Source organism: Electrona antarctica (genome assembly GCF_951216825.1).
Source record: "Electrona antarctica genome assembly, chromosome: 9".
Taxonomy (NCBI): Eukaryota; Metazoa; Chordata; class Actinopteri; order Myctophiformes; family Myctophidae; genus Electrona; species Electrona antarctica.
This window is the reverse complement of record NC_136790.1, coordinates 54,654,400-54,726,488: the sequence shown is the minus strand read 5'-3', so window position 1 is coordinate 54,726,488 and position 72,089 is coordinate 54,654,400. Positions and strand designations below refer to the sequence as shown.

Sequence of the window (72,089 nt, the reverse complement as noted above, 5' to 3'; positions counted from 1 at the left end):
ATTCTCCTGTGAGAAACAACATGTCGCAACTCGGGTGATTTACACCCTGACGGGAGCTTTTTAATCGGCGACACCACCTTCCCAAACTTGGTCAACTCTCTCACTATCAGTTCATCATCAATGAATGGGGGTACGTTTGACAGAAACACTTTACTCGATGGCATTGCGAGTGGCGTTACTTTCACAAGCGTGCCCTTTATCTCAACGCCCCTCTCGATCACAGCGTTTGCTTTATTCATCCCATCGACAAAAATCACAACGCCACCATTCATTCTGGCAGCAGATTTAACGCTAGCGGGTCCGACTACTTTTGCGACCGCTAAACTGCAGTCCTCTACGGAACACGGGAAAGCTGGCGAGATCTTAAAACCATGCTTCCTTGTGAGAGTTGTGAAAGCCATGGCGACGCTGAAAGCCGTCAGCGAACAGCAAACACAAAACCACCAACAGCAGTTTAAACACTAGACCAGTGCAAAAACCGCAAAACCCAACACTAGCGAGATAGAAGAGCAAGCATAGACAGAGTATAGATAGACCAAACACTCACTCCGTAACCTCACTCCGCACCACGCTCCTCACTCACACACATCCGCACGAGAGAGAGAGAGAGAGAGAGAGAGAGAGAGAGAGAGAGAGAGAGAGAGAGAGAGAGAGAGAGAGAGATTATATGGGTATGTAACTCTGAGAGTGTACAAATGGGACCAAATGGACCCTGACGGGTCCCTGACAGGTCCATTTGGAGAGACAGAGAGAGAGAGAGAGAGAGAGAGAGAGACAGAGAGAGAGAGAGAGAGACAGAGAGAGACAGAGACAGACAGACAGACAGACAGACAGACAGACAGACAGACAGACAGACAGACAGACAGACAGACAGGCAGGCAGGCAGGCAGGCAGGCAGGCAGGCAGGCAGACAGACAGACAGACAGACAGAGAGGGGGGGGGGGGGTTGTGTGGCAGCTTTTGGTCTGTTTGGGGGCCTTTTGGGGGTCACAGGCATGGTGACCCTTGTGGAGGACTAGATAGTGGTCAGTCTGGGGTCAGTTTGGGGGCCTGCGTGGCCCTTTTGGGGGTCACAGGGATGGTGACCCTTGTGGAGGTCTAGATACAGTGACAACATGTTGAACAGCAAACCAAGCATGCAGGTCACCGCAGGGTTACCATGGAGACACAAAACTGCTGCTATCCAGTGTTGTTTTCGTCGACTAAAACTGAGACGAAAAATGTTCGTCGACTACCTTTTTCCACTGACGAAAACTAAATGGAAACTAAATGAAAACTAAGCTATGATGACTAAAACCGAGACTAAATGTATTGACAATTTCGTCAACAGATAAAACCTAGACTAAATTGCTAGGAAGGGACTAGTGGACAAGAGATCCAGTATAAGTAATTTTACTCTTTGTTGTATGCTGAAAATAGCAGATCTACAAGCTCACAGCGCGTCGTGCTGCGACGCTTTGTGAGCTTGTAGATCGGCTATTTTCAGCAAGTGTAAAAACACGACGGCAAATTACGACGGCATCAAGGCCTGCCAAAATACATTTTAGTCGACAAAATCAACTGTAGATTTAGTCGACTAAAACTAGACTACCACTAAAACATTCCAGGTGACTAAAATGTGACTAAAACTAGATTAAAACTATTCAAAAGACTACTTTCTGCCAAAAACAACACTGCTGCTATCATGATGCCACTCTACTGTGGCATCAATAATAATAAAAGCCAAGTAAACCAGATACAATGACATAGTGAAAAAAAGAAAAAAAAAAGGACATAGCAGAGATATGCCACAGGTTACCTATACAAAAGGAAAACAAAAACACTGTAGGCATTATGCATGGACCGAAAGCCGAAACCCTTATTTAACTTAATTGTCTTTATCTAATACATTTGTGGTTAGGTTTTTGCAGGCCAAAAGCCTGCAAAAACAAAAAACACAGAAAAAAAAAAAAGTGCTATCCCTAGAGCACCGAAGTCCTGACGTAACTCGCTCATCCCCTCGATTCCCCTGGTTCGCGGAAGTAATTTCTCTATGGAGAATAACATGGGCTCATCTTAAAATCGTTTCATATAAGCATTGTGGTCCAAAAATAAACCAGCTGTCTCTGCGTTATTGTCAGGGAGCTGTCTCTGTGTCGTTTGCGACAGTCAGTCACTCATATACAGTATATGATACAGTCTGTTTCTAGTGAAAATATAACTAATTCAGTAGCAGTAACAATAGCGTTTTCTCTCAGTCAGTTGATTCTTCATATCCATATGAGTGAAACGGCCGGGATGACATGTTTATTTTTCAAACACAGTTTTTATATGAGGCGATCTAAAATCCCCCTATGGGGATTATAATGCATCCACTCCCACACCTTCCAAATAACTTTCCCATTTACACCACAGATCGATACCCCTATCCTGATTTCCTCTAATTTTATATGTGAACTGCTCCATTACTTTAATTCGTTCTGTTAGTTCCCCCCAATCCTCCCTCCCTCTACCCTGGGTCTTGGTTTTTGGCGCCAGTTTTTTGTTATAAATTTAAGGGCCGTTAATCTTAGTATTTTAATAAGATACTTGTCTCCGGGTTGGACTATTCCATTTGGAATTTTCCCCAACAGGATGTACTCGTGGTTGGTCTCTACATTATTTTTTAAGACCCGTGTCATTTCCAAGATATGACTGTGGTTGGCGTGGTCTTCTCCACAATCTCTCCAGCATTTTGCTAATTGGACGGGTGTTAAGAAATATCTCATTTGACATTTCCATGCGTATTCTCGCCAGAATTGAGATGCCTGTTGTTTTATGTTGAAGATAGGCTTATATTTTCCCATTCAGTTTCAGGCACGATTAAGTGTAGTTCTTCTTCCCATCTTTTTTTCTCTCTCTGTTTTTTTCTGCTTGTCCAAGATGTTATATAATGCTGAAATGTGATGCTTGATGCTCGCACGCTTATAGTTTTTTTTACGAGGAACTGTGTCAAAGGATGATGCTTGAAGGTCTGAGGAAGCCCGAAACGTTACCATTAACCCATTTTGGGGCGGGAACCCCTTTTGGTGTTGCCATTATGTTATGCTTTAGCTATTGAAAAATAGCAGATCTACAAGCTCATAGCGCGCCACCGAGTGGCGCGCTACGAGCTTGTAGATCTGCTATTTTTGAAAAATCGAAGAACGAAACATAGCTTTTTCAGAAAACTGTCAGGATGTAGAAGACATTTTTAGAATCTGATCTCAGGTCAAAATGGGTCAAAGTAAAGATATTTTGGGAGCCTTAATTGGTGTGCGGATTTTTCATTTCTTCTCTAAAGGATGAAAATCTGTAATGGTCTTTCTCTGCCTGGTGTTATTCTGGAATATAGCTTCTAACTTGCAAATATCTAAAGAAATTAGAATGTGGTAGGTCGTATATAGTCTCTTTGTAGTGACTCGAAGCTTACATTTCCCTTATTAGCCAAATATCCTCAGTCCCTTTTTATTCCAAATTTTGAAGTTACCATCATCTTTGTTTGGGGCAAAGTGAAAATGTATATATTTTTAAATCAAATATTATAAAAAAAAAAAAACGTTTTTCTAACCATTATATAAACATAAAGAACATGCAATGGATTTAACTTTTAACATATACTGTAAATCACTGGTTCCCAAACTTTTTCATGTCAAGGACCCCCAAATTGACACTCATTAGCCCTGAGGACCCCCAATATATGCCAAGTGATTTTCACTGATTTTCATTTCAAGGACCCCCAGGTTTGACCTGAATTAGTCTACGGACCCCCCATTTAATGGCATTTCTATCTCTGGGACCCCAATTTATATTGTAAAATCAATGTTAATTTAACTCTGAGAGTGTACAAATGGAACCAAATGGACACGTTAGGGTCCATTTGGTTCCATTTGTACGCTCTCAGAGTTACAGACCCATCAGGATCCATTTGTTTTCTAGTTATTATTTAGCTGGGGACCCCCTGGAACTCTCTCAAGGACTCCTGGGGGTCCCCGGACCCCACTTTGGGAACCACTGCTGTAAATGATTCCAGTCAGATTCAATTAGAATTAAAGGCATGTTTACCATCATAGCCTAATTGATTAATTAACCAAGTGTTTTTACTTCATCAGCTGAAAACAGTTTAGCTGTGTTGTTTTTTCACATGGAGGTGGCAGCCATGGTTACTTTAATTAGACTAAGCACTGATTAGACTGATAAGATTAGAGCTGGTTGCCGGGGTAACGTAATTAATTAACAGCGGGAACATTTGGGCTCCTTTTGCTGTCCAGTTTGTCTTGTTGTCTCTCTCTCTCTCTCTCTCTCTCTGTGTGTCTGCAAATGTCTGCTCCAGCCTGCATGTCTCTCCAGCAGCATGTGTGTGTGTTGATGTAAAGACAGGGGGTGGGTGGGGGTCCACGGGGGTCCATTATCAGCCATTAGGACTGTCATTATGTTCATTAAGGTCTGGTGAGGATTTTAACACCGAGGAGAGAAAGAGAGAAAGAGAGAGAGAGAGAGACGCATGCACTGTGACTGACAGGCATGGCTCGTGGTCTAAAATGAAACATCCCATTGCCTGGAAGGACAGGCCGCTTCATTCCGTTCAGTCCAAAAACTATAATGTTAAATTCAAACTATAGAAAAGTAATAAAAGGTCTCGTTTTAGCGTTGCCAAAGCGAGAGCGAAATGAAACATTAAAACAAAAACAAAAAAACTATTAAATGTATGTACAGAAACAGAAAATATGTCAACTGTAACACCTTGCCCAGAAAAAATGAACATATTACAGGCTACAGATCATTTTGTGTTTGCATGACAACAGTTATACCAGTATATTTACTACATAGCCTACTACATAGCAACAGTGGATTCAATTTTTTCTAACTTATTTTACATTTTTTATTTTATTTTATCCTCAGCCTATACATTTGTTTTATAAACGAGGGACCAAATGCATCGCTATAATATTTTTTTAATTAGGCCTAAATGTAAAGCCCAATATACTGTCCTGCACATTCTGTCATTTCAACCATTTTCCAATATAGCCGACTTTCACTGTCCAATCACCACCATGGCTGGTCTGGTTGTCCCGACAACCACACCACCACCAGCCAATCATAACGTGTCCCCTTCCTGGCAGTCCACCCAGCATATGGGACGTGTAGACTAGTATAGAATACAGTGTGTCAGTTCTGGTGGTCACCGGTTACCAAAGCGGACTGTTTTCTACTCTGCGCGAAAAACTGAAATTATTCTGAATGAATGAATGAATGAATGAATGAATGAATGAATGAATGAATGAATGAATGAATGAACCTCACATTATTGGCTTTTCCCAAACTCATTTTAACGGATGAAACCGTTTGTATCCCACAGCTGAGAGAGCTCTGCTGAAACTGGGCCAGCCAGTCAGTTTAATGTCACCTAGATTTTAAATATAGGCTACTTGTGTTTCTTATTATGGTGCGTGCTACACAAACATCAACATGTAGTGTTAATGTATCCATTAGTTAAGCTCTGATGGGGTACACACATAACACATGTAACCAAACGAACCATCAGGTCTTCATTCAACCACATCTAAATGTCATTTTCCTCTGCGTGTTAATTAGTTTAGAGTGACTGAGCCTCTCTCTCTCTCTCGTCTCTCCCCCGGTGGGGGTCCCTCTCTTTACGGGGCCAGGGGTGTGGGGGTCCCCGCTGCTTTTCTCACAGATGGTGTGGGACTTTTAGCCTGCGTGTTTTCATGAACAACCAAACGGTACCAAATGTCTCACCTCCCCGCTGGGAGCTCCTATTTGGACAACACCAGCGCCATAATTAAACTCCCTTCTTCAAGCCACTGCTGCCATGTCTGCCTGTTATAACTTACGAGCGACTTTGGGCTATTGCTTTTCTCTAAAAGTGCATGGCTTGTGAATATCCTAAAAGAAACTATACCACTAAATTGTTACTAAAGTGTATAGTTTGCTTTTTTAGGTCTTGTTTCCTAATTTAAACCAGCGGTTCTCAAACAACTTTGATTGATTGATTGAAATATGTATTAACAGTTTGCAGAATTACAGTAGGCCTACATTTCAAGCACATACAAAGACTGTTAACTGTGAGTGGACGACCCAATTAAGCATTACACTTGTTTACAAGAGGGTCCACCATGTTCAATTCATCAAAACATTTAGAGACGTGCAAATAGACACTTCCATATAGTCAAAGAACAGAACAGGAATTCATCATAGGCATTAATATGTATTTTTTCCTGTGGATATCCATTCTATTTTGTGCCAGGCAGGGTTTGATTGATTGATTGATTTATTAACAGTTTGCAGAATTACAGTACATTTCAAGTACAACTCAATACAAAGACTGTTAACTGTGAGTGGACGGTCACCAGAGATTTCGACCCAGGACTATTCGACCCGGACCATTCGACCCGCTCTCGACCCGCTTGGACCTGACTTTTCGACCCGGACCGCGAGAGAGAGAGACAGAGAGAGACATAGAGAGAGAGAGAGAGACAGAGACATAATAATAATAATATGTACATTGAATATGGAGAATTAGGCATCATATATGAGATGCGAATATTATAATTGGGATTTCATTTATATTGCATATTTCATCTTACTTACATTTTGTTTACAAGGTGAATATGTACACAGCATATGACCGTGTCCTTAATCATGTTTAAGGAGGATAGGCTATCATAAGCTTTTAGCTTCTGCCTATTTCCTTTTGATCACCTCAAACACTGATGGATGTAAGATTGTATAAATGTGTGCTTGTACTGTGAGTTGATCACCGTTTGTCTGTTTTCTGTTTTTATGTTTTGTGTGAGGACTGCGGATGAAAATTAGCATCTTTGCTAATCCCGGTGTATTTACGTTCATGTGACGTTCATTAATATGCTCTGTCCTGTCTAAATAAACAAATAAAGTAAAGTAAAGTAAAGATAATTCGACCCGGTAAAAACGGGTCGAACGGACTCGAATTTGCGGTTGGTCGAATAGTCCTGGGTCGAAATCTCTGGTGACCGAGTGGACGACCCCATAAAGCATTACACTTGTTTACAAGAGGACCCGCCATTTTCAATTCATCAAAAAAGGGAGGGAGTCGAGGGACCATACCATACGACATTTCAATGTGTCGTTAGAATATTTCAAAACATTTTTTTTCTTCACTTTTTGCTGATGTAGCCTGTAGCCTATTATGTTTAAAGTGCTCATGTGGCCTAATATTGCACCGAATATAAGACGACTTTGATTATAAGACATTTTTCAAGACTCATTTGTGGGAAACGAACATTGATTGAATGTCAAATAGTCTCTAGTCCCCGATTATAATACGAACCCGTTTTTTAAGACATTTGCATTTGGAAAAAAAAGTAGTCTTATATATTCAGACCAATAGGGTAACAATCTATTCCTTTGGGCTTGTTTCATATAGACCTGGTTTCTTATTTCTCTCGCAACATTTGGCAACATTTGGCAGTCCTCCTGCCCTGTCTGTCACAGAGGACCCCCACCCTGCATTATCACCCCCCCCCCCCTCCCCTCCCCTCTACTCCTCCTCTATAAGAGCACACACACACACTCCTCTCTCACACACACTCACGACACCACTAGAACAACTTCTCTCTCTCTCTCCGAGATCCGCTGCTAATTTCCACTTCTCCACTCAAAGATTCATATCCGTGATATCGACTGCTTTGTCCTGGAGATTCTAGCAGATTTTTAGAAGCATTCATTCATTGATTGATTCAGCCAGACCATCAGATCTCCTCTATAGCTGGATCTACTGATCCAGGAGTAGCATGATGATGATGATGAAGAGGAACGTGATGCCCGTCGGGACCGTCCAACGGACCACCGGACCATCGTCACCGCAGGAGTCCCGTCCTGGTGCCCCGAAGGACGGCGTGAGCACCGCAGAGCGACCGCTACAAACCGCCAGGTAAGATTGAAGAAAACAGACTGACTAGATAGAGGCATTCACAATGCTGAGTTGCTGACTCATAATGAACGAATGAATGGATTTTATACTAATTGATTCATTAATTCCATCATTAGATTAGATTAGATGTCTTTATTATCCACAAGGGAAATTTGTTTTGCTCAGGTCAATGCATACATTCAGGACAATACATACAGGACAATAAATAATTATACAATACAATAAAACACCCAGCAAAGTATTAGTAAAATAATTCTATTTTTTTTAAAGCTATTAAAGCATCATGTAGCTGCTTGTTGTGCAATTATTGAAACAAAGAGCTTCAATTAATTGTGACACATGCAGGCTATGTTGTTAGTTGTATAAGCATATTGATAATTGTGTTCATAGTCTGATTAGCTTAATTTCCTTGGACCAACACTCTCTGACATAGAATGGTGTCAGAATTGATTCAAAATGAGAAGGTCTGTCAGTCCTGGGGTCAATTCTATAGGTTTTAATGTCATGGTAAATTGCAAATGGTTATCTTTAGCTAGCCCAGACTGCCCGGTGGTTGTCACAGTGGGGGGGTGTGGGGACCCCCGCCCAGGCCAGGGGGGGGGGGGGGGGGGGGGGTGGAGGGGGTCCTTCAGTGGGTTACAACAAAACCTTTGCAGATGCTGATGCTGCATGCCAAATGCATATCAATTATACATGCACTACCAATCTGGGGGGTCCTTGCCTGTTGAGGGAACTGTGTTGAATAATAACAATAATAATAATACTAATAATAATAATGTTTTCTCTCTTGCAGTTCTGCGTCACTATGGAGACCCTGGACATCTGTCAGAAACAAGGCGCTGTCATGTGTAAGTTACATAACTTTATACAGTCATAATAATGCTATATCTGTGTGCGTGTGCGTGTGTAGCAGAGTGGCTCAGAGCCTCTGCCTGATGACCTAGAAAGTCTAATATCTCCCCTGGTCCACAGGGATATCCCTTTGGTCTAGTCACGTGTGAAAGTCCAACATCAAACCACTAGACGGCTAGTGGTTAAGATGTTGGACTTTCACACGGGAGGCCCGAGTTCGAATCCCGGGCGTTACACGTGCGTGTGAGTGAGTGAGTGTAGTTTCTGGAGGTTCCCACAGTGTGTGTGTGTGTGTGTGTGTGTGTGTGTGTGTGTGTGTGTGTGTGTGTGTGTGTGTGTGTGTGTGTGTGTGTGTGTGTGTGTGAACTGTCACCTCAGAAGGTGCCGCAAACCTCACACGCTGAGCTGACAAATCGCACACGGCAAACACAGTTAAACACAGTTCAACAGAATCATGCTTTATTTGACACACGCACACGGATACACACGCACGCACGTGCGCACGCGCGACTACAGCTGAAACTCTCACAAAGAGTTAAGAGGCCATGCACAGTCGCACCATAACAACGATGTTTTAGGAATCCTCAGTGGACTCATCAGTGTCCTGTTCTCCTCCCCAGCCATACTCCAGACCTCCTCCTCCTCCTTCAGCTCCTGGATGTTCAGCCGGGCAGATGAAACCTCACAACTTCCAGCACCCTGTCAGGTGAGAAACAGCAACGTCATGTCTGTCTGTAGGCCAGTGGTTCCCAAAGTGGGGTCCGGGGACCCCCAGGGGTACTTGAGGGAGCTCCAGGGGGGACCCAGCTAAATGATAGTTTGGAACCAAATGGACCCTTATGGGTCTGTAACTAAATTAGCATTGATTTTACAATATAAATTGGGGATCCCAGAGATAGAAATGCCATTAAATGGGGGTCCGTAGACTAATGCATGTCAAACTGGGGGTCCTTGAAATTAAACTGGTTGAAAATCACTGCTAGAGCCGTACAAATCTTCTCTTATGGGGGGTCCCTGGCATGTGTTTTGAAATGAGGGGTCCGCGGGCTAATTAGTGTCAATTTGGGGGTCCTTGACATGAACAAGTTTGGGAATCGCTGCTGTAGCCCATGCAGCCGCCATGTGGTTGTGGTTCCAGTGTTGATTTTGACAGCAACATTTTGATTTTAGTTAGTTAGTCTTTTGAATAGTTTTCATTGAGTTTTAGTGATATTTTATAGTCACCCGGAATGTTTTTTGTGGTAGTCTAGTTTTAGTCGACTAAATATCATAAGATTTTAGTCGACTAAATCTAGTCGTCAAAATGTATTTTGGCGGGTCTTGAGGCCGTCGTAATGGCTGATTTTACACTTACTGAAAATAGGTTATCTACAAGCTCACAACGCGTCGCACTGTGACACGTTGTGAGCTTGTAGATCAGCTATTTTCAGCATGCAACCAAGTGTAAAATGACTTACTTATACTGGATCTCTTGTCCACTAGTCCCTTCCTAACATTTTTCCTCTACGCTGTGTTCCTGTAGGTTGATGTGGCCGCTCGCCAAAACGTTCGACTTCCTCTACACCGACGGAGCAATGCTGCTCAAAAACTTCCCCGTTCAGGCTGTCATCAGCTTCTATGAGGAGTCTGACAGCGAGGATGAGGAGGATGACGAGGAGGAAGAGGAGGAGGAGGAAGACAGCACCAAAGCGCTGCAACATCATCACTTCACCACACTCAACTGAACTGCGATGCTGCGTTCACACAAAAGCAGCGACAAAAATCGACAAAAACCTACGAATTGCGTTCACACTTGCAGCTACAGAAACAACAAATAAACTGCCTCCCCCTGGCCAGCCGGGGCGCCTGATGGAGGGGCAAAGGAACTGGTCTCTATACTGCCTCCCCCTGGCCAGCCGGGGCGCCTGATGGAGGGGCAAAGGAACTGGTCTCCGTACTGCCTCCCCCTGGCCAGCCGGGGCGCCTGATGGAGGGGCAAAGGAACTGGTCTCTATACTGCCTCCCCCTGGCCAGCCGGGGCGCCTGATGGAGGGGCAAAGGAACTGGTCTCCGTACTGCCTCCCCCTGGCCAGCCGGGGCGCCTGATGGAGGGGAAAAGGAAACTGGTCTCTATACTGCCTCCCCCTGGCCAGCCGGGGCACCTGATGGAGGGGAAAAGGAACTGGTCTCCGTACTGCCTCCCCCTGGCCAGCCGGGGCGCCTGATGGAGGGGCAAAGGAACTGGTCTCTATACTGCCTCCCCCTGGCCAGCCGGGGCGCCTGATGGAGGGGCAAAGGAACTGGTCTCCATACTGCCTCCCCCTGGCCAGCCGGGGCGCCTGATGGAGGGGCAAAGGAACTGGTCTCTATACTGCCTCCCCCTGGCCAGCCGGGGCGCCTGATGGAGGGGCAAAGGAACTGGTCTCTATACTGCCTCCCCCTGGCCAGCCGGGGCGCCTGATGGAGGGGCAAAGGAACTGGTCTCCGTACTGCCTCCCCCTGGCCAGCCGGGGCGCCTGATGGAGGTCCCAGGGGGAAAGGAACTGGTCGGAATAACGTGTTCCTTCCTTCAACGCTCTACGACGTCCAATGTCTGTCAGGTCTGTCAGGTGAAAAGAAGCAGCTTGGACTCCTCATGCATTGAAGGAAGCATGAGGATCAGTCCGTAAAAAAAGAAACAACTGAACTAAGGGATCGGGATCCAACGTTGAGGAAGCAGTAAACGGTTCCATCACATTTTAGAAAACGTGTCCAGAAACTCTTTGGATTTTGATTTCGATTTCGAACAGTGATTCTCAAATATTGCAGATGTACAAGCGCGGCGCAAAGATTTACAAACTATTTTTGAACTATTTTTGAAAAATCTTGAATGTGTTTTAAACCCATTCTGGGCGGGAACCCCTTTTGGTGTTTTAAAGCATTATGTTATACTTTAGCTATTGAAAAATAGCAGATCTACAAGCTCATAGCGCGCCACCGAGTGGCGCGCTATGAGCTTGTAGGTCTGCTATTTTTGAAAAGTCGTGAATATGTGGTGCAAATCTTTGAATATATATTTCAGAGATATATATAGATGGGGGTCCGTGGCCCAATAGAGATAATTCCGGGGGTCCTTGACATGAAAAAGGTTGAGCACAACTGACATAGAAACATGGGATTTTCAGAAAACTATTAGGATTTAGAAGCCTTTTTTTATCGCCATCAGTCCAAAATGGGTTAACGCAGATAGGTCGACGATGTCTGCGTGTACACACCTGATCAGGTCACATTGATTACGATAATTATTATTAATTATAATTATGTATCGATTCTTTCCCATATTGGTGAAAACTTGAATCTTGAATCTTATTTACTTGTGTAAGTTATGACCATGTAAATAGTAAATACTGTGCATAATATATGCATGTGAATTAATATTTGATATATTTTTGATACTTTGTCGCTGCTGAAAGGGAATTGAAATAAAGCCTATTATTTTGGAAACATTTGTTGCTGTTTTATAGTTAATTGATAATGTGATGGTCTCTTTATAGGCCTCTGATTTCCCTGTTCTGTCACGTGTAGGTGAGGTAAGAACCCAAACGCAGGACATCCAGGCATGTAGTGTTCAAAACCATGAATTGGTGTTTTAATACAGAAGACAGGTGAACATGAACAACTTAAAACAGACTGAAACAGGTGACAGGATACAATGACTCAACAAGGACTGACTGGGGAACAAGACTGATATACACATGAGGGTTGATTACAAAATGAGACACAGCTGGAGCAAACAAACATAGAACCATGAAAACTAGACCAGGGAACAATACATAGAAATACAAGACCTATAGACTACAATTAATGACAAAAGTCTGTGACTGTGACATGTTCCCCTGATTTCTGAATACCAACCATAATGTTATGGTGCGTTCACATCACGGGCAGACGCAAAGACACATGACGTATAGATTTGGAGCGAAGGCAATCCAACTACAATATAAAGTCCAGTGGTGGAGAGTAACTAAGTACTTTTACTTAAGTACTGTACTTAAGTACAATTTGGAGGTATTTCCAATTTCCAGTACTTTTACTTCTACTCCACTACATCTCGGAGCCAAAATGTGTACTTTTACTCCACTACAATTATTTGAAAACTTGAATTACTAGTTACTTTGGAGATTTAAATTTTGATTAGAAAACATACATTAACCACTTCAACCCTATACATTTCGGCCATTTGAAAATAGCTGATCTACAAGCTCACCCTCCCCTGCTTTGATGTTGTGGACAACATCCTGCATAATAGTCTAAGTCTACTGGAATGTTCATGAACCCAGAAATGGTGGTTTAAACTTGTATGATTCAAATGTCAAAGCGGCTATGGCCGTTTTTAGCCCAAGGAGTATTTCTTTGTTGCTCAAAATAATGCTGGGAAGGGTTTGCCTTATACAGGAACGTGCAACTTTTAGCAACCAAGCTTAATCTCATTTTGTAAGCCTATAGATGACATTTGAATCATAAAAGTTTATACTAACCAACATTTCTGGGTCTAACATGGGACTTATGGGGTCTTCCAGTAGACTCTAACTACATTCAGGACAGGCTGTGTGGTACAGTGAATGTAGACAGAGTCTCAGTAGACTATAACTACATTCAGGACAGGCTGTGGGTGCAGTGAATGTAGACAGAGTCTCAGTAGACTATAACTACATTCAGGACAGGCTGTGGTAAAGACAGAGTCTCAGTAGACTATAACTACATTCAGGACAGGCTGTGTGGTGCAGTGAATGTAGACAGAGTCTCAGTAGATTATAACTACATTCAGGACAGACTGTGGGTGCAGTGAATGTAGACAGAGTCTCAGTAGACTATAACTACATTCAGGACAGACTGTGGGTGCAGTGAATGAAGACAGAGTCTCAGTAGACTATAACTACATTCAGGACAGGCTGTGGGTGCAGTGAATTAGCCTGGCTAATAAGCCAGACCGAATCAGCCGTTGGCAAAAAAAAAAATTGCCTGCCACGACAGTGTGATTTGAGTCTGGCTTATTAGCCAGGCTAGCAGTGAATGAAGACAGAGTCTCAGTAGACTATAACTACATTCAGGACAGGCTGTGTGGTGCAGTGAATGTAGACAGAGTCTCAGTAGACTATAACTACATTCAGGACAGACCCACCCACAACACCAGAGGTAGTTCAACAAACCATGTACAACCCAGATTCGGCACAAACAAGGGACTAAATTATTTTCGCTACCAACAGTCATTAAGACATGTGAATCCCTTGACTCCTTCAAAACCGCTCTCAAAGGGCACCTACGGATGGCTGCAATTCGAAACTGGCCCCCGTAAAATCTGAATCCCCCCCCCACCGCCCCCCCCCCCCCTTTTTTCTCTCACTGTATATGTTTCTTTTCCCTTTTTACCTCCATTATGATGAATTCCTGTTCTGTTCTTTGTCTATATCTAAAATGTCTATTTGTAAGTCTCTAAATGTTTTGATGAATTAAACATGGTGGACCCTCTTGTAAACATGTGTAATGCTTAATTGGGTCGTCCACTCACAGTTAACAGCCTTTGTATTGAGTTTGTGCTTGAAATGTACTGTAATTCTGCAAACTGTTAATAAATATTTCAATCAATCAATCAAAAAAGAGTCGGCTTCTAATCTGATCAAAGAGGAGACAGAATTTTCAACTGTTCAACGGCTCCATCTAGTGGTAAAAATTAGAACACTTTCTGGATTGAAGTCTAGTTTCTGTAGTGGACAGTTTCTAGGTTTTGGAGCAGAGTCAGAGGACGCGCACGCACGCACGCACGCACGCACGCACGCACGCACGCACGCGTGCATGTATAATAACTGATCTCAGAACAGCTCATTAATATTCATACATGTATAATAACTGATCTCAGAACAGCTCATTAATATTCAGCTTCCGCATAAAACTGATCTGCAGCAGAATAATGGAGCTCTGTTCCTTTTGTCATGTGGACCCTGTGTGTGTGTGTGTGTGTGTGTGTGTGTGTGTGTGTGTGTGTGTGTGTGTGTGTGTGTGTGTGTGTGTGTGCGTATATATATATGACATCATGTGTGTGTGTGTGTGTGTGTGTGTGTGTGTGTGTATATATGACCTCATGTGTGTGTGTGTGTGTGTGTGTGTGTGTGTGTGTGTGTGTGTGTGTGTGTGTGTGTGTGTGTGTGTGTGTGTGCGTGCGTGCGTGCGTGCCTGCATGCATGCGTGCCTTGCGTTTGGTTGGTTAACATCACCACTAATTCTCTCAATCTCTTCTCACATGGCAGTGCCTACAGCCTACTAATGGGATTAACACACACACACACACACACACACACACACACACATGCGCGTGTGCGCACGCTGCCAACCAGGAAGAGAGAGTCACAAAGTGCCTCACAACATGAACACTGACCAGGTACCGTACACTGTGTGTGTGTGTGTGTGTGTGTGTGTGTGTGTGTGTGTGTGTGTGTGTGTGTGTGTGTGTGTGTGTGTGTGTGTGTGTGTGTGTGTGTGTGTGTGTGTGTGTGTGTGTGTGTTCATGCGCACTTGTTCATTCCAAGATGTCTTGGATTGTCCTACTGTCTGTCTGTCTGTCTGCCTGCCTGCCTGCCTGCCTGCCGCCTGTCTGCCTGTCTATCTATGCGTATAGCACCTTTATCCAAAGTGATTTACAATGTAAATGGTTCTGTGAGTCCGCTATAGTTCTTATGTCCAGGTTTAGCGACCAGGTCGTCAAGCCCCTCGAATCAGTGTTTCTCAATCTTTTCAAGCTGTGGCCTACTGTACCAAAATAGTCATATTTGAACTGGGGAGCCTCACACCCTGACAAGCATTTAGTTTGACTCGGATCCACAGAGAAATATTGTGGAAAATAGTCGATTTACATGAAGCTCACGATGCGTTCGCAACGCATCGCGGTTTTGAGCTTGTACTGTAGATTATTATATGTATATGTATATTATTTGACAATTTGGTCCGTTTTTATAGTATAGTTTGCAGAGCAAGTTACTCAACAAACAGTAAAAACAGAGTAATATTACTTATTACTCGTTTAAAAAGTAATATTATTAGGCTACTTTACATATATACCAGCTCAGTGGCCTTGTGGTTAGAGTGTCCGCCCTGGTACTGGGAGGTCGGGGTTCGATCCCTGGCCGGGTCATACCAAAGACTCTAAAAAAAATGGGACCCAGTGCCTCCCTGCTTGACACTCAGCATCAAGGGTTGGATTGGGGGTAAATCCCTGCGACATACTAGCGTCATGTCCAGGGGGTGTACTTGTACATCAAGCTGCCTCACGCTACAGAAACAGGAGATAGGCTCCTGCCCTATGGGCCTCATGGCTCGGCAAGGCTACTTACTACTTTACATATTACCCCCTGCCAAAAGTAACTTGTTACTTTTCCTCGCCCCAATTAAGTCTTACTTACAGCCTACATACAGTGAAATCCTCATTGTTGATTTAACTCAGAACAGCTGTTCTGTACACATGGCAGGACAGGACGGGTCCATTTGGTTCCATTTGTGCACTCATTTGAATCAAATGAACACTATGGGCCCTATTATGCGTGTCTTAAGTACCAGGTCTTTTGACCTGGAGGCGTGGTCAATGCTGTTTGGCCACTCAGAATGTGGCAGCGGTGGCCGAACGGGTGGCAGCGGTGGCCGAACGGATAGCGGCGCGGTCTAGATACCGGAAGGTTCCCAGTTCGAACCAGCCGTCCGACACGTTAAAATTACCACCGCTGAAATGCCCTTGAACAAGGCATCAACCACTACGATGAAATGTGTTCTATGAGCAGGGCCTGGCTGGAAACAAGTTCTTGAGCTTAGCCCAGATACCCTGGGTAAATATAGATTTCATTTCATTTCATTTCATTCAATAGCCAAATGGCATTGATCACGCCTCCAGGTCTTAAGTTAAGTAATAAGACCTGGTACTTAAGACATGCATAATAGGGCCCTTTGACTTGTACACTTACTGTGTATGAATTCATAACTTACAGATTCAATGAAAACCACACCTTTGGGCACAACAGCGGATAATGAAACACAATCTTTGAACAACTTACTGTTGATAATTAAAGCAGCTAAGCTCCAAACAAAGTTCTGGGCCATACGAGGCCAACTAGTGCATTTCAGTGCAATCCATCAAAATATGCACATTAGCAGCAGAACAAAGTCTGTCACAGTCTGTCACAATTTGATGTCACAAATAGCTCTACAATATTAGCCTGAGTGACGGAAATACGTTTTATTTTTATTTTTATGGAGGGACAGACAGTAGGCTGACAGGAAATGGGGAGAGAGATGGGGGGGAAGACATGGAGTAAAGGCCGTCGGGATCGGGAGTCGAACCCGCGGCCACACTGCCAGACTGGATTACCAGCCAAGGTGCCTGGACCGCAGAGCCACGGCCCAGGCCTGGACCGCTGAGCCATGGCCCAGGCCACGGAAATAAGTTTTAACAAAAAATAACTTATAGGCTATCGCATCATTCAGAAATCAGAAGGACAGAACATTGTGTATGGCTGGATATTTAGTGCATAACCCATTTTGGACGGGAACCCCTTTTGGTGTTTTAACTACGCATTATGTTATACTTTAGCTATTGAAAAATAGCAGATCTACAAGCTCATAGCACGCCACAGAGTGGCGCGCTACGAGCTACGATAGGTCTGCTATTTTTTTTAAATCGTGAAAATGTGCCGCAAATTTGGAATATATTTTTTTAGTTTTTAACTCATAATTATAAATTGGGTGTCTCTAGTGGTGGGAAAAGTACTCACATTCAAAGTAAAAGTATTGATTGATTGATTTATTAACAGTTTGCAGAATTACAGTACATTTCAAGCACAACTCAATACAAAGACTGTTAACAGTGAGTGGACGACACCATAAAGCATTACGCTTGTTTACAAGAGGGTCCACCATTTTCAATTAATCAAAAGCATTTAGAGATGTATGTATACGAATATACACAACGACAGTATATATAGTCAAAACAGGAAATCATCATAGGAGGTAAAAAAAGGGAAAATAAACATATACAGTACAAAAGTAGTGGCCTCAAGATGTACTTAAAGTACCAAAAATTAAAAGTACTCGTTATGCCGCAGAACGTTTTCAAATGTGTATACAGTCTATATACACTATACAAAATGACGTTCTACAAGCTCACATTGCATCGCGCATTGTGAGCTTGTAGATCGGCTATCTTCAAATGGACGAGATGTACAGTATATAGTGGGCTGAAGTGGGTTATGTATGTTTTTTTTGTAACGTCCTCACCAGTGTTGTTTTTGTCAGCAATTTTTATTTTAGTTTTAGTCATAGTCTTTTGAATAGTTTTCCTTTAGTTTTAGTCACCAGGAAAGTCTTAGTGTTAAGTCTAGTTTTAGTCGACTAAATATCATAAGATTTTAGTCGACTAAATCTATGGGTGATTTAGTCGACTAAAATGTATTTTGGCGGGCCTTGATGCCGTCATAATGAATGATATTACACTTGCTGTCAATATATTTAGTCTTAGTTTTAGTCATCATAGGTTAGTTTTCATTTAGTTTCCATTTAGTTTTCGTCAGTGAAAAAAGGTAGTCGTCGAACATTTTTGTCTTAGTTTTAGTCGACGAAAACAACACTGGTCCTGACATTTGGAAATACTCCAGCAAAATTGTACTTAACCCATTTAGACCTTAGTAAGGTAAAGTTAGCTTAAGTTGTGGCAAATCAACCACTGGCTTTCTTCACAGATGTGTTCATAAAGGTGTCTACTATCACATAAAAATATGTTCATAAAGGTGTCTACTATCACATAAAAATATGTTCATAAAGGTGTCTACTATCACATAAAAATATGTTCATAAAGGTGTCTACTATCACAGAAAAATATGTTCATAAAGGTGTCTACTATCACAGAAATATATGTTCATAAAGGTGTCTACTATCACAGGAAAATATGTTCATAAAGGTGTCTACTATCACAGAAAAATATGTTCATAAAGGTGTCTACTATCACAGAAAAATATGTTCATAAAGGTGTCTACTATCACATAAAAATATGTTCATAAAGGTGTCCACTATCACAGAAAAATATGTTCATAAAGGTGTCTACTATCACAGACAAATATGTTCATAAAGGTGTCTACTATCACAGGAAAATATGTTCATAAAGGTGTCTACTATCACAGAAAAATATGTTCATAAAGGTGTCTACTATCACAGGAAAATATGTTCATAAAGGTGTCTACTATCACAGAAAAATGTGTTCCAACCCAACTCCCTTGGGAAACTTTGTGACAGCTGCTGAAAGTTGAGGTACCATAAACATCCAATATAAGGCAAATACATTCAAATTTCATTATACTTTAAGTAGCATGTGACATGTCAAACTATGGGGTTTCATGATGCTGAATCCATTCCAAGCAAGAGTTTTGCACGGAAATACTCCTTGGGCTAAATTCGGCCATAGCCACTTGCCCAAATGTTCCCAAATGTGCTGACCTCATCACATTTGTGATGACGGCTATGGGCATTTTTAGGCAAAGGAGTGTTTTTTGTGCAAAATTAATGCTTGCAATGGATTCAGAATCTTGAAAACCCCATAGTTTGACATGTCACATGCTACTTAAAGGACCACTTCACCACTTTTCAACCTATCTTCTGGTCCTCACTAATAAGCATGATAAAATCACTCGGTCTGTGTCTCATAGGAGGGCTGTGGGCAGTTCAGAAACCGTCTTCCAGTGACATCATCGATGGGGAATACAAGCTAATAGAAACTGCAGGCTTTCTAGTCCTGAAAAGTTGCAATGCAAAAATGGAAGCCATCGTTCTCACGATAATGAAAATCTAAACATTTTTGTAAAAAAATATTGTTTAAAAAAAAAATCTGCCTAATGATGATGTCACTGGAAGACGGTTTCTAAACTGCCCACAGCCCTCCTATGAGACACAGACTGAATAGAAAGAAATCGTGCCATTTTATCATGATTATTAGTGAGGACCTATTATATGAAGATAGGTTGAAAAGTGGTGAAGTGGTCCTTTAAAGTATAATGACATTTGAATGTATTTGCCTTATATTGGTTGATAATGGTACCCCAACTTTCAGCAGCTGTCACAAAGTTTCCCAAGGGAGTTGGGTTGGAACAAATGTTTCTGTGATAGTAGACACCTTTATGAACATATCTGTGAAGAAAGCTAGTGGTAAGCATTTTCTTTTTAATATCTTTTTATTGGGTTTTTTACATTTTTTCCCCCTCCCATGTGGGGTCCTTGTTCATATACATGTACATTTGTGATACATAGATATAGACACCCCTCATTTCCCTCCCATCCACCCCATTGTACCCACCCACTCTTCCCCAATGCAGAGACAATGCTAGAGAAAAGAGAGAAAAAAAACTACAGAAAAAAACTAAAAGGTAGATAAATAGGCCTATCTCACAGCCCGCTTTCCACGCCCACTTCCGGTAAATAGTGGTGTCTTTAACATGAGCATTTACACGTTTTTTTCTCTGGAGAATCTAAGTACATTTTCTAATGTAAAAATGTGACAGACCAATATTATTATGAAGCAAACAAGATGGTAAATCAGGTCGAACAGATAGAACAAACCTTACCTTGAGAAAACAAAAGTTGTAGACTTCTTAAATTACCTCTGTTAACATGTAGCGTCTATGGAGTGACGTCACGCTATCACCACTAACCCCGAAAGGGGGCGTATTTAGGGGGGCGGGGAAATTCTGTGAGATAGGCTTATTAGAAGAGAGAGAAGAAAGGAGGAAAAGAGGGGAGGGGGGACCACCTGTGTGTGTGGGGGGGGGGGGGGGGGGGCACCTGTGTGTGAGGGGAGGGGGGACCACCTGTGTGTGCGCACATTCACCGGTTTACACGACGCACGTACAACGCATAGGCCTATGCATTCACCATTTTCTATTAGTTCAAATATCGCTCATCTCTGGGATTACCGTCAGGGTTCTTACATGGTCCACAAAGGGCGTCCATGTGTGCTGGAAAGTTGTCATGGAACCATTAAGTGAGAATCTAATCTTTTCCAGCTTAAGATAGAATAGTACGTCCTTTATCCATCCGTTATGTGTAGGTGGAGAAACATGTTTCCATTTGAGGAGTATAAGGCGTCGGGCTAAAAGAGAAGTAAAGGAGATTATTCTCTTAAGGTATAAAGGAATATTGGTCCCTGGGGGGATACCAAACAAGGCTGTTAGCGGGTTTGGTAGGATGGATACACCCAATATATCAGAATAAGATTTAAATATATCTGTCCAGAAATCCGTCAACCTGGGGCATGACCAAAACATATGTGACAGACCAGCAGCGGGTTGTCTACATCGGTTACATGTATCACTAATATCTCGAAATATCTGTGCTAGTCTTGCGTTTGTGTAATGAACCCGATGAATAATCTTACATTGGATAAGACTATGTCTAGCACAGATCGAGGAACTGTGAACCAGTCTCAAAGCTGTCTTCCATGTCGTGTCAGGCACTTCTAACCCCAGGTCCTGCTCCCATGCTGCCCTAAGATGGTTAAGAGTTTCTGGGTTTATTGAGTTAAGTTCATTATATATTGTTGAAATTAAACCCTTGGTAAGCATTTTCTTTTGCAGATTTGCCACATCTTAAGCTAACTTTACCTAACTACCTGACACTACTATACTAGATTCTACCAATTCTTCTAAATCCTGACAGTTTTCTGAAAAACCCCATGTTTCTGTATCAGTGGTGCTCAAACTATATTTCATGCCAAGGACCCCCAGAATTATCTGTATTTGGCCGCGGACCCCCATCTGAAAAAATGTTGTTCCAGGGACCCCACTGGAAGCAAAGACTTGAGTTAAAAACCTTCGCTCTGAAATAATATTTATTCAAAGATTTGTGCCACATTTTCAAGATTTTTCAAAAAATAGCCGATCTACAAGCTCGTAGCGCGGCACTATGATTCCCTGCTTTCAGATGACATGGGAGGAAAAAAATCCAATGGCAGTTCCTCACAGTCAAATGTGACCACATATTGCTCTGAGCATCACATAACAAGCCTATAATATGTGTGTAGTGTTTATTATAAAGTTATTCAGTTCATCTACAAAACTTCTGGAAAAACAGTTCCCTTGGCCTCAGCAACTGTGTTGTTGCTGTTTGGTTGGTCTGACTAATTTTGAGACGAGTGTACAATTTGCTTCTCTGTGTAAAAAAAAAGAGGGGTTTTCGGTACAAAACTTATCTACAGTTTCTACCTACATATTTAACCTGTGTGTGCAACTATGTGTGTGCGTGCGTGTGCGTGTGCGCGTATGTGTGTGTGTGTGTGTGTGTGTGTGTGTGTGTGTGTGTGTGTGTGTGTTGACCTTGTTTTTAGACCATTTCGTACCAAAGGTCTTTTGTTTTTTGGGGAAGAGACAGAAACGATTGACGAGTCAATGTTTAACCAATGGCCAACAGAAAGGTGTGTGTGTGTGTGTGCGTGCGTGCGTGCGTGCGTGCGTGCGTGCGTGCGTGCGTGCGTGCGTGCGTGGCGTAGCGTGCGTGCGTGGCGTGGCGTGCGTGCGTGTGTTGACACACGATGGGGTGAAGGACCACTTGATCCAGAAAGAGAGAGAGAGGAGATAACGACAGACGACAGAACACACTACAGATGACAGACCGCATACTGTACATGCTTACAGGATGCAGATTATAATACGTTGTATCGTATAATAATAGATTGTATATTTGTATACGGCTGTAAGGTTGAATAGATTGTACCGCGTACAGTTGTACGGTAAACGGTACAGCTGTATTCTGTATAAATGTATAAGCGGAGTTTCTGCATCTCAATGTGCTCCTGAAGGACATCGATTCGGAAGGATGGAGTGACTGAGAGAAGATCCAGCTGACTTCATCTTCCCAACGAAGAGTCTTCGTCACGACCAGGCCACCTTCGTCGTCACGTCCAGGCCACCTTCGTCGTCACGTCCAGGCCACCTTCGTCACGTCCAGTCCAGCCTCTGCTACGACGCCTGGAACCAACCGGCCCGTCGTTCCGAAAGCCACAACATCTGCTTTCAGAAGAGGAGCCTGACACCAGATGTGAATCTGCCACTCGAAGAAACCCCGAAACTCTTCAGACTCCAACGTCAAGCGGTGAGCTAGCAGTGTTGATTTTGACACCAAATGTAGATTTGACTAGTTTTAGACGTCAGTCTCTTGAATAGTTTTCATTTAGTTATAGTCACATTTTAGTCGCCTGGAATGTTTTAGTGTTAGTCTACTTATATGTGATCCAGCCCAGTGGTGGAAAAATATTCTAATGTTTTACTTATGTTAACCCATTTTGACCTGAGATCAGATTCTAAAAATGTCTTCTACATCCTGACAGTTTTCTGAAAAAGCTATGTTTCTATGTCAGTCGTTCTTCGATTTTTCAAAAATAGCAGACCTACAAGCTCGTAGCGCGCCACTCGGTGGCGCGCTATGAGCTTGTAGATCTGCTATTTTTCAATAGCTAAAGCATAACATAACACCAAAAGGGGTTCCCGCCCAGAATGGGTAAAAGTACCAATACTGCAGTGTAGAAATACTCTGTTACGAGTGGAAGTCCGGAATTCAAAATGCACTTGAGTAAAAGCAGTAAAAGACAAGTTCAGAAGTATTGGAATCGAAATGCACTTAGAGTACCAAAAGTAAAAGTGCTCATTATGATAGATCGGCTATTTTCAAATGGCCAAAATGTATATAGGGTTGAAGTGCTTAGCAGGGGTGCCCACACTTTGTTGACTTGGGAGCTACTTTCAAAATCACCAGCTCCACAAGATCTACCCACCCAAAACAATATAATACCATTGCTGAAAATGGCTTTGGAATATAGGCTGGCATTACATGTAAGGCAAATACAATTGGAATGGGGAGAAATGGAATTGGTAGAGATTTTGTATTTACTTTGTAATTCTACCGACATTTTGTGCGCAGCAAAACTCTTGAAAACAAAGTATCATGGGTTTGAGCGGAGCGGAGCGGTCTTGAGCGGAGCGGTCTTGATACCGGAAGGTCGCGGTTTACCACCGCTGACGTGCCCTTGAGCAAGGCATTGAACCCCTACCATGAAATGTTCTATGAGCAGGGTGTGGCTGTAAACAAGCATCTCGAGCTTAGTCCACTTCCCTGGGTAAACAAAGAACTTTGCTTTGCTTTGCTTTGAGCTGACACGCCCTTTTTGATGTCAATGAATGAAGTCAATTTAATTCATTTAGACCCGACGTCGAAATAAAAATCTTCTAAATCAGTTTTCTGAAATACCTATGTTTCTATATCAGTGGGTCCTCAAACTATTTCATGTCAGGGACGCCCAAATATATATGTAATTGGCCGCCGACCCCCATCTGAACACATGTTGTTCCAGGGACCTTCCAGAAAGCAAAGATTTTAGTTAAAAACGTTCGCCGCTCTGAAACAATATATATTCAAAGATTTGTGCCGCATTTTCACGATTTTTCAAAAATAGCAGACCTACAAGCTCGTAGCGCGGCACTCGGTGCCGCGCTATGAGCTTGTATGTCTGCTATTTTTCTATAGAGAGTATGCGCGTGACATCATCATCAAACCCGGAAGTTATGCAGGAACGCCTACTGAGTGGCAAAAAACTACTTTCTGGCCTTGACAACCCATGCATCCAAACAGAAAAGTCCTATCTGATTGCATTAAACAACATTAAACAATGTTAAACTCACTTTGCCTGTTGCTTTGCCACTCGATTTGCCACTCGATGTGCCATTCACTTTAAGCATGCACATACCCTCTATAGCTAAAGTATAACATAATGCTTAAAACACCAAAAGAGGTTCCCACCCAAAATGGGTGGGAAGTGGCAGATGGCCAAAAATTGTTTATATTTAAATTAAATATTATTTAGGGACATACAGTACCGCTGGTACTGTATGTTTTGTAATAATAACCAAAATCTACAAAGTAACTATAAAGTATTTCAAATAAATGCAGTGGAGTAAAAGTACAATATTTGCCTCTGAGATGTAGTGGAACAAATATTCTACTGCTTTACAACTGTCTTCTCTGAACTTGTATAAAGAACAAATTGAAGGTTGTTCTGATAATCAAAATCACTTAATTATAATGTTCTGCGTTCTCTTCTCGTGTGGTCTGTGCTATGTGTCCAGGCTCATCATGATGAATTGAACAGTAATCCCTGTGTGGTATTGTTTAGGCTCATCATGGCATCTGGCGGTCTGGAGATGGTGGGCTTCCTGCTGGGCTTGCTCGGCATGCTGGGAACTCTGGTGGCCACGGTGCTGCCCTACTGGAGGGTCTCGGCCCACGTGGGGTCCAACATCGTCACGGCCGTGGACAACATGAAGGTTAAATAGCACCATTATTTATAACATGAAGGTTAATATAGTACCATTATTTATATATTTATGAAGGGACGTGCACACATAGACATCAAAGGGGGCTTCAACCCCATGCCCTTTTACCCGTCTGTAAAACAACTGCCCTCTCCAGACCAACGAATGCAGCATTTACTACATGGTGGAAGAAATGCAAAATGAACTTCACACGGGTGTGATGTTTTTTCTTTAACCCATTTTGGGCAGGAACCCCTTTTGGTGTTGTTATACTTTAGCTATTGACAAACAGCAGATCTACAAGCTCATAGCGTGGGCGGCACTGCCGCGCTATGAGCTTGTAGGTCTGCTATTTTGGAAAAAATCATGAAAATGTGGCGCAAATCATATTCTTTCACAGCGAACGTTTTTAACTCAAATCTTTGACATGACATTCTTGTTGTATCGCGACATATTCCTTGATTTTGTGGATGTAACTTTGCTGCACCTGAACTATTTATGTCCTTGTATGCAATTTCTTCTGTGTGGACATAAATCAATTGTTAAAATGTGCCTGTGTGTGTGTGTGCGTGCCTGTGTGTGTGTGTTTGCGTGCCTGCGTGCGTGTGTGTGCGTGCAGGGCCTGTGGATGGAGTGCGTGTACCAGAGCACCGGGGCGTTCCAGTGTGAGACCTACACCTCCGTGCTGGCCCTGCCCTCCGACCTGCAGGCTTCCCGGGCGCTCATGGTGGTGAGCCTGGTGATGTCATGGCTGGGCGTGGCCCTGGCTACACTGGGCATGCAGTGCACCCTGTGCCTGAGCGCCGCCCCGGTGGCCAAGAGCCGCATGGCGGGAGGGGGCGGCGGCCTGTTTGTGACCGCGGGATTCCTGGGGCTGATACCCGTGGCCTGGACCACGCACGAGGTGGGTGTGGCCACCTCAAGGTTATTTTTCATTATAGTTTAGCTTTAGATAGTTTTGACTATTTATTTTCTAATTCAGTTAGTTTTAGTTTAGTTTTGTAAACACACAATACAGTTTCAGTTTAGTTATCGTTTGTGTTTTCCTTTTCTAGTTTTTATTTACTTCAGGTAACAAAAATGTTTGTTTTTTTTGTGGTTTTTATAGAGCCAGAGCCAAAGGGTGCGTTCGGAAATGCGCACCGGGAATGTGGTCAGTTTGTTGAGTGTGGTGGGCGGTGACGTCACAGAGTGCGTTCAGTGTGCCTTATTTACGAACGACCACAGCTGTGACGCATTCACACTGGACAACCCCAGCTTCAGGGTAGGGTCGCTCAGTGGACAACCCCAGCTTCAGGGTAGGGTCGCTCAGTGGACAACCCCAGCTTCAGGGTAGGGTCGCTCAGTGGACAACCCCAGCTTCAGGGTAGGGTCGCTCAGTGGACAACCCCAGCTTCAGGGTAGGGTCGCTCAGTGGACAACCCCAGCTTCAGGGTAGGGTCGCTCAGTGGACAACCCCAGCTTCAGGGTAGGGTCGCTCAGTGGACAACCCCAGCTTCAGGGTAGGGTCGCTCAGTGGACAACCCCAGCTTCAGGGTAGGGTCGCTCAGTGCGGGCACTCGGCACACCCGGTGCGCAGCGCACTGAATAAACAAACGACAAGAGAGCACACCAGTGCATTCAGGGCGCATTTCCAAACGCACCCATAGAGTAAAGACAGAGCTACGACATTGAAGGGGCAGAAAGCAGCACCGGTACACATGGTTCATGTATAACTCGTTTGTCACTGTAAAGTCCATAGACTCCTATAGACTGAAGTGTTAGTCTTACTCTATGGCTCTGGTTTTAGTTAAAGATGGAGTGCCACAACTTTTGTATTTTTCCAGTTTTTCATGTGTCTATGAGGTGACAGTACTTCATTAGACACCCTGGAGTCGTTTTTATGTGCAATGGTGTATTAACTTTGTATTTAGGGTTTCTTCCTGGAGGCTGAACCCTTGACAGTCAAACGGGCCAATGAAAAATATTAAACAGTAATATAGTCACATCACATTATCAGCCCCTCCCCTACCCCCCCCCCCCCCCTTTATCATACAGCTGTAGTTGTATGATACTATTATACGATGATAGTTGAACTATTTAAAAATAGTTCAATAGCCAATCTACATTGACACGTTGTTAGCTTGTAGATCGGATAATTGTACTATTTTAAAATGTTTTAAAATAGTAAAAAATGGCAAATAAGTTTAGGGATAAGGGGTAATGGGTGGCGCAAGATCTAGGGCATAGTGTTTGTGAGGTTAAGGTTAGGTTTAGGAATAGTGTTTGTGAGGTTAAGGTTAGGTTTAGGAATAGTGTTTGTGAGGTTAAGGTTAGGTTTAGGAATAGTGTTTGTGAGGTTAAGGTTAGGTTTAGGAATAGTGTTTGTGAGGTTAAGGTTAGGTTTAGGAATAGTGTTTGTGAGGTTAAGGTTAGGTTTAGGAATAGTGTTTGTGAGGTTAAGGTTAGGTTTAGGAATAGTGTTTGTGAGGTTAAGGAATAGTGTTTGTGAGGTTAAGGTTAGGTTTAGGAATAGTGTTTGTGAGGTTAAGGTTAGGTTTAGGAATAGTGTTTGTGAGGTTAAGGTTAGGTTTAGGAATAGTGTTTGTGAGGTTAAGGTTAGGTTTAGGAATAGTGTTTGTGAGGTTAAGGTTAGGTTTAGGAATAGTGTTTGTGAGGTTAAGGTTAGGTTTAGGAATAGTGTTTGTGAGGTTAAGGTTAGGTTTAGGAATAGTGTTTGTGAGGTTAAGGTTAGGTTTAGGAATAGTGTTTGTGAGGTTAAGGTTAGGTTTAGGAATAGTGTTTGTGAGGTTAAGGTTAGGTTTAGGAATAGTGTTTGTGAGGTTAAGGTTAGGTTTAGGAATAGTGTTTGTGAGGTTAAGGAATAGTGTTTGTGAGGTTAAGGTTAGGTTTAGGAATAGTGTTTGTGAGGTTAAGGTTAGGTTTAGGAATAGTGTTTGTGAGGTTAAAGGACCACTTCACCACTTTTCAACATCTCTTCATATAATAGGTCCTCACTAATGTTCATGATAAAACACCACCATTTTTTCCTACTCAGTCTGTGTCTCATAGGAGGGCTTTGGGCAGTTCGGACACCCGTCCACCAGTGACATCATCATTAGGCAGATTCTTTTTTTAAACAAGATTTGTTTTAAAATATATTTAGATTTTTATTATCGTGAGAACGATGGCTTCAACTTTTGCATTGCAACTTTTCAGGAAAAGAAAGCCTGACGTTTCTATTAGCTTGGATTCACCATCGATGATGTCACTGGTGGTTTCTGAACTGCCCACAGACACAGACTGAGTAGAAAAAAATGGTGGTATTTGAAAAGTGGTGAAGTGGTCCTTTAAGGTTAGGTTTAGGAATAGTGTTTGTGAGGTTAAAGGGACATTTCACCGCTGGAAGAAAACTCCAGTCACTCAATGTTAATTGTATGCCTATTTGTAGTAGATAACATTAGCACAATTTGAAATGTGCACCCTATATGGCCCTTGGAATGGTATCTTCCTTTTCCTACTGTGCTGTAACTGCTGTGCTGTCTCTGATGACTGAATTTCCCCTGCAGAAAAAAAATCAACAACTAAAGTCCTGTCTGTCTGTCTGTCTGTCTGTCTGTCTATCCAGGTTGTTCAAAGCTTTTACCAGCCAGGTCCGTCCAGCATGAAGTTTGAACTAGGAGACTGTCTGTATGCAGGTCTGTCTGTCTGTCTGTCTGTCTGTCTGTCTGTCTGTCTGTCTGTCTTGCATATACTGTGTATTTTCAGACCTTCTTACATGTTACTTCAGCTTGTAGATCTGCTATTTCTGCTTTTAAAATAATAATTAAAACAAAACCATGGAAACGATTGACAATTATGTAAAATAAAAATCACCCCCGAGGGGTGCTCTTATCATCGTACATCATCATGATGTAAAATAGACACTATATGCCTATTGCTCAGACACTATGACATACAATGCTCCATTCATTGTCAATGGGAGTTTAAGACAAAGTTTGTGGGCGGTAACCAAAAGATGGACGTAGGAGGAGGGGCTAGCGATAATTTGAAGGGGCCTTTCTCGGCCCCACCCCTCTCCCATTTGTTTATATTGTGTTAAGGATCCAAGATGGCCGCAGCACCAGGAGGGGGTGGGGCGGAGGTGAGCGGGTGGGGTCGACATATGACCTGCGTTCACACATTCAAGACACCTGTCTTGTCTGTATTTAATGGCCGCTCCAATGCATCTCCAATGGAAGCCCATGTGGTTTGACCAAACATTTTGTTTGATGGGGGGAGGGGGGCAGAACACATCCATCAAAGCTGTGTTCAGACACAAGTCAGGTGTCAGACACAAGGCAAGTGTCTTTAATGCAGCTCAGTAAGGTCATATGTCGACCCCGCCCGCTCACCTCCGCCCCACCCCTTCCTGGTGCTGCGGCCATCTTGGAAACTATTTAAACACAATATAAACAAAGGGAGAGAGGTGGGACCCTTATTGTGACAGGCCTACATGTATGAACACCCTCGTGTGTGTAACGTTGTTTTGATTCAAACACACACGACATTTAGTGCAGGAAAAAACCCTCTAAAAGAGGCTTAGTTTTTGAGGTACCCCTCCCCGAGGTATAACAAAACGGGACAACGTTTTTTCATATCTTTAGGATGTCCCCTTCATGAAATGGATTGTCCCGAGATTTACTTTTACTGCAAAAGTCATGAAATTAATCCATGAAGTGACTCACCACATAGGCAAAAAAACACCTATCCTAAAAGAGGGAGTTCCAAGTAAATCCTCTGTCATTTTCTACCTGCTGATTGTTTTTACATCATACTTGCACAGATGGTCTACAGGTAGTGTGCCTACATCCCAGCACAATCAGAATGCCAATATCTGGTTCTATTGTGAATCAGCAGCCTTTTATATAAGGTATTAAATAGGCGGAAATAGCAAAAAGTTAACTTTTCTGAGCAACATTCACTTGTCCTACTCTTTATCAGGGTTAGAACTAAATGGGACATAGTTTTTTCATATCTTTAGGATGTCCCCTTCATGAAATGGATTGTCCCAAGTTTAACTTTTACTGCAAAAGTCATGAAATTAATCCATGAAGTGACTCACCACATAATGAAAAAACGCCTCAATCATGAAAGAGGGAGATCCAAGTCATTTTCTACCTGCTGCATGGTTGGTTTTATGTCATGCTTGCACAGATGGTCTAGTCAGGTACATCCTAAAGCAACCTAAATGCCAATATTTGACTGAATTGACTGAATCTGCAGGCTTTAATATAAGGCCTTATTAGAGGCAGAAATAGCCAAAAGCATAGAAACTGCAGTATCAACCATCAATCTATTTACTTTGAATGCAAAAGTCATGCAATTCTTCAATTAACTTATTGCACCAAAAAAAGTGCATACAGTGACCCCAGTGTCTACAGGTGTCTGTAGACAGTAGTGTCTACCGTACATGAGCAGGGTTTTATTAGCCTGGCTAATAAGCCAGAACGAATCAGCCGTTGTCAAAAACAATTGCCTCTGGCAATTTGAGTCTGGCTTATTAGCCAGGCTAGGGTTTTATAGGCACTCTGGGTTAGAATCATAGGTGTTACACTCAAGAGTACAGGTCTCCGCCAGACCAATTACAGGTTATTGTGGGCTGGAAGTCAATCTTAGCCAGTCAGGATGGAATATTAAAAATCTGAAAGAACTGTTTCTTTATTGTACAGATGACGGTCACACACGGACGGACAGACAGGGTGAAAAACATAGAGATGCCATGCCTTTCGTCCTGGTGGAGACAATATGTTTTTACCCAGCCATTTCATATTCATATAGAATCTATTATTCTCAGATGGACCTAATATCGCTACACCTGAAAGCATCAAGAATGACACATTATTGATGTTGTATTCTATAGGTCCATATAGCCTAAATGCAGTATGGTTTAATGCTGTAGAATTCACAGCTTTGTGTGTGCCATTCTTTTCTTTTTTAAATAATTTTTATCCCACGATTTTGTAACCCATTTTTCACCCCTGTGTCAATTATCTAATGTGATCCTGGGCTCTACACACCCTCCGCCAACCTAGTCCCCATATATGGGGGACATGGGGAGAGCAACGGACTTGAACTCATGCTTCCTTCATGCCTGAGTGTCCAAGTTGCTCCTTTACACCTGACAGTGGGAGTTTCCCTGGTTGGACGTAGCGCGTGGAAGGAACACGTTATTCCAACCAGTTCCTTTCCCCTCCATCAGGCACCCCGGCTGGCCAGGGGGAGGCAGTTTAGAGACCAGGATTACTGCATGTTTTTTGTGAGGGTACCTACCCTAGGGGACACGGGGAGAACATGCAAACTCCACACAGAAAGCCCCTTTCGCCAACCCCGCCTCGGGTATGGGCACTGATGATGCGGAGGAGGAAACACGCCGCCAGCACCCACAGCGCCCTGAGCGGGAATCGAACCCAGGACCTTCTAGCTGTGAGGCGACAGCACTACCAACTGTGCCACCGTGCCCCCGTGTGTGCCATTATTAATGAATAATCAACAATCAGCAGCTTATGGAAACCAATTTGGCCCCAGTCAGTCAGTTCCCCCCACAATGCTCAAGATGACATTGAGAATAAGCTGCTGATTGATAAGTAGTACCATAGAAGACGTTAGGCCTCACTCACACCTATACATCTAGCATACAACAATGTTGCCTTATATAACAATATTTTGTCATTCCAGCTGTTTTGAGGCATAGGCTCAAGACAGAAACACCCTTAGATTGTAGAGTAAACTAAAAACATGGCATCAAAATATATTTCCTGTTATTAAGTTTGTATAGGCCTTTTACAGTATTAGATCAGGATTAGAACATTTAGAAGTAACTCTTGAAAAGAAAACTGTTAGATAGATAGATAGATAGATAGATAGATAGATAGATAGATAGATAGATAGATAGATAGATAGATAGATAGATAGATAGATAGATAGATAGATAGATAGATAGATAGATAGATAGATCCACTTATAACCAGTAAGACGCCTGAGGGTGAGAAGCGACCGCGTCATAAAGGGCGAGGTGACGTGCACGCATCCACCTGGGTGACTGCTGGGCGAGCGCTGGCGCTTTGGCATGGGGGGTGAGATCAACATATGGAATTAATTCTGTACTGGCCATATGGAGCATGTCTTGAGTGTACAGGGTTTGATGAGGTCAGATCAACATATGGAATGTCAGAACAGGTCAGCTCCATATAGATCTAAGGGTGGCAGCGGGGGCAGTGTCTTGAGTGTAAAGGGTTTGATGAGGGCCCATGAGCTGGGCCTTCATTTTCAGGCCTGTTGAGAACTCTAGTTTTCGCCGACTGCCGGGCGCGGTTTGAGGTCAGATGTAGAGTTGCTGGCCAATATTGATACATCAGGGATCTCCATATACTGTATGGGCTTAATTGCGACATCAGGTTGTATTTACTATGACATCAGGGATCTCCGATGCCACGTGATGTTATGAGACCTGGGCACCATATATTGGGGCTTTAGTGTGTTGTGACTGACGGACAAAAATGTACGATTTCATAGTAAACGCGACCTGCGGTCACAATAAGGCCTTATATAAACGGTTGCTTATTCACAATAGAACCAAATATTGGCATCCTGGGGGCAGAGAGCACTGAGGGGGAAGGTGCCCAACCCCCAGAAAAGGGCACCATTTTGGGGTGGACTTTTTGTGGGGGTCCCTTGTGCCATTTCACATCAGAAATATCCAACTAGGATGTTCCACAATAACTTGGCCTGTGTCATTGGACAGTAAAATAATACATTCTAATTTCCATGTAAACATAAAAATATATAGTGTGTGTGTGTGTGTGTGTGTGTGTGTGTGTGTGTGTGTGTGTGTGTGGTGGGGGGTAGGCGTTTCCTTCAGTGGGGATCACTTCATGGATGGATTTAATGACTTTTGCAGTAAAAGTAAAACTTCTGACCATCCATTTCATGAAGAGGACATCTTAAAGATATGAAAAAACAATGTCACATTTTGTTGATAAATAGTAGGACCAAAATTACAAGTGAATGTCAGAAAAGTAAACTTTTTGCTATTTCCGCCTATTTAAGGCCTTATATAAAAGGCTGCTGATTCACATTAGAACCAAATATTGGCATTCTGATTGTTCTGGGATGTAGGCACACTACCTGTAGACAATTTGTGCAAGTATGATGTAAAAACAAACAGCAGGTAAAAAATGACAGAGGATTTACTTGGAACTCTCTCTTTCAGATAGGCGTTTTTTATTGCATATGTGGTGAGTCACTTCATGGATCAATTTTAAGACTTTTGCAGTAAAAGTAAATCTCGGGACAATCCATTTCATGAACGGGACATCCTAAAGATATGAAAAAACTATGTCCCGTTTTGTTATACCTCGGGGAGGGGTATAGTCAACTTTTGGGGCTTTTGTTCCTGCACTAATTAAGCTGGCCGTCTCTAACGTGCAGGTCTGGCGTCCGCGCTGCTCTCCATGATGGGAGGCACCCTGCTGTGCGTGTCCTGCTGCGGAGACCAGAGACAGAGAGGGGGGAGGGGAGGGGGGGCAGGGGGGTACCCGTACCCGGGAGGAGGAGGCGGGGGAGGGGGAGGAGGGGGGTACCCGGGAGGAGGAGGAGGAGTCCGGAGCAGCTCGCAGACCTACCGCAACCCCACCCTGCAGGTCAGTGCACATTTCGTCGACTAAAGGCCTATTCATAGTCTGGTGGTGAGGTGACCACCGCTCCGGTGGTGAGGTGACCACCGCTGCGGTGTTGAGGTGACCACCGCTCCGGTGGTGAGGTGACCACCGCTCCGGTGGTGAGGTGATCACCGCTCCGGTGGTGAGGTGACCACCGCTCCGGTGGTGAGGTGACCACCCCTCCGGTGGTGAGGTGACCACCGCTCCGGTGGTGAGGTGACCACCCCTCCGGTGGTGAGGTGACCACCGCTCCGGTGGTGAGGTGACCACCGGAGCTGTAATAACGTGGAGCGGTGGTGAGTAAAAAGAGAGAGAAGGGCTGGGGGAGAGCGGTGGTTTGCTCTTCACCACGGCTCCGTGACGTCATGTTGTAGTTGCGGTGGTCACCACACCACCGAAAATCCAGACTATATGAATAACGCTTAATACTATGACTTTTTTTTTTTGTCGACTACCTATTTTCACTGACGAAAACTAAATGGAAACTACGTGAAAACTAAGCAATGAATGACTAAAACTAAGACTAAATATATATATACTGTATATTGACAATGTCAACAAATGAAAACTATAGACTAAAATGTTAGGAAGGGACTAGTGGACAAGAGATCCACTATAAGTCATACTCTTGGTTGCAAGCTGAAAATAGCAGATCTACAAGCTCACAACGCGTCGCGCTGTGACGCGTTGTGAGCTTGTAGATCTGCTATTTTCAGCAAGTGTAAAATCAGCCATTACGAAGGCATCAAGGCCCGCCTGAGTACATTTTAGTCGACTAAATCACTTGTAGATTTAGTCTAAAATCGTATGACATTTAGTCGACTAAAACTAGACTAACACAAAGGCATTCCGGGGTGACTAAATTGTGACTATAAAACAAAATGAAAACTATTCAAGAGAGACTAATGACTAAAAACTAAAAATAGAAATGTTGCTGCCCAACTATCCACCACTGCTGCAGGTTGGGGGCGGGCCCACCAGCGTCCCCGCCCACCCCAGGGTGGTGGGGGGAGGAGTCGGCAGGCTTCACAGCACCAGCAGCGCCTCGCACTCCGGGACACACGGTGGCGCCGGCGAGCGAAAGAAAGCCGTGGCAGGATATGATGTCACGGGATACGTTTGATGATGTCATCACGGGATGTTTGGATTTGAGGAGGGGGGGGGGGATCGATAGGCACTGCAGACATATTGTATAAAGAAATCTTACCCAGAGTTACTAGGGGTGCAACGATACGATACATAACAGCGATACGATACGTATCACGATACATGGTTGACGATACGATACATGGTTGACAATACGATACATGGACGATATTGGTTAATTATGGCGATACGATACGATTCAATGTTTTGAAATCGATACAGTAATTATTTAATTATTAATTAATTGAGATTATTTTAAATTAAGTAATTAAACTAATAATGAAGGCTCTGTTCCATTCTGGTCTAACAGAGTCAGTGTTAATGATGCTAATGAAGGCTCTGTTCCATTCTGGTCATAACAGAGTCAGTGTTAATGACACTAATGAAGGCTCTGTTCCATTCTGGTCATAACAGAGTCAGTGTTAATGATGCTAATGAAGGCTCTGTTCCATTCTGGTCAAAAAGAGTCAGCGTTAATGATGCTAATGAAGGCTCTGTTCCATTCTGGTCATAACAGAGTCAGTGTTAATGATACTAATGAAGGCTCTGTTCCATTCTGGTCAAACAGAGTCAGCGTTAATGATGCTAATGAAGGCTCTGTTCCATTCTGGTCAAACAGAGTCCGCGTTAATGATGATAATGAAGGCTCTGTTCCATTCTGGTCAAACAGAGTCAGCGTTAATGATGCTAATGAAGGCTCTGTTCCATTCTTGTCAAACAGAGTCAGCGTTAATGATGCTAATGAAGGCTCTGTTCCATTCTGGTCAAACAGAGTCAGCGTTAATGATGCTAATGAAGGCTCTGTTCCATTCTGGTCAAACAGAGTCAGTGTTAATGATGCTAACGAAGGCTCTGTTCCATTCTGGTCAAACAGTCAGTGTTAATGATGCTAATGAAGGCTCTGTTCCATTCTGGTCAAACAGAGTCAGTGTTAATAATGAAGGCTCTGTTCCATTCTGGTCAAACAGAGTCAGTGTTAATGATGCTAATGAAGGCTCTGTTCCATTCTGGTCAAACAGAGTCAGGGTTAATGATGCTAATGAAGGCTCTGTTCCATTCTGGTCATAACAGAGTCAGTGTTAATGATGCTAATGAAGGCTCTGTTCCATTCTGGTCAAACAGAGTCAGTGTTAATTATGCTAACGATGGCTCTGTTCCATTCTGGTCAAACAGAGTCAGTGTTAATTATACTAATGAAGGCTCTGTTCCATTCTGGTCAAACAGAGTCAGTGTTAATGATACTAATGAAGGCTCTGTTCCATTATGGTCAAACAGAGTCAGTGTTAACGATGCTAATGAAGGCTCTGTTCCATTCTGATCAAACAGAGTCAGTGTTAACAATGCTAATGAAGGCTCTGTTCCATTCTGATCAAACAGAGTCAGTGTTAACAATGCTAATGAAGGCTCTGTTCCATTCTGGACAGTCAGGGTACATATTTTCGGCTCACTGGAAACACTCTGCTACCCCAGAGGGTCTCACAGGGGGGTCCCGGGACCCTCATGGTTCCTTGAGGGGCTTCCAAAGCCCCTCCCAAGGAACCATGCATACATACATGCATCCTTTTGATACGTTTGAAAAGCAGATCCTGTGTCCTTTTTTATAAGAGTCAAAGTGTGGAATTTACATTATGATGTGCGAAACAAAATAATATATTGTCACAATTTAATATAGAAAAACCCTGGTGTCCATATTTTGGGCAACTTTGTCAATATTTGCCCCAAAAATGTCACCTCAATTCAATTGTTTAAAAACTTTAAATCATGGGTATAGCGAGGACATTTTATACTTTTTGAAATGTTTATCTTTTTTAAACCTTATTTTGTATTATTATTATTATTTTGATGACGATGGAGATAATGTCAAAACAGGTTAAACTCAATATACTGTATTTTAATGTTGGGTTTTGTATTCTGTCATTAATTATATACTTTCTGATGCAAGGAGATTTTTATGACTTTAATCCTGTGATTAAAGCTGGATTTACATTCCGGTTGATTACCCCCTTCAGGGCGGGAACCCCTTTTTGGTGTTTTAAAGCATTATGTTGTGCTTTAGCTGTTGGAAAATAGCAGATCTACAAGCTCGTAGCGCAGCACTCGGTGCCGCGCTACGAGCTTGCAGATCTGCTATTACTTAAATGAATGAAAATGTGTCGCAAATCTTTGAATATATATTCTTTCAGAGCAGAACGTTTTTAACTCAATTCTTTGCTTCCGAGGGGGGTCCCTCCCTGGAATTACATATTTTCAGATGGGGGTCGGCGGCCAAATACAGATAATTCTGGGGGTCCTTGACATGAAATAGTTTGATCACCACTGATATAGAAACATTTTTCAGAAAACTGTCAGGATTTAGAAGATATATATTTTTAGAACTGGTCTCAGTGCTAAACGGGTTAAAACTAAATGAACCCTAAATCCTCAACCTGATTTAACCGTTTAATGTTTACTTCATTCCTTTGTTTGGAAATAAATGCTATTGTGGGGTTTTTTCACAGGGATTAATTTGTCCGTTTTGTATTTTGCCTTTAATACCAATGAAAAATGTCATGCTGTATATACTAGAGGTCCTGGTAGGAGATACATTCACTCAAGTACTGTACTTATTACAGTACAATTGTGAGGTACTTCTTTACTGGAATATGTCCAATTTTCAATACTTTTACTTGTACTCCACTACATCTCAGAGGCAAATATTGTACTTTTTACTCCACTACAATGATTTGAAAACATTAGTTACTTTATCGGTTTGGATTATTATTACAAACATAGGCTACCAGAGATTAAAATAGGGTGCATTTTGCATCCCAAAATGCAGTTAAGGGACACAATAAAACAACAACCTCTGCATCCACGGGATGCACTACTGTACTGTTTTTATTCTAGCTTATTTTGCTAGCTTTAGTTATAATAATCATTTCTTCTTCTGTTTTCTACATGAATATAACCACATTATAACCATATCAAATGAAATGGGAGTTAAATGCTGCAATTTGTGGCAAAATATGACTCCTAACGTCGTTGAAGTGGGACTCATCTAAAAGACCATCCCTGCATCCCGGGACCCATTACATTGAAACTCTATTTACATCACTGGGCTACATTAAACGCTTTTAAACTTTGGCTATGATGCGATGCGTTTTCAGCTTGTAGATCTGCTGTTTTTAGAAGATAATTCTTTGTTAGGGATGCACAATTAATCAGTAGCATAAAAATGCCATATCGGTATCGGAACGGTCTCAAAATAATGCAGATTATTTAATCGGTTTTCACCAGCAAATTGTTTTTAAAGGAAATATGTAACAAAAAAATCATCAATGAGTTAAATATAAATCAAAAGTGTCTAGTACCTCTAGTCTAGAACAAAAGCCAAATCAAATATGTTGTAAAATAAGTACAAATAAACTTCATTTTTCTACATTTAATTTGTGCACTCATCTCATTCAGTTGTGAAAACAGACACTTGGAAAAGTATTAGGCTATATTTATTGATTGATTGAATACTTTATTAACAGGCTTTGGGCCAATAAGCCCCTATAGGCTTGTTTCCATTGTGGTCCTCTGTATAATATGGGAATCGGTCAGAATCGGTATCGGCAGATATAACCCTGCAGATAATCGGAGATCGGATGTCGGTCATAATTTTATAATCGTGCACCCCTATACTTTTTGTAAATCAAAAATTGATTAATGATGCTAATGAAGGCTCTGTTCCATTCTGGTCAAACAGAGTCAGCGTTAATGATGCTAATGAAGGCTCTGTTCCATTCTGGTCAAACAGAGTCAGCGTTAATGATGCTAATGAGAAGGCTCTGTTCCATTCTGGTCAAACAGAGTCAGTGTTAATGATGCTAATGAAGGCTCTGTTCCATTCTGGTCAAACAGAGTCAGCGTTAATGATGCTAATGAAGGCTCTGTTCCATTCTGGTCAAACAGAGTCAGCGTTAATGATGCTAATGAAGGCTCTGTTCTGCATTTTGCTTCTTCAAGTATAATTATTTTGATACCAATACTTACATTATGTACTTTTACTCAAGTACATTTTTAATTCTGGACCTTTACATAGTATTTCTGCGTCGCAGTATTGATAAATGGTGCATTAATATCCAAGGCGCTTTACATAGATCGTGCATTACACACACACACACACACACACACACACACACACACACACACACACACACACACACACACACACACACACACACACACACACACACACACACACACACAGTGCATTACATCATGGGGACCCTAGTACTAGGCCCTAGAGTACCCCTAGGGCCTAGGGGTACTCTAGGGGGTACCTAGCTCAATTAGAGATAGTTAGGAACCAAATGGTGCGACCCTCAATCACCCACTCAGAGTGTACAAATGGAACCAAATGGACCCTAACGGGTCCATTTGTACACTCTCAGAGTTAAATTAACAGTGGTTTTACAATATAAATTGGGGTACCAGAGATAGAAATGCCGCATTAAATTGGGGGGTCCGTAGACTAATGCGTGTGAAACTGGGGGTCCATGAAATTAATATGTTTCGGAATCACTGCTAGAGCCATAAAAATCCTCCCTTATCGGGGTCACTGGCAAATGTTTTCAAATGGGGGTCCGTGGCCTAATAAATGTTGATTTGGGGGTCCTTGACACGAAAAGGTTTGGGAACCAGTGGATTACATTCACACACACATTCACACACACACATTCACACACCGATGGCAGCGGAAACCATGCAAGGCACCAACCTGCACATCAGGAGCAGACATTCAGAGTCTTGCTCAAGGACACCAACTCTGAGGGAACCTGGGTTCGAATTCGAACCAACCACAGTTCTTCTGCAGTGGCGTATCCAGGAATTACGTTTTGGCCAGGCAAGATATGTTAATTGTCGTCTCCTCGCGCACAATCGTAGCACTAAAGGTTTTCAAAGAGATATACCTGCCAGACGAGTAGGATACAAAGGCTGAAAGGCATGCATTTACATTCCAATGGGTGATTGAGGGTCGCACTCTACCGCAACAGCCAATCAGCTGTCCATTAATAGTTCTCAGGTTTTTGTCCTCTTTTTTTCTCATTGTATGGATTTTGGCCAGGCCAGAAATGGATTTGGACAGGCGGACGCCTGCCCTCGCCTTATTGTAGATACGCCTCTGGTCTGATGCTGTTGTACTGGGAGCTGTAACATTTACCATAAACAGGTCCTGGTTTTGGGTGGTGACACTGACATCATATCACAAAGATCCACTAGGTGGCAGCAACGGTTCAGGAGGTAGATCAGGAGTTGGGTCACATTGCATATCTCCCAAGAGGAAAATTAGCAAGAGATGCAAACTTTGCTTTACTTCCCGTATCTGCGTGAGGAGTCTATTCATTTCCAATGGGAGAGTGAACGTGAACACAGCTTCTGAACCATTCCATGGTCACTGAACTAAATACTGGACCCAATCATCACAAGGCACACAATATTTACAAGATATTCATAGCAAAATGGCTTCTTTTAGCGAGACAAATCAGGAGAAAATCTACTTTGTTAATGACATTTCTTTATCCCAGCAACAAACTCTCGCAAGATTTTGTCGGGAGGAAATCATGTCCCGGTGGTAGAAGAGGAACGTTACAAAGTGCTGACAATATGAATTAGTTTTGAAAAGGTTAATAATATCTAAAAGAACATAACATAACAAAGTAACAATATGTATTGCATGTGTTTATTATTGCAGGCAAAATTGTTCATGGCATCACAAGGAAACGCCACATAAATGGTACAAAAATAGTTCTATTTTCAGAATTTGAATGTTTCCAAATAACTTAGAAATAGCTCACACGGCATCGTGCATTCAAATAATATAAATATATCTGTACATAAGAGACTACCAAATTCTAATAGCCAAATTCTTAAGACACAAAGCTTAAGACACCAGATGAACATGAATATCTCTTCTTCTTTAGTCTTTAATCTCACCACTCTTCTTCTCTTTGCCAAATTCAACCACCAGTGGCTTCCCTAGCAACCGGTAACCATGGAGCAGCTGGAGGGCCCTCTGGGCTGTGTGCACGTCTGCAAGGAACCAATCACAGGACATGTTACTGGAGGGGAGCTCCAATCACAGGACATGTTACTGGAGGGGAGCTCCAATCACGGGACATGTTACTGGAGGGGAGCTCCAATCACAGGACATGTTACTGGAGGGGAGCTCCAATCAGAGGACATGTTACTGGAGGGGAGCTCCAATCACAGGACATGTTACTGGAGGGGAGCTCCAATCAGAGGACATGTTACTGGAGGGGAGCTCCAATCACGGGACATGTTACTGGAGGGGAGCTCCAATCAGAGGACATGTTACTGGAGGGGAGCTCCAATCACAGGACATGTTACTGGAGGGGAGCTCCAATCAGAGGACATGTTACTGGAGGGGAGCTCCAATCAGAGGACATGTTACTGGAGGGGAGCTCCAACCACAGGACATGTTACTGGAGGGGAGCTCCAATCACAGGACATGTTACTGGAGGGGAGCTCCAATCACAGGACATGTTACTGGAGGGGAGCTCCAATCACGGGACATGTTACTGGAGGCGAGCTCCAATCAAAACGACAAAATGTAAATCTAACTGCTAAATGACAGCTGATGTTTAGAGGGGTCACTGGAACAACATTCTAATCAGTGATGGGAGCTTAATCGGCAAACACATCGTTATCGGACGAGTTTAGTTGTCTTTAGATTAATCGGCATCGGTTCGATTAATCAATGAGACCGATTAATTAATCGGTCCGATTAATCGGTCTGTCTTTACAGATAAACAAGCCCAAAGTAACAGCTTGAACAGATCTACAAGCTCACAATATTAAATATAAAAGGTATTAAAGTTAAATCTGACTTGCCTATAAGCCTGCAGTGCAGACACCCTGTTAGTGTTACATGTATTTTTCAGAATGGACAAAATTATTATAATTTCTCAATACAGAATGAGATCATATGGACAATCGGTAATATCGGTTATCGGCCGTCACGGCAATTAATTAATCGGATATCGATATCGGCCAAAATGTCTCATCGGCACATCCCTAATTCTAATTCTTGAGAACAAAGGCAGTCTAGCACCAACGCGCCTCAGGCCTAGAACGGCTGCTCCGGTGCATCACAGGGACAAAGGACACATGTTGCAGGAGGAGGAGAGGACACTGGACACTGTGGACAGTTTTCTGAAATACCTTATGTTTCTGTATCAGTGGTGCTCAATATTTAATTTCAAGGACCCCCAGAAATGATATGTAATTGGCCACCGACCCCCATCTCAAAATATGATGTTTCAGGGCCCCCCCCCCCCCCCCCCCCCCCCCCCAGCAAAGATTTGAGTTAAAAATGTTCGCTCTGAAATAATATATATTCAACGATTTGCGCCACATTTTCATGATTTTTCAAAAATAGCAGACCTACAAGCTCATAGCGCGGCTCGGTGCCGCGCTATGAGCTTGTACATCTGCAATTTTTTCAACAGTAGTAAAGTATAACATAATGCTTAAAACGCCAAAAAGGGGTTCCCGCCAAAAATGGGTTAACCCATCAAGTCCTGAGGCAGATTCTTTCTAACTCAGTAGTTGTCAAACATGTTTGTGTCAAGAAGGACTCCCGAAAAAAATTATTTACACCCCCACAGATGTACAAGCTCACAACGTGACACACAGTGACACCATGTGGGCTTGTATATCTGCTATCTTTGAAGAAAAACTGTTCTAAATTCTGAAAGAGTTTTCTGAAGAAAACAATGTTGCTATATTATTTATATATATATATATATATATACACATTAAAAAAACAGCTTTCCCGGTTTTGATGGGTTAAAATTGAGAATGAGAGACGCACGCGTCACACACACACACACACACACACACACACACACACACACACACACACACACACACACACACACACACACACACACACACACACACACACACACACACACACACACACACACACACACACACACACACACACACACACACACACACACCTGGCAGTGTAACGAAGGCGTGGCCCTTCATCCTGCCGGTCAGCAGACGGTAGACCACCGGCGGACCGCCCGCCTCCTCGAAGCGGGAGAACAGCGCCACTAGCTGGGCCAACGACGCCTGTGCACTGACGTTCTTCACGCACACAACCTGCAGTGTGGAGACACGGAGTATACCTTTATTATGATTATTATACAGGTGGTTATTCTGATTTAGCTAGCCCATTAAGACCAGTGTTGATTTTGTCGACTAAAACTATGACAACTTTGACTACCTTTTTTCACTGCCGGAACCTAAATGGAAACTAAATGAAAACTAAGCTACGGTGACTAAAACTAAGACTAAATATACTGACAATTTCGTCAACAAATATAAAACTAGACTAAAATGTTAGGAAGGGACTAGTGGACAAGAGATTCAGTATAAGTCATTTTACACTTGGTTGCATGCTGAAAATGTCAAGGACCGACAGAATCTTCTGGATTTGTCTGTGGACCCCCACCTGAAAAATGTGTTGTTCCAGGGACCCCCCTGTCCCTATAGCCATAATGTGTTGTACAGTGTTGTTTTCGTCGACTAAAACTAAGACACAAATGTTCGTCGACTACCTTTTTCCACTGACGAAAACTAAATAGAAACTAAAAAAAACTAAAACTAAGACTAAATATACTGACAATTTCGTCAACAAATAAAAACTAGACTAAAATGTTAGGAAGGGACTAGTGGACAAGCTCACAACGCGTCGCAGCGCGATGCGTTGTGAGGTTGTAGATCGGCTATTTTCAGCAAGTTTAAAAACAGTCATTACGACGGCATCAAGGCCCACCAAAATACATTTTAGATCAACTGTAGATTTAGTCGAAAACTAACACTAAAACATTCCAGGTGACTAAAATGCGACTAAAACTAAATGAAAACTATTCAAAAGACTAATGACTACAACTAAAATAAAAATGTGCTGCCAAAATCAACACTTATTCGAGACCTGAGACCAGATTCTACAAATGCCTTCTAAATCAGAAAAAAAAAACCCTGTTGGTGTTTTTAGCATTATGTTATGCTTTAGCTATTGAAAAATAGCAGACCTACGCTCGGTGCCTCGTTACGAGCTTGTAGGTCTGCTATTTTTAATGAAATCGTGAAAATGTGGCGAAATCTTTCAGAGCGAACGTTTTTAACTCAAATCTTTGCTTCTGGGGGGGGGGGGTCCCTGGAACAACATATTTTCAGATGGGGGTCCGCAGCCAAATACAGATAATTCTGGGGATCCTTGATGTGAAAAAGGTTGAGCACCACTGACATAGAAGCATGGGGTTTTTCAGAAAACTGTGATGATTTAGAAGCCATTTTGTAGAATCTGGTCTGAGGTCTAAATGAATGAATCTGACCTTATAAATACAAATAAATCCATAATAAATTTGTCCGACCTTAGACGGTTGTCCTGGCTCATAATTCCTGAACCGAGGAATGTTTTTTATGTCTTCGTGGCTCGTTCTGTTTTTAACGATGTCTTCCTCCGTCAATGACTCGATCTGTCCGCTAACGGCCAGCGGTCCGTCTGGCCTCGCCCTCCCTGCCACGCGCAGACTGCCGATTGGCTGGCTGGCGCTGATCGTCGGCGGAGCGGCCAATCCATGCCGTCCCACCGCCTCCGATTGGTCCGACAAAGCCCCCGACCTCCTCTCCGATAGGCCGGTGAACTGCTCCGTCTCTCCTGGCGGTTTTGATTGGTGCTCACCGAGGTCACGTGATTGGTCGGTGTCTTTGTCCATGCGCTGTGATTGGTCGACATCGCTCGGCGAGCTCTCTGGTTGGACAGCGAGTCGTTTCTGGGGGTTTTGTGATTGGTCAAGGTGTTCACGTGATGACCTCGGAGAGAGGGCAGGTTCTAATTGGTCGGTCTGTGTCTTTGAGCCTTGTGATTGGCTGCATCTCTGCGGCGACAGGAGGTCTCTGTACACGGAGTCCAGGGTATCTGTGGGTGGAGCCCCCTGGTGGTCGGCCTGCGCCTCTACATCTGGAACACATTCAAGTTACAAATGACATTCCATATCAACAGGTAGAAAACATGCTATATGGATCTACTATATACATTAACCCATTCAGGACGGGAACCCCTTTTGGTGTTTTAAGCATCATGTTATACTTTAGCTGTTGAAAAATAAGTTTCAAAACATTTTCAAAAAAACCTGATTTTTTTTGGCGGTAATTTCATGAAGAAATCAAAGAAACATCTTAGTAGAAGACAAATGTTTTAACAAGTAGTGAAAATAGCCGATCTACAAGCTCACAACGCGGCGCGAAGCAACGCGTTGTGAGCTTGTAGATCGGCTATTTTGCTTTGCTTTAGTTTGGGTCACCGGGCGAACATATAATTTCTGTTTAGGGTCACGGGCTGAAACGTTTGGGAACTTCTGTTTTAGGGCAGTGGTTCTCTAACTATTTTCATGTCAAGGACCCCCAAAATTGTCACTCATTAGCCCGCGGACCCCCATTAGTGAAAATAGCCGATCTACAAGCTCACGACGCGGCGTGATGCGGCGCGTTGTGAGCTTGTAGATCGGCTATTTTCACTAGTTTGTGTCCCCGGGGGAAAACATCTAATTTCTCTTTTGGGTCACGGGCTTAAAAGTTTTTCACTTCAAGGACCCCAAAATTGTCACTCATTAGCCCGCGGACCCCCATTAGAAATGATATGCCAGGGACCCCCATAAGAGAAGATTTTTACGGCTCTAGCAGTGATTCTCAACCACTTTCATTTCAATGACCCCCAGTTTGACATGCATTAGGGCTACGGACCCCCATTTAATGGCATTTCTATTAGAGATGTCCCGATACTGTATCGGTATCGGATTGGCCCTTATTTGTCGTATCGGGTCATATCGGTGTATCGGCGAATATGCCAGTCTAACCAGCGATCCGAGTCCCAGTGTTGTTTTTGGCAGCAAGTTTTGATTTTAGTTGTAGTCATAGTCTCTTGAATAGTTTTCATTTAGTTTTAGTCACATTTTAGTCACCTGGAATGTTTTAGTGTTAGTCTAGTTTTAGTCGACTAAATATAATAAGATTTTAGTCGACTTTAATCGACAGTTGATTTAGTCGACTAAAATGTTTTGGCGGGCCTTGATGCCGTCGTAATGACTGATTTTACACTTGCTGAAAATAGCAGATCTTCAAGCTCACAACGCGTCGCGCTGCGACGCGTTGTGAGCTTGTAGATCTGCTATTTTCAGAATGCAACCAAGTGTAAAATGACTTGTCTTTTATTTATACTGGATCTCTTGTCCACTAGTCCCTTCCTAACATTTTAGTCTAGTTTGTATTTGTTGACGAAATTGTCGATATATTTAGTCTTAGTTTTAGTCATCATATCTTAGTTTTTATTTAGTTTCTATTTATTTTTTGTCAGTGAAAAAAGGTAGTCGACGAACATTTTTTGTTTAGTTTTAGTCGACGAAAACAACACTGGCATCCGACACAGGGGTAAGGGGTTGACACTATGGCAGGTAAATACAATGTTGGGGCATGTGGAGTTTGCTGTGGAGTTTGCTTTGGAGTTGCCCAAACTGCAAGTGCACATTTGAGTGAGGAGTCTGCTATAAACACAACACGATATAGCTAGATAGCTATAAACACAACATGAGATATATAGCTAGATAGATATAAACACAACATGAGATCACGACATTGGTATCGGTATTGGCTAACACAGAAATTGAGGTATCGGGATCGGATCGGAAGCGAAAAAAGTGTATCGGGACAGCCCTAATTTCTATCTCTGGGACCCCCAATTTATATTGTAAAAATCGACAAATTGGTCCACATTGGGTTCCTAATGATCATTTAGCTGGACCTCAAGGACCCCTGGGGGTCCTCGGACCCCACTTTGGGAACAGGGTTACCTCTGTGATAGAGGGCGGTCAGGAAGCCGGGGTTGTCGCTGGACGTCCCGTGGAACAGCGCCTGCTCGATCTCCATCTCCCTCCTGCTCATTGGGCGACTGGCGGCGAAGCGCTGCGGCCGCGCCAGGAGCTCCTCCCTGGCGGCCATCTTGTCTCTGATGACCTGCAGGCGCTGCTGCTTGGCTGCCGGAGACACCTGCGTGCGCACACGCACGCACGCAAACACGCACGCGCGCAAACACGCACGCACGCAGCCACGCAAACACGCACGCACACAGAGGAGACAATGTGAAATGTTAGCAGCAATTGTGTAAAAACAAAAAAAATGCAATTCCAGTTAATTCTGCATAGTTAATTGTGTCAGTGTGTGACGCAGATCACATTAGGCTAGTCTTCTGAAACGCGTTTGAGATTTCATAGTCTTGCGTAGACAGAGTCAGGCAACTATTCCACAATCTGTGACGGAAGCATTTGAAATTAGTGGGAGGCAACAGTCTGGTTAGCATGCAAGACTAGGGGCTCCATTTTCGTCACCGCTAAACCCCTTATCCCTAAACTTCTTTGTCTTTTTTACTATTTTGATTTTTTTCTTTTGAATAGTTCAACTAGCCAATCTACATTGACACGTTGTGAGCTTGTAGACTGGCCATTTTAACTATTCAAAAATGTTTAGCAAAATAGCAAAAACAAAACAAATTTATGAATATCGAAGCCGATAATCGGTCGATCCCTAATTATTTTATATTTAATTTATTGTTGTACAGCTGTCCACGGACGGACGGACGGACGGACGGACAGACAGACAGACAGACAGACAGACGGACGGACGGACGGACGGACGGACGGACGGACGGACGGACGGACAGACAGACAGACAGACAGACAGACAGACAGACAGACAGACAGACAGACAGACAGACAGACAGACAGACAGACAGACAGACAGACAGACAGACAGACAGACAGACAGACAGACAGACAGACAGACAGACAGACAGCAAATGCAACACATCCCCCCCCCCCCCCCCCCCCCCCCCAACGCCTTCGGCCTGGAGACAATACAGAGGTGGAAAGACCTCCTTTCTGATGCATCCTAGTGAATGGAGAGAGCAGGCGGGGGTTGGTTGGGTTGGTGCGTCATGTCTGACGGGGTGTGAAGTGAAGTGACTACTGCTGCCTATTGTTTTCCTACCCTACCAACACAACAACTAATCTACCCGTACGTGCTAGGCTAACACCGGTGTTGGGCGCTACAGTAGTAGTAGTAGCAGTGTGTGATAGTATTAGGAACAGTGCAAAGTGCATGTGCGATTGTTTGTGCTCCCGCAAAAAAAGAACAACCCCTGGGCGTGTCCACAGACCAGAGGCGTATCTACAATAAGGCGAGGGCAGGCGTCCGCCTGTCCAAATCCATTTCTGGCCTGGCCAAAATCCATACAATGAGAAAAAAAGAGGACAAAAACAAGACATGAGAACTATTAATGTCCAGCTGATTGGCCGTTGTGGTAGAGCGCGACCCTCAATCACCCATTGGAATGTAAATGCAAGCCTTTCAGCCTTTGTATCCTACTCGTCTGGCAGGTATATCTCTTTGAAAACATTTAGTGCTACGATTGTGCGCGGGGAGACGACAATTAACACATCTTGCCTGCCCAAAATGTAATTCTTGCCTGCCCAAAATGTAATTCCTGGAAACGCCACTGCCACAGACACACGCATAGAATACTGGAATGCATTGCTCGCCTCAAAACACAGTCGCCCCGGGTGTACAAGACCAAATGGCTGTGACGGTACATTACTGCAAGTGTTTAAACCCTCAGTTTGCATTTATTTGGCTTAGTTTTGGGCTGTTTATTATTTTTAAGCAATCCCTTGCTGTAAATCCTGAATATCGCAGGACTCTATGTCATAGTTGTTATGCGTACAGGTGTGCAGACAGTATGTCCCCACGTCGGGAAGGAAAATAAAAAGCTCCGGGGTGGTGGTGGGGGGGGGGGGGGGCCCTTTTGCATGACGGTGGCCCAGGGGCCCATAATTTCTAGATCCGCCTATGGACTCGTACCTTGTCCGTGGAGGCGGGCGCATCTCTGCTGGCCCACAGCTGGATCTCTGCGTCCGTCAGTCCCCGCTCCCGCAGCCCGTCCTGGTCCTTCTGGCCGTCCTGCAGGGCCTGGAACTGGGACAGACTCCGAACTCCGGCGGCCTGCTCCCCAAACGGCCTGTAGAGGGAGGCCGGGGCGAAGCACTTGCGCTTTGCCACACACCTACGGACGAACGGAAGAAACACACAACATTACACAACATCTATCTGTCTTTGCTACACACCTGCGGACGAACGGGAAAAAAACACACAACATTACACAACATCTATCTATCTTTGCTACACACCTACGGAACAAACAACACACAACATTACACAACATCTATCTATCTTTGCTACACACCTACGGAACAAACAACACACAACATTACACAACATCTATCTATCTTTGCTACACACCTACGGACGAAAGGAACAAACACAACATTACACAACATCTATCTATCTTTGCTACACACCTACGGACAAACATAACATTACACAACATCTATCCATCTATAAACACACTGTAGAGCAGGGGTTCTCAACCCGTGGGTCGCGACCCTTCGGAGGGTCGCCAAATTATTTTCTCAAAGGGTCCCGTGGCCCCCGGCTTAATGCCTGGTGATCAGGTGGGGTGGGACGCTACAGACAACACCAGAGGGAGTTCACGTGCAACCCAGATTCGGCTCAAACAAGGGATTAAATTCATTACGCTCCTATGCCACTAAAATGTGGAACGCCCTACCAACAACCATTAAGATAGATAGATAGATAGATAGATAGATAGATAGATAGATAGATAGATAGATAGATAGATAGATAGATAGATAGATAGATAGATAGATAGATAGATAGATAGATAGCTTTATTGTCATTCAGCAGATACATAAAATGCATAAGAGAACGAAATGTCTTCACTGGCTTTTAGTATGCTAGTTAAAAGAGAGCTAAAAACTATTAAAATCTAAAATCCACTTTAAAAACAAATAAATTAAAAAGCACCATTAGTTCATTGAGAGACAGATATTGCACAACAGGAGTCCTTATAGCAGCATATGGGGGGAAAAGGTTAGGGGATATTGCACTTGTTCAAAAGTCTAACGCCGGGGCTCCACCGGGCGCGTCAGCGTCGCGTCTCCGTCACCGTCAGGGAATGTTCCCTTTTTAATCAATGAAGGGTGGCTCCACTGCCCGCGTTGCGTGACATTAACGCGTGCATTCAAATTGAACCGGTGCGTTTTTTGACGCACGCGACGGAGACGCAACGTGTTGTTTTACTTCCAATGCTTCGATACCATCTGCCAGAAGGCCACAGGGTGAACAGTCCCTGGTGTGGGTGGGTGGGGTCATTCTTGATGTTGTTGGCCCTAGACAGACAGCAGTTGTGCGCAGTGTCCTTGCCTTGATGGAAGGCAGTGATGTCCCGATGATTTTCTCCGCTGTCCTCACTACTCTCTGTACTGTTTTCCAGAAAGAAACAAAGGGCATTCAAGAGCGGGGATTTGTTAACACATTTTGTGCCCAAAACGTCTGTGGACGTCCTGGGTATTACCGCACGTGCATAGCCCAAGACGTCTGTGGACGTCTTCCAAAAAAAGAAAAAAAAAATATATATATATATATTTTTTTTTTATTAAAATAAATCAGAAAAATCAAAACACTTTTTTTTTTTTTTTAACACGTGGTGCCAAAGTTTGTGTTTTCGCCATTGAGAATGCATTTGGCGTTTAAATTAAATAACTCAGAAACTATACAACATTTCAAAGTAAAAAGTTCCAGCATGTGTCTCCACAGTCAGCTGAATTATAAAAAATGTGAATGGATTTTCTAGGTGAAAGTGATTTTGGGCAGTATTGCGTGGGCTCTCAATGTGTTAACTATGAAGAATATTCAGAAGGAGATTAACAATAAAATAAGGGAAGCTAAACGGAAGGAGAAGGAGAAGTTTGAGGCCTACTGCTCCTCCTCTAATTCAAAAAAAATGTGGGAATCTATGAAGGCCATGACTAACATGGCTCCAGCTAAGAAGGGCCTTTGTGTGTCAAATGAAAAGGAAAAGGCCAACGAACTAAACAACTTTTATGCAAGGTTTGAAACAGCTGACTTCTTGCATGAACAAAATGCTGCCCTAGAGTCTGTACCCATACACAGTGATCTGGGAATTACTGTGGATCAACGTGAAGTCCAGAGGATGTTTTCCCACACATGTCCCCGGAAGGCTTCAGGTCCAGACGGGATATGTGGCCGGCTGCTGCATTCATGCAGTCAGGAGTTAGCGGAGGCTTGGTGTCCCATCTACCAAAAATCACTGGACTCATGTACTGTTCCGTCCACCTGGAAAGACTCCATTATAATTCCTGTTCCCAAAAAGGCAGGCTGCAAGGAAAATAATGACTATCGCCCAGTCGCTTTGACTTCAGTAGTCATGAAATGTTTTGAGAAAATCATTATCAGTCTGCTGAAGGCAGCGGTAGGCTGCTCATTGGATGTTTTTCAGTTTGCTTATAGGAGTAACAGAGGTATAGAGGACGCAGTCTTGACCTTGGACTATTTTCTTTTGAAACACTTGGACAATAACAAAGCCTATGCACGCCTTCTTCTTGTAGATTTCAGCTCAGCATTCAATACAATACAGCCACATCTCTTAATTAAGCGGTTGAGGGACCTTAATGTCCATCCTCTTATTATTAGATGGTACCATTCATTCTTAACTAAACGTACACAAAGGGTCAGTGTGAATGGCACTATGTCAGAGCGCAGAACCCGAAGTACTGGAGCACCCCAGGGCTGCGTGAGCTCACCTGTCCTTTTTACTCTGTATACAAATGAGTGTAGAAGTGGCAACCCGAACAATTACATCATTAAATTCTCGGATGACACTGCCATCTTGGCCCTTCTGGATAAGGATAGGGATGAGAGGTACAGAACTTTGTAAAGTGGTGTGATGACAACCACCTTATTCTTAACGTTAAGAAGACACAGGAGATGGTGTTTGACCCCAAGAGTGGTGATCACAGGCCTGTGGTCATCCATGACTCGACCATCTCACAGGTTCCCTCATATAAATACTTGGGGATCTGTATTGACAACTCACTAACTTGGAATACACATGTTGACAGCCTCTGAAGTAAACTACAGCAAAGACTGCACTTCCTTCGGCGTCTCAGGGTTCATGGTGTTGACCAAAGATTTATGTTAGTGTTCTATCGAGCAGTCTTGGAAAGCCTGGTCAGGTTTGGCATCACAGTTTGGTTCGGTAATCTCTCAGTGCAACTGAGGTCCAAATTGTTCAGATTGGTGCAGACTGCAGGGAAGATCATAGGGGTAAGACAACTCCCCTCTCTGCAGTCTATTTATGAGCAGGCTACATTAAAACAGGCTCAAAAAATCGTCAATGATGTTACCCATGTTTTAAATGGCAAGTTTGTACTTCTGCCCTCTGGGAGAAGATACAAAGAACCAAAGTGGAAGTACATCAGATTTAAAAAATCGTTTGTACCAGCATCAACTAAGATGTTGAACGAGGCTCTGAAACAGCGGTAACTGTGTGAGGTTAGATTATCCACATCATGTGTGCAATTGTGTAATGTTGTGTCTTCCTCTGTAATGTATTTTTGTTTGTCATTGATGTTTTATGTGTGGCTGTAGCTGGGGTGAAAGCCCAAGACAAATTTCCCTTGTGGACAATAAAGTTTACCTTGACCTTGAGTCTGCTTCATTGCAGCTTCCAGACCAGACAGAGATGCAGTTTGTCAGGATGCTCTCTATAGTTCCCCTGTAGAAAGTAGTGAGGATGGGAGCGGGGGAGTTGGGCTCTTCTCATCCGGCGCAGAAAGAACAGCCGTTTCTGGGCTCTCTTCACAAGAGAGGCCGTGTTTGAGGACCATGACAGACTGTCTGTGATCTGTACCTCCAGGAACTTGAGTAGCTGCTCACTACCTCCACTGCCGTGTCCTCTATGAGGAGTGGTGAGTGGCTGCACTGGTTCTTTCTGAAGTCAACAATGACGCAGTGGCGTGCACAGATAGACACTAGGGGGTGCTAGAGCACCCCCTGCCCTTTTGGCAATGTGCCCTTTAAAAAAAAAAAAAAAAAAAAAAAAACACTTTTTTTTCCTTTAAAAAAAAAAAAATTGTACAGTTACACTGTACAGTATGTGGACCATGGTAACATGGTGATCAATTCTTGATAAAAAGCTTCTAATATATTATTTAGGCCCCACAATCTATAAATCTCACACTATTAAGGCAACCGGCCGGTTCCACGCGCTGCACAAAGTGCCCTTTTTTTCCACTTGAGCACCTGCCCCTCTAAATGTCTGTGCACGCCACTGCAATGACCTCTTTTGTCTTGTTGACATTCAGGACCAGGTTGTGTGTGTTGCACCAGCCCACTAGCTGTCTCACTTCTTCCTTGTAGGAGGCCGTCTCGTTGTCGTCCTTGATGAGGCCCACTAAGACCTAAGACATGTGAATCCCTTGACTCCTTCAAAACCGCTCTCAAAGGACACCTACAATTCGAAACTGGCCCCTGTATATAAAGTCAGAGTTTCCCCCCTCACCCCCCCCCCCCCCCCCCCTGTACCCACACTGTACAACAGCCTGTGAGGTGTAGCTCACCTGGTGACGTCTGATTGGGTGTTGAGTTGCCGTAGCAACAGGCTGTGCAGCTGTCTCTGTCCCTCCGTCTCCTGCTCCTCCAGCACCGGACCCTCCTCACAGGACGGACGGCTCACACTGTCACGCACACGCATAGACGCACACACATACAGGCACACGCACGCGCACACACACACACACACAACGCACACACGCATGACGCACACACACACACAAGTACGTTAACCCATTTAGACCTGAGGACGATTATATAAATGCCTTCTAAATCATGACAGTTTTCTGAAAAACCCTAAGTTTCTATATCAGTGGCTCTCAAACTATTTCATGTCAAGGACCCCCCAAAAATATGTAATTGGCCGCCGACCCCCATCTGAAAATATGTTGTTCCAGGGACCTCCCCAGAAGCCAAGATTTGAGTTAAAAACGTTCGCTCTGAAAGAATATATATTCAAAGATTTACACCACATTTTCACGATTTTTCTAAAATAGCAGACCTACAAGCTCTCGTGCCGCGCTATGAGCTTGTAGATCTGCTCTTGTTCAATAGCTAAAGTATAACATAATGCTTAAAAACACCAAAGGGGGTTCCCGCCCAAAATGGTGGTGATTTTATGAATGGCGCTCTCTTTTCTAATTGCCATTTTTAACGATAAACCTAAATCTTATATTAAATGTCTAATCCTAATCCTAATGCCACCGAAATGTGGAACGCCCCGTAGCTGGCCTACAATTTAGGCATTTATCAGACGCTCTTAATCCAGAGCGACGTACATTAAGCAATAACAAAAAGCATGGCAATACATCATATAAAAAGTAGTGCTATCTATGAAATTAAATGATTACTATATTTACCCAGGGTATCTGGGCTAAGCTCAAGAACTTGTTTCCAGCCAGGCCCTGCTCATAGAACATTTCATCGTAGTGGTTCAATGCCTTGTTCAAGGGCACTTCAGCGGTGGTAATTTTAACGTGTCGGACCGCTGATTCGAACTGCCGACCTTCCGGTATCAAGACCGCTCCGCAATCCGTTCGGCCACCGCTGCCACTAAGGGGCTAGTGCTACGGGCCATGATGGAGTCTGAAAATGTGGGTTTTCAGACTACGGCGGAAGATTGGGAGTGAGGCTGCAGTTCTGACTGTGATGGGAAGTGCATTCCATAGTTTTGGAGCCAGAAGGGAGAAGAGTTTGGGACGTGTGGAGCGTTGTCCCGGCCTCCTTCAAAACACACACAGAAACTAATAGAATACGCACATCACATAAAATAAGTAGAACCCATTTTGACCTGAGATCAGATTCTAAAAATGTCTTCTACATCCTGACAGTTTTCTGAAAAAGCTATGTTTCTATGTCAGTGGTTCTTCGATTTTTTCAAAAATAGCAGACCTACAAGCTCATAGCGCGCCACTCGGTGGCGCGCTATGAGCTTGTAGATCTGCTATTTTTCAATAGCTAAACTATAACATAATGTTTAAAACACCAAAAGGGGTTCCCGCCCAAAATGGGTTAAGAACCTCCGCTCTGCATCGGTGGTTAATCAGCCTGTCTGTGGTTTATCTATCAACAATGACCACTCGTTGAGTGCTTGATTCTGATTGGTCAATGGCCAAAATTCAGCGGGGTGTTATGTAAGGGATAATATCTGGCTAGGTGGTCATTGTCGGGAGATAATTCACCGACAGGGAGTTTAACCACCGAGGCGAAGCCGAGGTGGTTACACTCCCTGAAGGTGAATTATATCCCGACAATGACCACCTAGCCAGATATTATCCCGCTTATTACATGGCTAACTAACATAAATTAATCCATTGATCCAAAACACAACAAAAAAAGTATTCCATAACTTCGCGCTGGCTGAGTCTGCCCAGCTGCAGGGCTGAAGCACTGTCGGAAAACAAGGAAGTGAGTTGATCAAATAGAATCCATTTTCGGGTCCAGCTGCTTCGTCTCAAATGTTTTCAAAAACATTTTTAAGAGCAATGTTTAGCTGTAAATGACATTGTGTGTCAGTAGTGTGTGTGTTTACATGGCTGTTATGTTGGAAACGGCAGTAAATCAAGCGGGCGCAGCCGCGCAGCTGGTGGTGCTCAGAGGGTTTGATTAGGCAGCGGTCATTATACAGCGGAGCGGTCATTATCATGAGATAACTCACCGCTGAATTAAGCGATTGACCAATCAGAATCAAGCATTCAACCAAGCCATGTAATAAGTCTTGATAACGACCGCCATCCGCTCTATAACAGACCGATGGCTAATCAACACCATGCTTTGATCAAAGCCTGTCTTGTCAGAGCACTCGGCTCGTATCAATCCACACTTCCGCATCAGCGCCGTGAAGGAGGTGCCGGCCCGGTAGAACTTTTAAAAGGAACCACTTTCTTGAGCTGAATACCGGGCCGCGGACATATTTTGTATGCTAAAAAATAGCCTAAATAAAACCCATGTTACATAATGTTTTCATATGGGGGGAGGGGGGACATGTTGTCAATTTGGGAGTGGATTTGAGAGTGGGAGTGGATTTGAGAAGTACTGGTTTATCTCTGTCTGTCTCTCTGTCTGCCTCTCACTCTCTCACACACACACAACATCTAAAGAACTTAATAGAATGGGTGTTTTGTGCAAAGCATGGTGGGTGAAGTCAGGAGACAATGTGTTTTCTAATGACTCATTAGAATAACAAAGATCACACTCACTCTGACACACACACACACACACACACACAACTCAATTGTCATTTCCAGAGACTAAGTTGATTTGATCTCATGAAGTTTAGATCTGATATCGGCTGAACTGAAATTAAATATATTTTTAAAACTAAATATTCTACTACTAAAATACTACTACTAATAATAATATAAAAGTGTGTTTAAAAAAACCCACTTCATAAAGAAAACAACTATTCTAAAGCTAAGCAAACCAAAAACTTTAAAATAAAATGTGGATTTGATTTATAGGTTCAAGAATAAGCTTTGTTGTGAAAACGTGTGTTATTGTGGAAGCATTAGCATGCTAGCATCATCATGAGTCAGTTAGCATTATCTGTGATTCTGGTCAAATTAAAGTATCAAACGACGTGTTTCAACTGTTCAAAAAACATGAATAGTTTCTCAGAACAAATTACATGAAGCATATCGTCTGACTAGAGTGTTTAAAGCGACGCCATGACATTAATTATAGACTTTATTTATTATACATTATTAGACATGTTGTGGAAACGGTTTGTTTACCGTCGCATGATGCTGTTCCTTCTTCCGGGTTTGGTCCCCTGTTTCCGGCGCGTTGCATTGTGGGAACTGTAGTCAGATTACAGTCGCACAGTCGCGCACACACATACACGCACGCACCCGTTGTTGTTGGGGTCATATGCGTTTTTGTAATAATAAAAACATGTGATCGATTGATTAAGATTGTGTAACAGATGCTGGGGAAATTGATAATACAATATTTAATTTACACATTACTCCCTCAAATGGATATAAAGGGTTGCTGAATACAATGATTGAATGAATGAATGAATGAATGAATAATTGTATATATCTTTTTTATTTTAGACAATTTACAATTCAGGCATTTAGCAGACGCTCTTAATCCAGAGCGATTTACATTAAGCAAGAACAAAAAAGCATGGGAATACATGGGGGTCAGCGGACTGACCTCTCATGCTTCCTTCTATGCATGAGTCCAAGCTGAAAAAAGCTGCACCTTCTCAAGCCCTTGTCTCGTGGGAGGGCTGTGGGCAGTTCAGAAACCCGTTCACCAGTGACATCATCATTAGGCATATTTTTTTAAACAAAAAATTAGATCTATATTATCGTGAGAACGATGGCTTCCATCGCCTTGCAATTTCACACTTTTTGCCATTTTTGAGTGGTGCAACCACTCCCTTACGGAGCTATGTGTGTGGGTGGCTGGGTGGCTGGGTAGCTGGGTATGGTTGTTTTTCACCACCTGTGCGCAACCTAACACACACACAAACACACACGCACATATTAACTGTATATATGATGCTTTCGGGTGTGCCAGTACAGTACAGTGACAGTACAGTAGAGGGTACAGTAGAGGGACCGCCACACGGTAACTCTGTTAGATAGAAATGACATTAAATAGGGGACCGTAGCCTAATTCAGGTCAAACCGGGGGCCATATCTTCTCTCATGGGGGTCCCTGGCATATCTCTTCAAATGGGGGCTCCGCAGGCATGATACACGTACATTTGGGGGTCCTTGACGTGGAACGTGAAACAGTGTTGTTTTTGGCAGCAAATTTTGATTTTAGTTTTAGTCGTAGTCTTTTGAATAGTTTTAATTTAGTTTTAGTCACATTTTAGTCACCTGGAATGTTTTAGTGTTAGTCTAGTTTTAGTCGACTAAATGTCATAAGATTTTAGTCGACTAAATCTACAGTTGATTTAGTCGACTAAAATGTATTTTGGCGGGCCTTGATGCCGTCGTAATGACGATCTACAAGCTAGTGTAAAAATGACTTATACTGAATCTCTTGTCCACTATAAGTCCCTTCCTAACATTTTAGTCTAGTTTTTATCTGTTGGCGAAATTGTCAATACATTTAGTCTTAGTTTTAGTCATCATGGCTTAGTTTTCATTTAGTTTTCGTCAGTGAAAAAAGGTAGTCGACGAACATTTTTCGTCTTAGTTTTAGTCGACGAAAACAACACTGGTTATAAACAGTGAATATACGGTTGTAATCATCATGATCCCACCCACCCCTTTTCCCCCTCAAATATGATTTCCTGTTGATTTCCTGTTATTGACTACATAGAAGTGTATATTTGTATGTCTCTAAATGTTTTGATGAATTGCACAAGGTGGACCCTCTTGTAAACAAGCGTTTTTTGATTGATATTTATTAACAGTTTGCAGAATTACAGTACATTTCAAGCACAAACTCAATACAAAGACTGTTAACTGTGAGTGGACGACCCAATAAAGCATTACACTTGTTTACAAGAGGGTCCACCTTGTTCAATTCATCAAAACATTTACAGACGTACAAATAGACACTTCTATATAGCCAAAGAACAGAACAGGAATTCATCATAAAGGAGGTAAAAAGGGAAAAGAAACATATACAGTGAGGGGGAAAAAGGGGTGTGGGGGGGGGGGGGGGGGGGGGGATTCAGATTTTACGGGGGCCAGTTTCGAATTGCAGCCGTCCGTAGGTGCCCTTTGAGAGCGGTTTTGAAGCCGGATATAGGCATGGGCACGGGGGGGCAGGAGGTAGAGCTTGTCGTCCAATGCAAAAATGCAATTCATTACATTAAATGTATTGCAAAATATAAATTCCCTGCTCATTTCAAGACACAACAAGGCTCAACAAGAAACACAAATAAAACCAAAATGTGCTACGTTTGTGTTGTGTATTTCACACGCTCCCTGACAATGCATGCATGCTGCCTAATGTAAGTCGCTCTGGATTAAGAGCGTCTGCTAAATGCCTAAATTGTAAATTGTAAATTGTCATTGCTGTGTGCTGCTAGCCCAGGGGTCTGCAACCTTTTTCACATGAAGTGCCATGTTTTCATTTTCGTTAGTTTCGTTCGATAGTCAGTGTGCCATATAATTATGACACCACATAAAAATGTAATATTCCCAAATGATTGATTGTCCATAGGATACACATAACAACCTTAGAAATATTTTCTTTCACATCAGGGTGTAATGATCATTAAACTCAGAGCAATAACCCACCTATGTCCCAGAATCCCTCCCCAGTCAGAGTTAGCAGTTTGAATGAATGTACAGTTATGTGCAGGATGTAATTGTCTCCACCAGGCCGAAGGCATGGGGAGAGAGTATGTTTTGCACTCCGTGTGTGTGTGTGTGTGTGTGTGTGTGTGTGTGTGTGTGTGTGTGTGTGTGTGTGTGTGTGTGTGTGTGTGTGTGTGTGCGTCCGTCCGTCCTTCCTTCCTTCCTTCCGTCCGTCTGTTACCAGCTAATCTCCGGCACCGTTGGCCCGATCCATGCCAAACTTTGCACACACACTCTCTGGATGCCAACGACGAACCTCTGCCCCAAATATTCCTCAACGGCCTGTTATAGCGCCACCATGAGGCCGATTTAGGCAAAACACATTTCTGTAGATTACTCGTACACATTTTATCCATACATCACACAATTCGGTATACACTATCTCCATAGTCATGTGATCAACACGGATCTGCACCATTTCCCATCTTCCTTCCTGATTGGCTAAGATTCGCTTCCAAAGCTCACATGATTGGTCCGTTTCGAACAAAATGCCACAAATCACAAACACAGTGTGCAATTTCCGTGAAATTATACACGCACATTTCCACTAGGCACATGACACAATTTATTCAAATCAGCCTCATGGTGGCGCTATAACAGGGCAAGTCCTGTTTTTACCTATAACTGCATCGATCTGTGTACAACTTTGTATGCGCACTCCCTAGAGGCCATGGACAAACATTTTCCCTGCATCCCTCCACATCTGCCGGTTATAGCGCCACCATGAGGCCGATTTCTGCAAAACACATCGCACAGATTTCATCCAAATCTCATGCAAATCGGTATACATGATCTCTGTAGTCATGTGATCAAGACGAGTCTGTTTGATTTCTCAGATTCTACACTGATTGGCTAAGATTGCCTTCCAAAGTCTTCAGGAGTGGCCGGTTTTGTACAAAATGCTGCACATGTCCTGCTCATCCAGAATTCTATCCTCAGAGATGCTATGAGTGATCTGGCTCTGCATTTCCTCAACAAAATGAAGAAAGTTGTTGCAAAAAACAAACAAACATGTTTATATCACTCCTAAACATTTTGCCAAACATCACACACACTCCTATCCTCAGTGGCGTGCACAGACATTTAGAGGGGCAGGTGCTCAAGTTAAAAAAGGGCACCTTGTGCAGCGCGTGGAACCGGCCGGTTGCCTTAATCCATTTTGGGCGGGAACCCCTTTTGGTGTTAGCATTATGTTATGCTTTAGCTATTGAAAAATAGCAGATCTACAAGCTCATAGCGCGCCACCGAGTGGCGCGCTATGAGCTTGTAGGTCTGCTATTTTTGAAAAAAAGAAAAAAGAAAAAGAGAAAAAAATGTTTTTTTTTTCTTTTTTTTTTCAAAAGGGCACATTGCCAAAAGGGCAGGGGGTGCTCTAGCACCCCCTAGTGTCTATCTGTGCACGCCACTGCCTATCCTCCTGATGTGGAGACCTGTGCCAGAAGGGCACTTTTTCTAGTTCGTAGATGTGAGTGGACTTAATTGAACTGACTTTTTGGAATATTTAATTTTTAAAGAAAAAACGTATCTGTCTCACACTTATGCCATTGTGCCAGTGACTACCCTTCCCTGTGTCAATGTTGGCACCCGTGGCCAAGGTTGCTTACCCCTGTATATGCCAAGCGACTGACTGACTGACTGACTGACTGACTGACGTGACCTGAAGTGTTGAAATCACTGTGAGTGATTTATGGCGTCATCTTTCTGGTAAAATCCAAATATGTTAACGTAAAAGGAAGCATTATGTTAGGGCTTTCACAGAAAAGCATGAACTGATGTTATTATTGATGCTTATACTTGCTTAATATAAGCCCTGTACAAGATACACATCTTGACTGGGCCGTGGCTCAGCGGTCCAGGCACCTTGGCTGGTAATCCAGTCTGGCAGTGTGCCGCGGGTTCGACTCCCGATCCCGACAGCCTTTACTGCATGTCTTACCCCCATCTTTCTCCCCATTTCCTGTCAGCCTACTGTCTGTCCCTCCATAAAATATATAAAATAAAGGCGAAACCCTAACCCACAAAAAAAACATTTAAAAAAAAAAAAAAAAGATACACATCTTGTGGCTCACAACTAAAGAAAAATAAAATAGATGGATGACAGATGATTGTGTGTTATAGGTATAACTGTGGTAAAATACACAGTTTTCTATGCATTTCTGGGGTTTTGGGGGATTTAACTTCCCAATTTTGTTCCGCCCGCGCCGCAAAGCAGCCCCCATACCATTTTCTTGGGCAGCGGTGGCCGAACGGTTTGCGGAGCGGTCTTGATACCGGAAGGTCGCCAGTTCGAATCCCCGGACCGGCACGTTAAAATTACCAACGCTGAAGTGCCCTTGAGCAAGGCATTGAACCCCTACCATGAAATGTTCTATGAGCAGGGTGTGGCTGTAAACAAGCATCTCGAGCTTAGTCCACTTCCCTGGGTAAACAAAGAACTTTGCTTTGCTTTGCTTTCTCCTGCCCCCCCCCCCCCCCCCCCCCCAGTGGGAAAGGTTACATCCGGGCCTGGAGTCAAGGGATTTGCATGTCTTAATGACTGTTGGTAGGGCGTTCCACATTTTGGTGGCATAGGAGTGTCCACTCACAGTTAACAGTTTTTGTATTGAGTTGTGCTTGAAATGTACTGTAATTTTGCAAACTGTTAATAAATACTTCAATCAATCAATCAATCAGTCAGTCAGTCAGTCAATCAATCAATCAATCAATCAATCAATCAATCAATCAATCAATCAATCAATCAATCAATCAATCAATCAATTCCAAACAGTAATAAACATTGAACAGACTGAGCTGCAGTGTGGGTGTACTGTCCCTTTAAGAGCTAATGCGCCACACCCAGCTCCCTGCTGAAGGGTGTGGTTAACAGCCCGTGACGTCACCATGTCACCGATCCCTCTGATCACGTGGTCATTCATTAGCTCTTCATCAAACATCCTGATCACCTTGAACGATCCCACCTTCATCATCATCATCACACACACATTCCCTCCTCATCCTCTCTCTCTATCTCTCTGTGTGTGTGTGTGTGTCCTCGATTAAACTCCCCAGGCTGACGTCACACACACACACACACACACACACACACACACACAGAGAGAGAGAGAGAGAGAGAGAGAGAGAGAGAAATTAGAGATGGGGGAGTACTGTATGTGTGTCAGTGCGTGTGTAAGTGAGTGTGTGTGTGTGTGTGTGTGTGTGCGTGTGTGTGTGTGTGTGTTATAACACACACACACACACACACGCACACACACACACACACACACACACACTAATATAATAACCGGTAAACCACTTAGTTTCAGGTGTCTGTATTTTGGCCATAATGTGATATTACAATACAATATAATAAAATAAAATAAAAAATGAAGAAATAAAACAAGGGGGGTGGTGGTGGTGGTGGGGGTAAATCAGATCTACAACAAGGTCAAAACCAGTTGCCATGATGGCTATACCAGGCAGCTGCTGCATGCTTACTTGTAGATCTGATGTTGTGGGTTAATTCATTTTGATGATGATACACAGCTAGAGCTGTGGCGTGTGTGTGTCTGTGTGACTGTGTGTGTGTGTGTGTGTGTGTGTGTGGTGTTGTTAGGTGGTGTTTTGCAGCAATAGGAGTGGCAGCATTAGAGAGGAGAGATGGGTGGGTGGGGCAGCTAGCTAGCAGGGTGTGGGGACTGGGAGGGGAGGGGGGGAGGGGGGGTGTTAGCAGAGTGGGTGGGGCTGCTGGGTGGGGGTGGGGGGGAGTGGGTGGGGACAGGGTGGGGTCACAGTAGAGAAGGGAGAGGCTGCCTGGGCTAGGAGAGAGAGAGAGAGAGCAGAGAGAGAGAGACATAGACATAGAGAACATTCAACATTTTAGATCCTCCACCACCACACTACCGACAAAACAGGCACAGCCAAGCCGAGGACAGCGCGCTCCGAGCCGGCCACACAAGCACCACTCCAGCCCGGCCGAGGATCGTACGTATTACCGCGGCAGGCCAGGCCAACCCCCAGGCCGCACCGGGAAGGGATCGGGACAGGGACAGACAGGAGGACAGGGACAGAAAGGACAGGACAGGAGGACAGGACACCGGACCGGGCCGCCGGGGGGGATCGAACCATAAAAAAACAACGTGAACGAAAAAGAGAAACGCGTTGAGATCGGATAGGATCAGATCAGATCGGGCGGGTTTCCAGTTCGGACTCAGGAGGATCCGGATCCACCCAGCAGAGGGAAGGAGGGACCCCCCTACCCAAACCCCCCACACCCCCCCCCCCCCCCCCCACCACCACCCCCTGCCTGGCTGGCTGGCTGGCCGCGACCCCCCTCTGCAAGGCTGCAAGATGCATACGGAGACCCGGAGTATGAAGGTAGGTCCAACCCCCTCCCCCTCCCCCCCCTGCCCCCCCGCTGGCTCCCCCCTCTCTCTCTCTCTCTCTCTCTGCGCACTACTGCTGTGCGTGTGTGTTGCGTGCGCGCGCCCCACTGGTTCACCTGAGTTCAGACCGACCAACATGTGCGTGTGTGTTATGCAAAAGAGAGAGAGAGAGAGAGACAGTTAGTTGGTTACGGTCATGTGAAGGGAAGCAGTTTGTAATGTCATTATTGGTGTTGTTACTATTGTTGTTGTTGTTAGAATGGACACATAATAGTTGTGGCAGAAAAAACACAACAAAAAACCTTGCTCCAGTTTCCCCAGTTTTCTCTCTCTCTCTCCCTCCCTCTCTCCCTCTCCCTCCCTCTCCCCCCCCCCTGTTTGCCTATGTCTCTCTCTGTCTCTCTCCCCCTGTTTGTCTCTCTGTCTCTCTCTCCCCCTGTTTCTCTCTCTCTCTCTCCCCCTGTCTCTCTCTCTCTCTCTCTCTCTCTCTCTCTGATCACTGAGAGGCAGGAAGGAAGCTGCAGCCATCTTAGTTCTTAAAGGGCCAGCAGGCCCTCTTTTATTTACACACGCGCGCACACACGCACACACACCCACTATGAACCCTGGGAAATGGGCCAGGTGCATATTACACCTTTACGCAGCGTGTCGTAGAGTGACAGTCTGAATGTAGCAGAACTGTTAGTGGACATTTAAATATATGTGTGCGTGTGTGTGTGAACCCATTTCAAGACATTTCAACCAGTAGGTTGTTGTTGTTTTTTAAATATTTGTTTTAGGCTTTTCTGCCTTTATTGATAGTATCAAGTGAAGACTGTCAGGAGAGAGAGAAGGGTAAACATGCAGCAAAGGTCGTCATGAACGGGACTCGAACACGCAACGCGCTGTCAGGCCAAGAGCCTATATGTGGCATGGTGTGCCTGGACCGCTGCCGGCGCCCCGAGTTGTGGTGTTTTAAGGGCCAATAAATGCACCTCGACTTCGGTTGGGACCAGAGCCATAGTGTAAAGACAGAGTTACTGGTGTGGTTGGGACCAGAGCCATAGTGTAAAGACAGAGTTACTGGTGTGGTTGGGACCAGAGCCATAGTGTAAAGACAGAGTTACTGGTGTGGTTGGGACCAGAGCCATAGTGTAAAGACAGAGTTACTGGTGTGGTTGGGACCAGAGCCATAGTGTAAAGACAGAGTTACTGGTGTGGTTGGGACCAGAGCCATAGAGTAAAGACAGAGTTACTGGTGTGGTTGGGACCAGAGCCATAGTGTAAAGACACCTAGAGTAAGACAGAGTTACGACAACAGCCGTCGTTTGTCACTGTAAAGTCCATAGACTCCAATGCATTCCCTAAACTTCCGGTTCAGGTTTTTGTCACTGTTCGCCAACAGGAGTCTATGTAGGAGAGCCTCCATTGGACTGAAGCCCCATGAAGTGAACAGAGTTGTCGTAACTCTGCCTTACTCTATGGCTCCGGTTGGGACGCAACGGCGTATATCTATTCTACGTCTGAGCATAGACATGGTAACGCCCCGCCTGCCTCTGATTGGCCTACTGCCCGCCGTGCCTGTCCTCCGATATGCAAGGGTACTCCGTGGTGGGAAATAATACAATGCCATGTCGTGCCCCGAAAATAGCTGATCTACAAGCTCTCGACGTGTCACACTGCGACGCGTTGTGAGCTTGTAGATCAGCTATTTTCGCTATTTTTGTCCAAAAGTGCCCTCTTACGGGATTTCAGCCCCCTGCCCCTCTAACACTCTCTGCACGTCCCTGATTACACTTATGATGCTGCCAGAGTAGGTTGTCGGTCCAATAGGGTGTGAGGTAGGTTGTCGGTCTAATGACAACCTACCTCAAACCCTATTGGTCCGACTGTCATTAGACCGACAACCCTACCTCCAACCCTATTGGTCCGACTGTCATTAGACCGACAACCTACCTCACACCCTATTGGACCGACAACCTACTCTGGCAGCATCATAAGTGTAATCAGGGACGTGCAGAGAGTGTTAGAGGGGCAGGGGGCTGAAATCCCGTAAGAGGGCACTTTTGGACAAAAATAGCGAAAATAGCTGATCTACAAGCTCACAACGCGTCGCAGTGTGACACGTCGAGAGCTTGTAGATCAGCTATTTTCGGGGCACGACATGGCATTGTATTATTTCCCACCACGGAGTACCCTTGCATATCGGAGGACAGGCACGGCGGGCAGTAGGCCAATCAGAGGCAGGCGGGGCGTTACCATGTCTATGCTCAGACGTAGAATAGATATACGCCGTTGCGTCCCAACCGGAGCCATAGAGTAAGGCAGAGTTACGACAACTCTGTTCACTTCATGGGGCTTCAGTCCAATGGAGGCTCTCCTACATAGACTCCTGTTGGCGAACAGTGAGCTTTATTGGCATACATTGACAAAGCAAGTGTCACAATGTAATAAAAACAGTTGAAAATGGGGAAAGTATATACAGTTGGAGGTACAGTATTTTGTAAACAGAGCTGTCACATTGCATCGTTTTATATACGTGTTATAACAGGGTATAAAAAGCCTTTTTGAAACAAATGGCAGCAATGTTTTTGCAGTCACTTTAGGACAAATGTCAGCATTTCTTTCTCAGGATTATTTAAATGGTATACAGAAAAAAACCCAGATATAAGATGTGTTTAAAGGTATAGCAGCTCTGTTTACATGTGTAAGGTCCAGCGGTCTACTTAGTACAGATAGTAGTCCTTAGGGTGGTTGTATTCCATTGTTTACAACATGCAGCAGGTCTACTGGGTACATATAGTAGTCCTTAGGGTGGTTGTATTCCATTGTTTACATGCAGCAGGTCTACTGGGTACATATAGTAGTTCTTAGGGTGGTTGTATTCCATTGTTTACATGTGCAGTAGGTCTACTTGGTACAGGTAGTAGTTCTTAGGGTGGTTGTATTCCATTGTTTACATGTGGTCTACTTGGTACAGGTAGTAGTTCTTAGGGTGGTTGTATTCCATTGTTTACATGTGCAGTAGGTCTACTTGGTACAGGTAGTAGTTCTTAGGGTGGTTGTATTCCATTGTTTACATGTGGTCTACTTGGTACAGGTAGTAGTCCTTAGGGTGGTTGTATTCCATTGTTTACATGCAGCAGGTCTACTGGGTACAGATAGTAGTCCTTAGGGTGGTTGTATTCCATTGTTTACATGTGCAGCAGGTCTACTGGGTACAGATAGTAGTCCTTAGGGTGGTTGTATTCCATTGTTTACATGTGCAGCAGGTCTACTGGGTACAGATAGTAGTCCTTAGGGTGGTTGTATTCCATTGTTTACATGTGCAGTAGGTCTACTGGGTACAGATAGTAGTTCTTAGGGTGGTTGTATTCCATTGTTTACATGCAGCAGGTCTACTGGTACAGATAGTAGTTCTTAGGGTGGTTGTATTCCATTGTTCCCATCCCAGCAACAACCTGTTTGAGCCATCTAGGCGGCCACGGCCAGGCAACCGGTTCCTCAGCCTCGCCAGCCGCACACAGAGACTATGGAACACGTTCTTCTTCTCCGCCATCAGACTCATGAACAGACACTGAACACTACAAGGCCCGGACTATATGGCCATATGTCTAAGGCCTCTGCATTTTTGCACCTGAGATCTTGCACTTTCAGTAGTTGTGTACTTTAGAGATGTTAGTTTTAACCTGAACTTAGTTCTTTATACAGATTATTTTACACTAGACTGTAGCTGTTGTATGGTCTTTTAACGCACAATGAATTGCACGTGCCTTTTACCCTGTAACTGGTATTGTTGACAATAAAGTTGAACTTTGAACCTTGACCTTGAACCTTGTTTACATGCAGCAGGTCTACTGGTACAGATAGTAGTTCTTAGGGTGGTTGTATTCCATTGTTTACATGTGCAGTAGGTCTACTGGGTACAGATGGTAGTCCTTAGGGTGGTTGTATTCCATTGTTTACATGTGCAGTAGGTCTACTGGTACAGATAGTAGTTCTTAGGGTGGTTGTATTCCATTGTTTACATGTGCAGTAGGTCTACTGGGTACAGATGGTAGTCCTTAGGGTGGTTGTATTCCATTGTTTACATGTGCAGTAGGTCTACTGGTACAGATAGTACTCCTTAGGGTGGTTGTATTCCATTGTTTACATGTGCAGTAGGTCTACTGGGTACAGATAGTAGTTCTTAGGGTGGTTGTATTCCATTATTTACATGTGCAGTAGGTCTACTGGTACAGATAGTACTCCTTAGGGTGGTTGGTCATAGTTTCAAACTTTGACTCAATACAAAGAAAAGACTGTTACTGTGGACGACACACTGATAAAGCGTTACACTTGTTCACAACAGGGTCCACCCTTTTCAATTCATCAGGACTCACGTTGAGTGTGTGTAATCTGAGGGAAGTACAGTATGTGTCTTGTTATGCCGTCTCAGTCACTACTGTAGTGGCTCATATATAACCGCTGCCATACAGGGAAGGGATGGGTCATTTTTATTCATTTATTGATCTGTTATGTAAACACAGGGCAAAGTTACATACGCTGGCATTCATTGAAAGTAATTTATTCATTTATTTTGGGGGGGGGGGGACTTTTCTCGGGGGGGGGGGGGGGGGGGGGGGGCGGGGGTTGGGGGGGAGAAACATTTGGCGTGTGAACGTATGTTGTTCTCGTGCCAATAAAGCTCCTTTGAGTTGAGTTGGGGAGTAACTAACGCACAGCAAAGGTCTGTCGGGCGTGGGAATGGAACCGAGGACATAGGCTTCAGAACATATGTGGCACACACACACACACACACACACACACACACACACACACACACACACACACACACACACACACACACACACACACACACACACACACCATTTATTGAAGATGTTCATATTTTCACATAACTCAACATGACACTGGTGTGTGTGTGTGTGTGTGTGTGTGTGTGTGTGTGTGTGTGTGTGTGTGTGTGTGTGTGTGTGTGTGTGTGTGTGTGTGTGTGTGTGTGTGTGTGTGTGTGTGTGTGTGTGTGTGTGTGTGTGTGTGTCAGTTGCGTCAGGGTGTGTCTATCTATACTAGACAATTATTAACCAGAAACTTCTGTTCTCTTTGCTACTGTCTGTCTGTCTGTCTGTCTGTCTGTCTGTCTGTATATTGACACATTTCAGGTTTACAGGTCTTTGTGGTTCAAACTCGCGGTAAAATAGACAGTTTATAATACATGTATTAACAGAATTAGGTTACAATAGATTTATAAATAATAATTAGGTTAAAATAGTTAATATATAATCATTTACAAATTTCAATAGATGTTGTATGTATTAATAGAATTAGGTTTACAATAGGCACTCGGCCTGACCACTTGAGCAGCCATCAGCTGGGTGAAGTTGAAATCAATTGGGCTAAATGATTATTAACTAGACTGTGGCCGGGTGGTGAGTGTGCTTGATGATTGGTTTATGATGATTGGTTGATTATTATTAATTCGATGTGGCCGGGTGGTGAGTATCCTTGATGATTGGTTTATGATGATTGGTTGATTATCATTAATTCGATGTGGCCGGGTGGTGAAGTGCTTTTATGATTGGTTCATGATGATGATTGATTTGTCTCAAACGCTGTAGACACTCCAGATAGGTCATTGTATTCTGTGATGCTGTCTGGTCATGTAGTGCAGCTGTTCTCTGGTCATGTAGTGCAGCTGTTCTCTGGTCATGTAGTGCAGCGGTTCTCTGGTCATCTAGTGCAGCGGTTCTCTGGTCATCTAGTGCAGCTGTTCTCTGGTCATCTAGTGCAGGGGTTCTCTGGTCATCTAGTGCAGCTGTTCTCTGGTCATCTAGTGCAGCTGTTCTCTGGTCATCTAGTGCAGCGGTTCTCTGGTCATGTAGTGCAGCTGTTCTCTGGTCATCTAGTGCAGCGGTTCTCTGGTCATCTAGTGCAGCTGTTCTCTGGTCATCTAGTGCAGCTGTTCTCTGGTCATCTAGTGCAGCGGTTCTCTGGTCATGTAGTGCAGCTGTTCTCTGGTCATGTAGTGCAGCGGTTCTCTGGTCATCTAGTGCAGCTGTTCTCTGGTCATCTAGTGCAGCTGTTCTCTGGTCATCTAGTGCAGCGGTTCTCTGGTCATCTAGTATAGCGGTTCTCTGGTCATGTAGTGCAGCGGTTCTCTGGTCATGTAGTGCAGCTGTTCTCTGGTCATCTAGTGCAGCTGTTCTCTGGTCATCTAGTGCAGCTGTTCTCTGGTCATCTAGTGCAGCTGTTCTCTGGTCATCTAGTGCAGCGGTTCTCTGGTCATGTAGTGCAGCTGTTCTCTGGTCATGTAGTGCAGCGGTTCTCTGGTCATGTAGTGCAGCTGTTCTCTGGTCATCTAGTGCAGCGGTTCTCTGGTCATCTAGTGCAGCTGTTCTCTGGTCATCTAGTGCAGCTGTTCTCTGGTCATCTAGTGCAGCTGTTCTCTGGTCATCTAGTGCAGCGGTTCTCTGGTCATGTAGTGCAGCTGTTCTCTGGTCATCTAGTGCAGCGGTTCTCTGGTCATGTAGTGCAGCTGTTCTCTGGTCATGTAGTGCAGCTGTTCTCTGGTCATCTAGTGCAGCGGTTCTCTGGTCATCTAGTGCAGCTGTTCTCTGGTCATCTAGTGCAGCTGTTCTCTGGTCATCTAGTGCAGCTGTTCTCTGGTCGTCTAGTGCAGCTGTTCTCTGGTCATCTAGTGCAGCGGTTCTCTGGTCATCTAGTGCAGCGGTTCTCTGGTCATGTAGTGCAGGGGTTCTCAACCCGTGGGTCGCGACCCCTCGGGGGTTCGCCAAATTATTTTAGGGGGTCCCCAAATTATTTTCAAAAAAAAAAAAAAAAAAGATTTTTTTTAAACTTTTATTTTCACGATTTTTCAAAAATAGCAGACCTACAAGCTCGTAGCGCGCCACTCGGTGGCGCGCTATGAGCTTGTAGATCTGCTATTTTTCAATAGCTAAATTATAACAATGCTTAAAACACCAAAAGGGGTTCCCGCCCAAAATGGTTTACGGTTATTGTAGCAGTCAATTTATATTGGGGGTCGGGAGGGGGCAGGGCGGGGGTCCCGAGACATTGCCAAAGCATTTCCGGGGGTCCCCGGCCAAAAACGTTGAGAACCCCTGATCTAGTGCAGCGGTTCTCTGGTCATGTAGTGCAGCCATTCTCAACCACATCATAATAATAAAACTAGAAATGCACTCTGTCGAGGTGCAAACTTGCACCTTGCGCACAAGTACTGCTAGTAGTTAGGTAAAGTTAGCTTAAGTTATGGCAAATCTGCAAAAAATATGCTTACCACTAGCTTTCTTCACAGATGTGTTCATAAAGGTGTCTACTATCATAGAAAAATGTGTTCCAACCCAACTCCCTTGGGAAACTTTGTGACAGCTGCTGAAAGTTGGGGTACCATTATCAACCAATATGAGGCAAATAATTCCAAATTTCATTATACTTTAAGTAGCATGTGACATGTCAAACTAGGGGGTTTTCATGATGCTGAATCCATTCCAAGCTTTAGTTTTGCACGACAAACACTCCTTCGGCTAAATTCGGCCATAGCCACTTGCCCAAATGGGCTGACCTCATCACATTTGTGATGAGGTCACATGCTACTTTGGAAATTTGGAATGTTTTGCCTTATATTGGTTGATAATGGTACCCCAACTTTCAGCAGCTGTCACAAAGTTTCCCAAGGGAGTTGGGTTGGAACACATTTTTCTATAGACACCTTTATGAACACATCTGTGAAGAAAGCTAGTGGTAAGCAGATTTGCCACAACTTTAGCTAATCCTCCCTTATTATACTAACTAATGTCTATTACAACTGCTGTTCTAAATCCTTTAGACCCGTTATTGACTATACTAAGGTACTAAGGTACCTTGAAACGTACCTTAGTTCCGTCACCATCCACAGCCAATAAGGGACCACCATTCTTACCCCGACATACATACATACATACATACATACATACATACATACATACATACATACATACATACATACATACATACATACATACATACATACTTTTAGGCCAGTGCAACAGAGCATGCTTTTGCCTTTTTTTAAACCTTACCCATTTTAACCAAATACATACATACATACATAGTTACATACATACATACATACATACATACATACATACATACATACATACATACATACATACATACATACATACATACATACATATATGCCTTTTTTAAAACCTTACCCATTTTAACCACATACATACATACATACGCATGCATGCATGCACGCACGCACACACACACACACACACACACACACACACACACACACACACACACACACACACACACACACACACACACTCACACACACACACTCACACACTCACACTCACACACACACATACATACATACATACATACATACATACATACATAGGTCTAGT

The 72,089-nt window shown here is 43.6% G+C and overlaps 2 protein-coding genes across 2 annotated transcripts; one reads left to right on the top strand and one right to left on the bottom strand.

The window, feature by feature from the left end:
- Positions 1–24,990: 24,990 nt before the first annotated feature.
- Positions 24,991–34,923, top strand: cldn2 (claudin 2; the record flags this gene model as incomplete). Its single annotated transcript, XM_079510804.1, has 5 exons — positions 24,991–25,134; positions 25,742–26,026; positions 28,730–28,799; positions 33,571–33,782; positions 34,762–34,923. 5 exons carry the CDS (start codon positions 24,991–24,993, stop codon positions 34,921–34,923), a joined length of 873 nt encoding a protein of 290 aa, XP_079366930.1.
- Positions 34,924–40,634: 5,711 nt separating this feature from the next.
- rbm41 (RNA binding motif protein 41) lies at positions 40,635–56,882 on the bottom strand. Its single transcript, XM_079510009.1, has 7 exons — positions 56,786–56,882; positions 53,561–53,677; positions 48,921–49,122; positions 46,859–47,054; positions 44,384–44,973; positions 42,959–43,106; positions 40,635–41,003 (listed from the first exon to the last, which is right to left on the bottom strand). The coding sequence occupies exons 1-7, from the start codon at positions 56,791–56,793 to the stop codon at positions 40,891–40,893; spliced, it is 1,374 nt and encodes a 457-aa protein (XP_079366135.1). The 5' UTR covers positions 56,794–56,882; the 3' UTR covers positions 40,635–40,890.
- Between the last annotated feature and the right edge of the window lie 15,207 nt (positions 56,883–72,089).

Excerpts from the sequence above, each read along its gene's own strand:
- rbm41 (XM_079510009.1), bottom strand. Across the intron at positions 44,974-46,858 it reads GACCGCCCTCTATCACAGAG|ATGTAGAGGCGCAGGCCGAC; the intron begins GTAACCCTGTTC and ends AATGTGTTCCAG. Across the intron at positions 41,004-42,958 it reads CGCCTTCGTTACACTGCCAG|ACGTGCACACAGCCCAGAGG; the intron begins GTGTGTGTGTGT and ends GGTTCCTTGCAG.